The sequence below is a fragment of the Oryctolagus cuniculus genome, chromosome X, assembly GCF_051225735.1.
Source record: "Oryctolagus cuniculus isolate XC-2025 breed Fujian yellow rabbit chromosome X, ASM5122573v1, whole genome shotgun sequence".
In the NCBI taxonomy this organism is placed as follows: Eukaryota; Metazoa; Chordata; class Mammalia; order Lagomorpha; family Leporidae; genus Oryctolagus; species Oryctolagus cuniculus.
The window spans coordinates 34,020,845-34,092,933 of record NC_142888.1 but is presented as its reverse complement, the minus strand read 5'-3'; positions in this window follow the sequence as shown (position 1 = coordinate 34,092,933).

The window sequence follows — 72,089 nt, the reverse complement described above, 5'->3', positions numbered from 1 at the left end:
GGCCTCCCCTCCTGATTCTCCTCCCTCACCATAGCAGAGGAAAAGGAGATCCTGAGATGGTAAGAGTAGGGTCAGGCAACTGTGCCCAGTCTAGAGTGGAACAGTTATCAGGGTCCAAAGGTGCACGCGAACTCCAAGCAGACTGTCCAGAATCCCTATAGCAGATAGGTGAGAAATGCTGCCTGGCTCAGCTATGAGCATGCTATGCAGTGAGGGAGGTGGTGGACCGGGCCTCTCTCTTTCTAGTACCTGCAGAAAGGAAGGATTCAGTTGCTTGCGCTGACTGCAGGTTTGCACTCCAGTGGGAGGTGCTCTGTTTTCAGACTGGCCTTCTCTGGGCCTTTGGGTATATGGTTGGAACAGACCTGGGACAGTTACTGTCCACACCACAGTTGGGGAAAAATCTCAAGAATACAGACCTTGCAGAAAGAGAGCTGGGGTCCAGCAGAGGTGTCTGTGTTGAGCCCCAACAGCATGTGCTACCCGTTCCTACCCCTTTAGAGGGAGGATGGAGGAGATGTAGAGGTTTATAAGAAACCCTTAACACTCAGTATCTCTCAGTAATGCAGTAAGCATTCTTTTGTTAGTCTCCCTTCTAAAGGTGTATCCATCCAAGTGGACTGCTGAGTATGCACAAGAGGTGCAACAGCAAAAACAGTAAAACCAGACAATGTGATTTTTTCAGCTATTCAAGAATTAGATAAATTAACAAATATTGACATAGCATGATATCCATTTATTAATGGTAACTGCTTTGAAAAAGTTATAGAAGACTATATTTTTAAACAACTGTATATGTGTGCTTTCATGTTGACTGTTTATGATCTTTTGTTGTTATAAGTAAAAGTGAAATGAACATCTTATACTTACACCATAGTGTACTTTTCTCAAATTTTCTTATTTTGTATTCCTGGAATTTGGATTGTCGAGTTTAACAAAAGTAGGGAGTGTCGCAAGTTTTTCATGTGTGTTACTAGATGACTCCAAGATATGATAAACCATTTTATACTCCATTTTCTGTAAAAGAAAACCCATTTACTTCCAACCTTTCTGTTGTTGGGGATAATATTAATTCTTTTCCTGCTATTTTAATAGGGAAAAATACCACACTGATATTTAAATTGGTGTTTTTGATAAATGACAAGGTCGAACATTGTAATGTATGCTTTTAGTAGAAACAGTATGAAATCAGAAACAGCAGAATTAAGAACCAACCCTGGAATTCCAGCATTTATTAAAAAACTCTTCTAGTTGTCATTGTAGTACATATATTCCCATATACAGTCATGCACCACATAATATTTCAGTCAGTGGCAGAATATACATATATGAAGGTGGTCCCATAAAGTTATATTGTTTAGCATTGTCATAGCTGTCTGAGTTGCTGTAAGTACACTCTATGATGTTCACACAATGATGAAATCACCTAATGATACATTTCTCAGAATATATCACTATTGTTGACACCTGACTGTATATAAGCATATATGCACAGATATGCATGTATGTACAGCATGCACATTTGTCCTAGATCATCTTCCATGCCGCAGCAAACATCATCATAGATCATTCCCTGCCTACTTCCTTAATTATTTCTTTAGAAAAAAAACATACATGAGGGGGCGGAGCAAAGATGGCGGAATAGTGAGGGCGCACACCAATAGTCTGGGAAAAGATAGTTTAATAAAAGTGGAGTTACTGTAGCCTCAGGAAAAGGCTCAGGAAAAAATTGCAGAGGAAACTCTTCCAGATCTAGTGGATGTGACACGGAGGACCTACAGGGAGAGCAAGGTCACCCACCGCATGGAAGCCCAACTGCAGAGTCTGCATGCCAGCGCTGGAAGGGGAGGTGAGACAAAAACCTCGATAACCCGAGACATTGGCGGGGAAAGGCAGAAAGAGCCTGCAGAGAACGAAGCCTGAAACCCCACTAGGGAAAGTTCACCAGGCTGGCTGGAGGAGAGAAAAAATCAAATAAATAAGGGGAACCGGAACGGACATTAGCCTCTCTCTCCACTCACCTTACAAAGCCGAGCAAGACAAAGAGCAGGCGCCATTTTACGTATGTAAAGCGGTGCCCGCCATTAGCCAAGCAGAAAAACCTGACTCTGGTGGGGAGAAATAACAGGAGGTTAGGACCTAGTGAAAGTGTGGAGCTAATGAACTGAGACTGAAAATCTGAGGGGGGGCGAGAGAACTCACCGAGTACACAAACTCGGTAACCTTGGCAACCCGGTGAGAGACTGCGGAGAAATTTGAGACCACACTGAGGGCTGCATAAACTCTTTGTGTGGTCCCAGGGGTAAAGCAGAGGAATACCCACAGGGGCCAGATTTCATACAGTAACTACCCTCAATTCCACTCAGCTGTGTGGAATTACTTCCCAACTGAGTAAAAAAAGAGAGAGAGAGAGCGAACAATCCGGGTGAGTCACCTTTGGCACACCCTTAACCCTGAAGAACAAAACAGAGCTCTCTGGCCATACCCATCACAGCCTCTAAGGATCCATCAAAAGCAGACAGTCCACTTAATCTAGAGTCATAGTATAATGAGAAAAAGCACCACAGTGAAGAAACCAAAGAATATCTCGACAATGCCAAACAAATGCAGAAACTGAGGTAACAAGAACAAGGAAGACACTATGATGCCCCCAAATGAAAAAGACACCCCAATTCAAGATTCTGAAGATGATGAGATAGAAGAAATTCAAGAAGCGATCCCAAAAAATTGATAAGAACATTAAGAAGTTCTCAAAAACAAATTCTTGAACTACAGAAATACTTAATGGACAAGATAGAAAATATCATGAAAATGAAATATTAAGGAGGAATCAAAATGAAATGAAACAACTAGTAGAACATGAAACTGTGATAGTGACGAGAAATCATAATGAAATGAAGAATTCAATAGATCAAATGACAAACACATTAGAGAGCCTTAAAAACAGAAAGGGTGAAGCAGAAGAGAGAATATCGGACTTAGAAGACAGAGAACAAGAAAATATACAGTCAAACCAAAGAAAAGAAGAGGAAATTAGAAATCTAAAAAATATTGTGGGGAATCTACAGGATACTATTAAAAAAACCAACATTTGGGTTCTAGGAGTTCCTGAAAGCATGGAGAGGGAGAAAGGATTAGAAGGCCTTTTTAGTGAGATACTAGCAGAAAATTTCCCAGGTCTGGAGAAGGACAGAGACATCCTAGTACAGGAAGCTCATAGAACCCCTAATAAACATGACCAAAAGAGATCCTCACCACGACACGTTGTAATTAAACTCACCACAGTAAACAGAAAGAAAAGATCCTAAAATGTGCAAGAGAGAAACGTCAGATTACTCTCAGAGGATCTCCAATTAGACTCACAGCTGACTTCTCATCAGAAACCCTACAAGCTAGGAGGGAATGGCAAGCTATAGCCCAGGTACTAAGAGAGAAAAACTGCCAGCCCAGAATATTATATCCTGCCAAGCTCTCATTTGTGAATGAAGGTGAAATAAAGACGTTTCATAGCAAACAGAAATTGAAAGAATTTGTCGCCACTCATCCAGCCCTGCAAAAGATGCTTAAAGAAGTGTTACACACAGAAAAACATAAACATGGTCATCAGTATGAAATAAGGTAAAAGAAGGAAACCTCACAGCAAAAGATCACAGGAAGTTCAAAACATATATTAGAAAATATCCTTGGCAAATGGCAGGGCAAAGTTACTACTTATCAATAGTCACATTGAACGTTAATGGCCTGAACTGTCCAGTTAAAAGACACAGATTGGCTGATTGAGTTAAGGAACAAAGCCCATCTATTTGCTGCTTACAAGAAACACATCTTTCCAACAAAGATACATACAGACTGAAAGTGAAAGGCTGGAAAAAGATATACCATGCCAACAGAAATGAAAAAAGAGCAGGCATAGCCATCTTAATATCGGACAACATAAACTTTACCACAAAAACTGTTAGGAGAGACAAAGAAGGGCACTATATAATGATTAAGGGATCAATTCAACGGGAAGATATAATGATTATCAATGTATATGCACCTAATTACAGGGCACCGGTTTATTTAAAAGATATGTTAAGGGACTTAAAGGGAGACTTAGACCCCAATACAATAGTACTGGGGGATTTCAGTACCCCACTCTCAGAAATAGACAGGTCAACAGGACAGGAGATCAACAAGGAGACAGTAGATTTAAACGACACTATAGCCCAAATGGATCTAACAGATATCTACAGAACTTTTCATCCTACACAGAAAGCATTTACATTCTTCTCAGCAGTACATGGAACCTTCTCTAGGACTGACCACATACTAGGCCATAAATCAAGTCTCAGCAAATTCAAAAGAATTAGAATCATACCATGCAGCTTCTCAGACCATAAAGGAATGAAGTTGGAAATTAGCAACTCAGGAATCCCTAGAGCATATGCAAACACATGGAGATTGAACAACATGCTCCTGAATGAACAATGGGTCATAGAAAAAATTAAAAGGGAAATCAAAAATTTTCTGGAAGTAAATGAGGATAACAGCACAACATACCAAAACTTATGGGATACAGCAAAAGCAATGTTAAGAGGAAAGTTTATATCAATAGGTGCCTACATCAAGAAATTGGAAAGGCACCAAATAAATGAGCTTTCAATGCATTTCAAGAATCTAGAAAATCTGCAGCAAACCAGACCCAAATCTAGTAGGAGAAGAGAAATAATTAAAATCAGAGAAGAAATCAACAGGATTGAATCCAAAAAAAATTACAAAAAATCTGCCAAATGAGGAGCTGGTTTTTTGAAAAAATAAACAAAATTGACACCCCATTGGCCCAACTAACTAAAAAAAGAAGAGAAAAGACCCAAATCAATAAAATCAGAGATGAAAAAGGAAACGTAACAACAGACACCACAGAAATAAAAAGAATCATCAGAAATTACTACAAGGACTTGTATGCCAGAAAACATGGAAATCTATCAGAAATGGATAGATTCCTGGACACATGCAACCTACCTAAATTGAACCAGGAAGACATAGAAAACCTAAACAGACCCATAACTGAGACAGAAATTGAAACAGTAATAAAGGCCCTCCCAACAAAGGAAAGCCCAGGACCAGATGGATTCACTGCTGAATTCTACCAGACATTTCAAGAAGAACTAACTCCAATTCTTCTCAAACTATTCAGAACAATCGAAAAAGAGGGAATCCTCCCAAATTCTTTCTATGAAGCCAGCATCACCTTAATTCCTAAGCCAGAAAAAGATGCAGCATTGAAAGAGAATTACAGACCAATATCCCTGATGAACATAGATGCAAAAATCCTCAATAAAATTCTGGCCAATAGAATGCAACAACATATCAGAAAGATCATCCACCCAGACCAAGTGGGATTTATCCCTGGTATGCAGGGATGTTTCAATGTTCACAAATCAATCAATGTGATGCACCACATTAACAGACTGCAGAAGAAAAACCATATGATTATCTCAATAGATGCCGAGAAAGCATTTGATAAAATACAACACCCTTTCATGATGAAAACTCTAGGCAAACTGGGTATGGAGGGAACATTCCTCAATACAATCAAAGCAATTTATGAAAAACCCATGGCCGACATCCTATTGAATGGGGAAAAGTTGGAGGCATTTCCACTGAGATCTGGTACCAGACAGGGATGCCCACTCTCACCACTGCTATTCATATAGTTCTGGGAGTTTTAGCCAGAGCTATTAGGCAAGAAAAAGAAATTAAAGGGATACAAATTGGGAAGGAAGAACTCAAACTATCCCTCTTTGCAGATGACATGATTCTTTATTTAGGGGATCCAAAGAACTCTACTAAGAGACTATTGGAACTCATAGAAGAGTTTGGCAAAGTAGCAGGATATAAAATCAATGCACAAAAATCAACAGCCTTTGTATACACAGGCAATGCCATGGCTGAGGAAGAACTTCTAAGATCAATCCCATTCACAATAGCTACAAAAAACAATCAAATACCTTGGAATAAACTTAACCAATGATGTTAAAGATCTCTACGATGAGAATTACAAAACCTTATAGAAAGAAATAGAAGAGGATACCAAAAAATGGAAAAATCTTCCATGCTCATGGATTGGAAGAATCAATATCATCAAAATGTCCATTCTCCCAAAAGCAATTAATAAATTCAATGCAATACCAATCAAGATACCGAAGACCTTCTTCTCAGATCTGGAAAAAATGATGCTGAAATTTATATGGAGACACAGGAGACCTCAAATAGCTAAAGCAATCTTGTACAACAAAAACAAAGCCGGAGGCATCACAATACCAGATTTCAGGACATACTACAGGGCAGTTGTTATCAAAACAGCATGGTACTGGTATAGAAACAGATGGATAGACCAATAGAACAGAATAGAAACACCAGAAATCAATCCAAACATCTACAGCCAACTTATATTTGATCAAGGATCCAGAACCAATCCCTGGAGTAAGGACAGTCTATTCAATAAATGGCGCTGGGAAAATTGGATTTCCACGTGCAGAATCATGAAGCAAGACCTCTACCTTTCACCTTACACAAAAATTCACTCAACATGAATTAAAGACTTAAATCTATGACCCTACACCATCAAATTATTAGAGACCATTGGAGAAACCCTGCAAGATATAGGTACCGGCAAAGACTTCTTGGAAAAGACCCCAGAAGCACAGGCAGTCAAAGCCAAAATTAACATTTGGGATTGCATCAAATTGAGAAGTTTCTGTACTTCAAAAGATACAGTCAGGAGAGTGAAGAGGCAATCGACAGAATGGGAAAAAATATTTGCAAACTATGCAACAGATAAAGGGTTGATAACCAGAATCTACAAAGAAATCAAGAAACTCCACAACATCAAAACAAACAACCCACTTAAGAGATGGGCCAAGGACCTCAATAGACGTTTTTCAAAAGAGGAAATCCAAATGGCCAACAGGCACATGAAAAAATGTTCAAGATCACTAGCCATCAGGGAAATGCAAATCAAAATCACAATGAGGTTTCACCTCACCCCGGTTAGAATGGCTCACATTCAGAAATCTACCAACAATAAATGCTGGAGAGGATGTGGGGAAAAAGGGACACTGACCCACTGTTGGTGGGAATGCAAATTGGTTAAGCCACTATGGAAGTCAGTCTGGAGATTCCTCAGAAACCTGAAGATAACCCTATCATACAACCCAGCCATCCCACTCCTTAGAATTTACCCAAAGGAAATTAAATTGGCAAACAAAAAAGCTGTCTGCACCTTAATGTTTATTGCAGCTCAATTCACAATGGCTAAGACCTGGAACCAACCCAAATGCCCATCACGAGTAGGCTGGATAAAGAAATTATGGGGCATGTACTCTATAGAATACTATACAGCAGTCAAAAACAATGAAACCCAGTCATTTGCAGCAAGATGGAGGAATCTGGAAACTATTATACTGAGTGAATTAAGCCAGTCCCAAAGGGACAAATATCATATGTTCTCCCTGATCGGTGACAACTAACTGAGCACCAAAGGGGAAACCTGTTGAAGTGAAATGGACACTATGAGAAACAGTGACTTGATCAGCTCTTGTCCTGACTGTTGATGTACAATGTAATACTTTCTCCATTTTAGTATTTTTTTGTTCTAGTACTATTGGTATAACTCTATAATTAACACACAATTATTCTTAGGTGTTTAAATTTTAACTAAAAAGTGATCCCTGTTAAATATAAGAGTGGGAATAAGAGAGGGAGGAGATGTACAATTTGGGACATGCTCAATCAGACTTGCCCCAAATGGTGGAGTTAGAAACGTGCCAGGGGATTCCAATACAATCCCATCAAGGTGGCATGTACCAATGACATCTCACTAGTCCAAGTGATCAATTTCAGTTCACAAGTGATCACACGGATAGGTCTAAGAGTCAAAGGGATCACACAAACAAGACTAGTGTCTGCTAATGCTAACTGATAGAATAAAAAAGGGAGAGAACGATCCAACATGGGAAGTGGGATACACAGCAGACTCATAGAATGGCAGATGTCCTAAATAGCACTCTGGCCTCAGAATCAGACCTTAAGGCATTTGGATCTGGCTGAAGAGCCCATGAGAGTATTTTAAGCATAGAAAGCCAAGACACTCTGGGAAAAAAAAAAAAAAGAAGACCTAAATGAAAGATCTCTGCGAGTGAGATCCCAGTGGAAAGAACGGGGCCAACAAAGAAGGAGGTACCTTTCTCTGAAGGGAGGAGGGAACTTCCACTTTGACTATGACGTTGTCTAAATAAGATCGAAGTCAGTGAACGCAAAAGGCTTCCATAGCCTTGGCAACTCATGACTAGAGCCTAGGGAGATTACTGACGCCATAAACAAGAATGTCAAATTGTTAAGTCAACAACAGGAGTCACTGTGTACTTACTCCTCATGTGAGATCTGTCCTTAATGTGTTGTCCAATGTGAAGTAATGCTATAACTAGTACTGAAACAGTATTTTACACTCTTTCTGTGTGGGTGCAAACTGATGAAATCTTTACTTAATATATACTAAATCGATCTTCTGCATACAAAGAGAATTGAAAATGAATCTTGATGTGAATGGAATGGGAGAGGGAGCGGGAGATGGGAGGGGTGTGAGTGGGAGGGAAGTTAAGGGGGGGAAGCCATTGTAATCCATAAACTGTACTTTGGAAATTTATATTTACTAAATAAAAGTTAAAAAAAAAAAAACAAAGCAAAAAAAGAAGAAAAAATACATGAGAAAAGAGGGGCTTGAGAGTATTTGTTTGTGCCATCATAAATGGTAACGTTCTTATTTCAAATTTTAATTGTTGCTGGTAAATAGAAATACAGTTGATTTCTTTATATTGAGCTATGTTCTGCAATTTTGCTAACCTCACTTGCTGGTTTTACTAGCTTTTAATTATTTTAGTTAGATTCCATTGTATTTTCTAAGTAAACAGTCATATCACTTGTGAACAATTTTACTTCTTCATTTCTAATCTAGATAGATTTAAATCATTTTCCTTTCCTTATGACACTGCCTAGAACCTCCAGTACAATGTTGACTACAAGTGACAAGAAAAGACATCCCTGTCTTGTTCCTGATCTTAGCTGCATCTATTTAGAAAATCATATGGTGTTTTTCTCTTTTAGTTTGTTAATATGGTAATTTTTATTGATTGCCCTAAAGATATTAAACCACTTTGCGTTCCTGAGATAAATTTCATTCAGTCGTGATGTATGATGTATGATGTATTGTTGGATTTAATTTGTTAAAATCTTGTTTAGAATTATCACGCTTATATTTATGAAGGATATTAGTCTGTGACTTCTTTTTTCTGTTAATGTCTTTGAGTGTTTTTTTTATTCTTATTTATTTTTTATATATTTTGAAAACTTTTATTTAATAAATATAAATTTTGAAAGTACAACTTTTGGATTATAATGGTTTTTCCCTCCACAACAACCCTCCCACGGGCAAACCATCCCATCTCCTACTCCTTCTCCCATCCCATTCTTCATTAAGATTCATTTTTAATTATCTTTATATACAGAAGATCAACTTCCAAATCCCATTAAGTTGGCAGGTACCAATGCCATCTTACTAAAGTGATCAGTTTAAGTTCATGATTGATCATAAAGGTAGGATTGTCAAAGGGATCACATAAATAAGGCCAGTGCCCGCTAATAATAATTGATAAAATTAAAGAGAACGACTGGTTTTTGAATCAAGGAAATTCTGGCCTTATAGAATGAGTGGGAAATCATTCTTTACTCTTCAGTATTTTAGAAGAGCTTGCGTAGAAATTGCATTATTTATTCTTTAAATATGTAGTAGAATTTTCCTGAGATACCATCTGGGATTAGAGTTTTCTCTGTGAGAACTTTTTTTAAATTTTTTTAAGTTTTGTTTATTTACTTGAAAATCAGAGTTACAGAGAGAGGGGAAAAAGAGAGATGGAGGGTATCTTCCATCCACTGGTTCACTCCCTGCTCCCCAAATGACTGCAAAGGCCAGAGCTGTGCCGATCCGAAGCCAGGAGCCAGGAGCTTCTTCCAGGTCTCCACCATGGGTGCAGGGGCCCAAGGACTTGGGCCATCTGCTGCTGCTTTCCCAGGTGCATTAGCAGGGAGCTGGATCAGAAGTGGAGCAGCCAGGACTCGAGCTGGTAGGTGGAAGCTTTACTTGCTATGCCACAATGCTGGCCCATATAGGACCATTTTAAACTACACTTCAGTTTCCTTAATAGGTAAAGGATTATTCAGGTTATATATTTTTTTCTTGAGTGAGCCTTGGTAGTTTTTGTCTTTCATATTATTTATCTATTGTATCCTTGATATTTTCTGCCTATATGTTCTACAAGTTATTGAGAAATAGATATTAAAATTTCAGACTGTAATTGTGTAATTATTTCTCTGTCAGCTTTAGCTGTTTGATTAGGTACATAAGTATTTGGTATTCTTAAGATTGTCATGAACATAGATGTAACAATCCTCAACAAAATATTAGCAAATTGAATCTAACAATAAGGATAATATACCACAACCATGGGAGATTTATTCCAGGAATGCAAAGCTAATTGAATGCTCAATGATTAAGCACTGTAGATGTTGGCATTGTAGCACAGTGGGTTAAGCTGCCACTTGTTGTGCTGCCATTCAAATCAATAAATATATTTTTTTAATTCATCACTGTAATTAGCTATATATATAACAGTCTAAAAAAAACACATGATCGTATCAGTTGAAACATAAGAAGCATTTGGCAAAATGTCTTCCAGAGTGTACATTAGCAGAAAGCTGGAGTTGGGAGCAGAGCCAGGACTTGAATTCAGGCACTCCGATATGGGATGCAGTGTCCCAAATGGCATCTTAACTGCTGTCTCAAACACCCACCCCAAGTTTCTGATTTTAGTGTTAATCCATGGACCTAGCCTAAGACAATTATCACTCTACTGTCTAATAATTATTTTCTTTTTTTGTAAAAGATTTATTTTATTTATTTGAAAGAGTTACAGAGAGAGGTAGAGACAGAGAGAGAGGTCTTCCATCCGCTGGTTCACTCTGCAACGGCCGGAGCTGCACCGATCCGAAGCCAGGAGTGAGGAGCTTATTCCGGGTCTCCCACGCAGCAGCAGGGGCCCAAGGACTTGGGCCATCTTCTACTGCTTTCCCAGGCCATAGCAGAGAGCTGATTGGAAGAGGAGCATCCGGGACTAGAATCGGCGCCCATATGGGATGCTGGTGCTTCAGGCCAGGGCTTTAACCCGCTGCACCATAGCGGGGGCCCCAAATAATAATTATTTTCTATTTCACTCATTCCTTCTGCCTTTATCATTTGTAATTATTCTGTAAGCAAGAATTTTTTTCCTTTCTTCTCCATGTACTGATTTATTCAATCATTTTATTTATATTCTGTGGACTCATAGAACTCAAAGGTTCTACATCAATACAACTTTTAGGTATTATGTGACTCAAATTATTCTAGCTTGGTTATTGGGACCTTTTTCAGATTGGTTCCTGTGCACTTCACATGACACTCATCTTTTGGTTTTGTTTTTGAGCTTTTAGCTGCTTTCTGGTATTACAGGATAACATATGTTCACCTTCTGCCCTGGAATAAGTCAGTTATCTATGGCTTCTACTTCCTTTTATTGAGAAATGGTGTTTAGAAACTAAGATCTGGACATCCAACTACCTAATTTTAAGAACTATTAGAGGGGCCAGGGCTGTGGCGTGGCAGGTGAAGCCACTGTCTGTGATCCCGTCATCCCATGTGGGTGCTGGTTCGAGTCCCAGCTACTCCTCTTCCAATCCGGCTCCCTGCTGGTATGCCTGGGAGGGCAGTGGAGGATGGCCCAGATCCTTGGGCCCCTGTACCCATGAGGGGGACCCAGTGGGGGCTCCTGGTTCCTGGCTTCAGACTGGCCCAGCTCAAGCCGTTGCAGCCATTTTGGGAGTGGACCAGCAGATGAGGGATCTCTCTCTATCTCTCTCTCTCTCTCTCTCTTTCTAGCTCTTTCAAATAAATAGGGCAGGCGCCACGGCTCAATAGGCTAATCCTCCGCCTGTGGCGCCAGCACCCCGGGTTCTAGTTCCGGTCGGGGCACCGGACTCTGTCCCGGTTGCCCCTCTTCCAGTCCAGCTCTCTGCTATGGCCCGGGAGTGCAGTGGAGGATGGCTCAAGGGCTTGGGCCCTGCACCCGCATGTGAGACCAGGAGAAGCACCTGGCTCCTGGCTTCGGATCAGCGCGGTGCGCTGGCCACAGCACACCAGCTGCAGCGGCCATTGGGGGGTGAACCAACGGAAAAAGGAAGACCTTTCTCTCTGTCTCCCTCTCTCACTGTCCACTCTGCCTGCCAAAATAAATAAATAAATAAATCTTCTAAAAGACTATTATAAAGTGACAGTAATGAAGACAGATAGATCAATGAGACAGACTAGAGCCAAGAAAGTGGCCCACAGAAATATGGGCTGTTGGTTTTTGACAAGTAAGTAAAAGAAATTCAACAGCTAAAGAATAGTATCTTCAATAAATGTTTTGGGGGAAACTAGACAGAAATATGCAACAAAAGTGAACCTCTACTTAAACCTCATACCAGAAACAAAAATTAGCACAAAATGGGTAATATGTCTACCTGTAAAATGTAAACCATAAAACTTCTTAAAAACACTTAGGAGGGGTGAGTGTTTGGCCTAGTGATTAAGACACTTTTACTTGGACCCCCTTATTGGATGTTCCTTAGGTAAACCCCATATTGGAGTGCTTGGGTTTGAGTCCTGATTTCTCTCCCAATTCCAGCTTCCTGCTGTTATGCACCCTGAGATGTAGCAAATAATGGCTCAAGTAATTGGGTCCCTGCCACCTGCACAAGAGACCTGGATAGAGTTCTCGGCACCTGACTTTGGCCTGAATCAGCTTCAGCCGATTTGGGTATTTGGGCAATAAATCAGTAGATGGGACGTCTGTCTCTTTATCTCTGTATTCTCTCTCTCTCTCTCTCTCTCTCTCTCTCTCTCTCTCAAATGAAGAAACGCTTAGGAGACCTTGGGTTGATCAATGAATTTTTAGACGACACCAAAAGCACCATTCATAAAAGAAAAAAAATTGATAAATCACACTTCATACACTTTTAAACATTTGTTTTGTGAAGAACACTGCTAAGAGAATGAAAAAAAAAAGCTTCCCTAAATACAATGTGATATCCTAGGACATTAAAAGAGTATTAGTGTACAGCGGGTATTTAGCTTAGCAATTAAGGCACTGGTAAAGATGTCTATATCCCTGGGGGCCGGCATTGTGGTGTATTGGGTAAAGCCACTTCCTGCAACACCGGCATCCCATATGGGTGTCGGTTCAAGTCCCAGCTGCTGCACTTGCAGTCCAGCTCCCTGCTAATGCACCTGGAAAAGCAGCAGAAGATGGCCCAAATCCTTGGGCCTCTGCACCCTCATGGGAGACCAAGAAGAAGTTCCTGGCTCCTGGGTTCGGATTGGCCCAGCTCTGGCTGTTGCAGCCATTTGGGGAATGAACCAGCGGATCCTTTCTCTCTCTCTCTCTCTCTTCCCTCCCTCTCTGTAACTCTGTCTTTCAAATAAATAAATAAATCTTTAAAAAAAATTAAAGATGCCTACCTCCCACATCGGGGTACCAGAATTTAATACCTGACTCTGGCTCCTGACTCCAGCTTCCTGCTAAAGCAGACCTTGGATGACAGCATTGATGGCTCAAATAACTGGGTTCCTTTCACCCATGTAAGAGACCTGTATTGAGTTCCTGCCTCTCATTTTCAGCCCAGCCTATCTTAGTCCTGCCTCTGTCTGGCCATTGTAGGCATTTGGGAAGTGAACAAGCGGACGGGATCTCTCTCTCACTCTCTCTCTCATAAAAAAAGAAAATGAGTAGAAAAAATAATTAAATAAAGTCTAAAGTTAGTAGTAAAGTACCAATGTTAATTTCTTAGTTTTGATAAATGCACTGTGGTTATTCTTAAACCTATGTGAAGAGTACATGGGAATATTCTATAATATTTTTGCAACTGTTCTGTGTAAAGAAAAGGGCTCAGAAACAGTAAAAAGGGGACAGAATTCAGAAAGGAGAAGACAGTTTGGAGGAAGGGGGAAGGATCATAGCTCTTCCAGAGGATGGAGAGGCAACTGGTTTGGTTAAGAGGCCAGATCCTCCACTCCACTAGTCACACAGGGCACCAAATGTAAGGATAGGGGCACAGGACAGAGGGGAGACAGGATACAAATTCTCAGCCAAACCAAGTTTATTCTAAGAAAATAAATACATTCCCAGAGGTGGGTGACCAACTGCCAGCATGCACACAGAACACGTGACAGAGGGCCCAGTCTTCCAGGTGGCTGGAACTTATATATCTTAGATGGGCTAGGGGTAGTGGGGGGAGGGCAGTAAGCAGAGGTGAGCTTCTCCATACAGGTTTTTCAAGTTTTTGGAGGGCTTTCAAACCTGGAGAAGAATGCAGGGGGTGGGGTGGGGAATAATACAGGATGTGAGACTGAACTGCTCTCTTGAAAGAAGGCAGGGATAACAAGAACTTAAAATGGTTGAGGCCCATGTCTTTTTTTCCATCATTCTGTAAATCCAAAATCATTTCTATATAAAAATATTTATTAGGGCTGTCACTGTAGCCTAGCAGGTAAAGCCATTGCCTGTGATGCCAGCATCCCATATGGGCACCAGTTTGAGTCTTGGCTACTCCACTACTGATCCAGCTCCCTGCTAATGGCCTCAGAAAAGCAAGGAAAGGTAGCCTGAGTCCTTGTGTTATGCCCAGTTCAGTTGTCCCCAAAGACCACCAAGGAGCCGACACTGCTGTAAAGCACACGAGAGTCCAGGCCTAGACTCTCAATCAACACCAACGCAGCGGGTCTGATTTGAGAGCCCCGACCCTTCAGTTAACAGGGTTTTTATAGAGTTTTCAGAGACATTCTATACATCATTTAGCAAATCATCTCATCCCGCGGAAAATTCAAAGGACATCTCTTAGAATTGATTAGTGCATCCAGTGGTGGGAACGGACCTACTAAAGGTGGCTGGATGGCTTTAAGGTTGATGCCTTTTGAATTGATTGGCCGAAGCATAGGGTCTGAGCTGCTGGGGTGTACGTGCCGAACTGCTGGGGTGTACGTGCCGAACTGCAGGGTCTCAGGAAGCTATTAATGACCTTATCTGCCCTGAGAAGACACCAGGAACTCTAGGTATTTCTCTGTTATTTGCTAATCGGCTGTTGCTAGGAGAGTATCACAAGGGGAGTTCATTTATTTACTTTTAGGAGCTTCTGGCTTAGGGTTCAGGGCCTGGTCAGGCCCAAGTTACAAGATGGAGGCCTAATTAAAAATAGTTACACCTTGATCCAGGCTGAGGTCTCACACTTGGGCTCCTGCACCTGCATGGGAGACCTAGATGAAGCTCAAGGCTCCTGGCTTCATCCTGGCCTGGCCCTGGCCATTTGGGCTATTTGGGGATTGAGCTAGTGGGTAGATCTCCTTTTATTTGTTAATTAAACAAAATTCATTAAACAAAATATGTAGCAAACTTATTAGAAAAAAATCAGAGCTGTGGTGCTTGAAGCCAGAGAGGAAAAGCCAGAGGTTTGTCACCTCTGTCTCTGCACCTCCCAATCTCATAGGCATCCTCTGGGGGATCCTCTATAGAGTCCCAGCATTCCTTGGCAATAATTCCTAAGCCCTAGGATTTCATTGTTATTGAGACTATAGGATAGAAATAGAACTTAAATAAATGAACATCTGTTTGTTTCTCTGTATTATTAAGGTTTTTCCCTCTATCACAGAAGAGCATCAGTTGGAATTTATGTAATTTTTTTCTTCAAAAAGAAATACTGCTGCCCAACATTCTGACCTTAAAACTTCAAAGCACTTGATTCTTTGTTTAAGGGATCTTAAAAATGTCAAAGATAAGGTGATTGGCTTCTGATTATGCAAGAGCAGGAAGGATTAGGCTGTGATTTTGAAGATGTATGTATATTACAAAATCCTACCTTTAATGTGAATTTTCATGAGGGCTTTTCAGTGTCCTTCTAATAATAAATACTACCCTTAAAAAAAGATAACTACCAACTGAGTCTATTTGCTAGGTAGGAAGTTAGAAATTAGCCTATGTGTATGTGTGTGGGGAGGGCAGAGCTGAGGGAAGCAAAGTTTCTTTGGAGAGGAAGAAGTCCCCCAGTATTTTACAGTACAAAGTCCTGCCCAGACCCCTAGTAACTTCACAGTGGCCTCAGGCTTCCCTTCAAGGAAACTCCCCAGGAAAATCCTCTCTGCTCAGCACCAGATTGGGTCCCTAGCCTGAACACTGGGCGATAAAACCTCCCAGCCTTCCCCCAAGGAAGGCACCGGAGGGGAAGCCCCTCTGCCCAGCACCAGGTGGGCTCCCCAGTCTGATGACACAGTAGTGAAACCTTGGGGGGGAATTTTACCTAATCCACACTCAGCGAAGCCTCTGTCCTGGAGAAGAGGGAGGAGGGGAAGGAGAAACAATGGGAAGAACTGGACCCCATTCCCTTAAAGCCCAGATCTGAGTGCAGGCTGCGTGCTGAGCTCTCAGCTCTGTCCTGAGCCGCCCGCCTGGCCTGCCAGCTGTATTCTCTCCAGGAAACCCTGTAACCTTGCTCTCCCCTGACTGAGCGACTGGGCGCTGTCTCTCAGATTCTGTCTGGAGAGGGGCCCGTCTGTCCTGATGGATGCCCACCCCATTAAATCTTGCTCCCTTGCTTACCACGCCTCTCTGTCTCATGTTTGAATTCTTTCTTGCCAAAGACAAGAACCTATCCCACCCGTCTCTGCTAACATATTTAGATTTTAGATTAGTTTTCTCAGAAAACTCCTTTTACTGGTTGACTTTGTCCAGTATTTTTATAGCATTTCTTTTCATTTTTATATCAAATACCTAAAAGGGGGCTTCTACCCAGAAAATATTAAGAACTTTCTAAACGCAATACAAGAAAGCACACAACCCAATTTATAAATTAACAAAAGTCATGGTCATTAAACCAAAGAGTATTCACAGAAAATTAGCTCATGAAAAGATGCACAGCCTCAATGGCCACTTGGCAATGCAAATTACAGTCACAGGAGATACTACAGTCAGGTAACAAGTCAGAAATTGAGCGTGTGTGTGTGTGTGTGTGTGTGTGTGTGATGAGAGAGAGAGAGAGAGAGAGAGAGAGAGAGAGATTTCACTTTGAAGTCCTGCTCAGACCCTGATAACCTCCCAGGTGGTCCCAGCCCTTCCCCCAAGGAAAGCTCCCAGGAGAGGTCTCTTTCCTCAGGCCCAAAGGGGTTACCTGATAACATGGGGCAATAAAACCTTCTCAAACCCACCCTAAAGGAAGCCCCCCTACTCTGCCCAGGCGCCAGCAAATCTGAGGAATTTGCTAATTTTCACCCAACAAACCCTTCAGCCAGGACTCTCCATTTTTCGTCCTGGAGGGGGGAGGGAGGTGAGTAAACAGACTCCCTTAAAAACCTAGGGAGTCCGAACAGACTGCGCACTCAGCCCTCTGCCTCCCAGCTGAGTCACCCCCCTGGCCTGCCCGGGTGTATTTTCTCTATTCAACCACGTAACTGCTCTCTCCAAGTCTGAGTGACTGGGCTCTCTCTCTCTCTGTCCCTTCCTTTCTGATAGATTCCCTATCCCCAGTAAAGCCTTATCACTCTGCTCTCTGTCTCACGCCTGAATTCTTTCTTGCATGAAGACAGGAACCCCATGGCTTTCATGGGCCTTCCCTCTGGTGACACTATTACACAACTATTTGAATGACTAAATACCAAGTATTTGTGAGGATGTAGGATACTGGTTCTCCCATATGTTGCTAGCGAAAATGCAGAATTGCACAGTAACTCTGCAAAAACCGTTTGGCAGTTTTCTGTAAAATTAAATATACACATAACAGATAACCCAGAATTTCAGTTCTGAGACAGAGTGCTAGAAAGATGTTATTCTTATCTCACCCAAGTACATTACTGGAGAAACTTCAAATAAATGACTTTTCTTGAACTCATCAGAGAACTGAGATCACAGAGTAAATGCTATCCCCAAATCCGGAGAGAGACACCTGCAGGGAGATACAGGACTTGGACATTTTCTAACTTGGGGCAGAAGCCAGTGTAATAAGACAGCTTGATGAATTTCTCAGGACCATGTGTGGACTAGCATGAGAATGTGAAGTTCTGAGGGGCTCAGTCATGTGGCGGTCCCACTCATTTGCGGAATTTTCCTCCAAGAATACCACCAGGCTCACACAGAGAATGTAGAGACTATTCCCGCAGTGTGTTGGTGAGAACAGAACCATAGCTCCTGCCAGAAAAAAACAGACTTAATCTGCAGCCTCCGGTTATACTATTATAACTAGGGAAGATAGGTCTGGGCAATGTTTCAATGGGCCTCCATATATTTCTCCCAACGGCAGTGGGTTTCCACCAGTGACCTCAAACAACTGGTGTTGATGATGTGCAGACTAAAAATTATGGCTTTTGTTTTGTAGGTGGGGGTTGAGGAGATTGGCCCAAGTAGAGTTTCAACAATGGCTGCTGTCTCCCTTCCTCAGTCCTCCAAGGGATTCTTCTGAACCTCTCCTGTCCGTGCCTGGTGGGGTTGCTAGAGGAAAAGCTTACAAGTAGCTGTGAAACTGCCATGTCTGTGGTCCCTGGGGCCTCACACTCACACTAGTCTATACTCAGCCCTTAGCAGTTTATTAATAATTTCTACCTTAATTTTCTCACTAACATAAATGGCATTCGTAGGCATCTGTCCCAGATAATCAAATGCCCCGGAGTTGGGTCCCTATAGGTACCCATCTCTTTAGATTTCAGATTAGTTTTCTCCCAGGAAACATTTCACTGATGGCTTCACTTTTTTTGTTGTTATTGTTGAGAGGCAGTAGACAGAGTAAGCTCCCATTTGCTGGTTCACTCCTCCCACACACAAATGCCTGCAAAGATAGGGGTTGGACCAGACCAGAACAAGGCTGGGAGCCAGGAACTCAATTGAGGACTCCCATGTGGGTGGCAAGGACCCAACTACTTGAGCCAGCACTTGCTGGCTCCCAGGATCTGCATTGGCAGGAAGCTGGAGTCAGGAGCTGGAGCCAGGAGTCAAACATAGGCACTCTGATGTGGAATTGCAGACATCTTAACTGCTAGACTAAATGCCCACTCCCCAGCACTTTTCTTGTTATAATAATAGAATGATATCTCCATCTGTCTGTATCTCCATACTGAGAACAATGCAATCTAGGTCTCTCATGTGGGAGGTAGGAACCCAACTTTATGTATATATATTATATATTACATATATATGTATGTATATATGTACACACACACACACACACACACACACACACACACATATATATATATGAAAGTCAGAATTCCAGAGAAAGATGGAGACAGGGAGAGAGATCTTCTATCTGCTGGGAACCCAACTATTTGAGCCATCACTGCTGCCTCTCAGGTTCTGCATTAGCAGGAAGCTGGGGTCAGGAGCCAGAGCCAGAGCTCCAACCTAGGCACTGCAATGTGAGACATGAGCATCTTAACTCCTAGGTCAAATGCCCATCTCCATTCCATACTCTGGGTCAGAGATACTTGGGATGTATGCTCATGTTCTCTGAAGTCTTTCAGGGTCAGTAGAAAGGTTTGCATCTGAGGCAACTGGTGTCCAAGATGTAAAAATCCTACATAGTTGGTGGTTTTCTCTTCAGAGTGGGAGCGCTCTGCATTGAATGGAGGTCATTGGAAGTCTGTGGATAAGATATGAAATCTTTACTATTCTAGACTTTTATCACAAGTTTTGGAGGTATTGGTACTCTGCATTCAAAGAGTGGGGTCCTTGAAATCTTTTGAGTTATGAGTTCAAAGTTGAGTTGTTTAGACACCCCTGTTCAAGGTGTGAAGTCTCTGAACAGTCTGGAGGTCTGTGTTCACAGTGTGAGCTCTATGAATTCTTTCAGGGTCTGTGTTCCCATCGGGGATTTGAATCAGGGGGGTATGGGGGCTGGTGATCAGGGAGTCAGAAGCATCCAGACTTATTAACTGGGCTCCAAGGTGTCGGTCTGAAGTACTCTGCGGTCCATGAGGGCTTTCAGCACTGTAAGGGTATTGGTTGCAAGGTTGGTTTGTGTTCTGTGGAGATGTTAATTTCAAGGCTGGAGATCCTGAAGCACTCTGCTGATTTTCATCACCAAATCTCAGTCTGACATAGCGGGGGTTTGTGTGTTGGGTCTCCAAAATCATTGAGTGTCTGTGTTTGGAAGCCAGCAAGCAGGGGGTGAAGTGTCTGGATCCTTTGAGGGTACGTGCTCCAAGTGTGGAGTTGGCGGCATTAGGAGATTTGTATGGAGGGTGTGAAGTCTCTGAAATCTGACGAGTGTACTGCCTGGGTTCCAAGGTTGGAGGCAGCTGTACTGGGTGTCAGTGTTAAAGCCGAGGGACGTCTGGAATTTTATGTCGTTTTCCAAGTGTTAATGCTGAGATATTTGGGAGTCTGAGTTCAGCCTGTGAGGTCCTTTCACATGTTGAAGTACTTTTTTAAAAAAGGATTTACTTATTTATTTGAAAGTCAGAGTTACAGAGAGAGGGAGACACACACACACACACACACAGAGAGAGGGAGAGAGAGAGAGAGAGAGAGAGAGAGAGAGAGAGAGAAATCTTCCATCCACTGGTTTACTCCCTGAATGGCTGAAAAGGCCAGAATGGAGCCAGGGCAAAGTCAAGAGCCAGGAGCTGCATCCAGGTCTCCCACATGGGTGGCAGGGGTGGAAGCACTCAGGTCATCTCCACTGTTTTTCTCAGGCCATTTGCTGATTGGAAGTGAAGTAACTGGGACAGGAACCGGTGCCCATATGGGATGCTGGCATTGCAGGCAGCAGCTTAACCCACTGTGCCACAACAATGGCCCTGCATTCGGGATTTACAGGCTTTGACATCATTGAAGATTTGTGTTCCATTTTATGAATATCAAGTATTTCAGGATCAGAGTTTGAGTGGATGAGAGGTCTCTGAAATCACTGATGGTCTATTTTACCAAAGATTTTTGTGTAAAGTGTGTAGGGGAAGTGTTCAAGATATAAAATCTCTGACCTCTTTGAGAATTTGTGTCCTAAATTTGCATCTGTGTTATTTGGTATCTACCTTCAGGATGTGAGGTCTTGAATATTTTGGAAGTTCTGTGTCCCAAGGTTTGAGTTTAAGGTGTTTGGAATTCCAAGTTTAGAGTCTGATGTCTCTGTACTTTTTTTTAATTGAAAAAAAAAATTGTATTTACCTAGAAGCATGTAGAATGTCAACAAAACAGCTGCAACATTTTTCTGTAATTACAGAGTGGTATTCAGTTAACAGAACAACAGTTATTTCATATAAGCTGCATCAGAGACTACTGAAGGTAGAAAAACTCCTGTCTCCATATATAACTAATTTGTGCTCTGCACCAACAAGAACCTGCTTTAAATTTCCATGCCAATTTACAATCCCCATACTGTCCCAGGCAGGGTTAGTGGCTACTGGAAATACCACCAGCAGAGGGCTATCTAAAGACACGTCGGTAGTGTGTTAACCATACAGAAAAGACACTGTAGAGGTTAAAAACAAATCCTAAACATACTTACAGTTCAATTTTTTTCTTTAAAAGGAGTTGCGTATGGGGCTGGGGGTCGGGGGGAGGTGGTTAAATGCTTTATAGACGAGAAAAAACTGCACTAGAACCAACTTATTCATCATCTTTTTCACGTTCCTCCTCTCATCACCCTACTCATCTTCTGCTTCTTCCTTCTCTTTCTTTTTTTTCTTGCTCTTTGCAGCCTGGATGACTCCTTTTTGCGCTGCATTGGGCTTTGCTGTAGCTCAGTATGCAGCAGTCTCCTTGTGGGATTTGTCCTCCAGCTTAGCTGAGGCTGCTTTTCCTGAGGCAGCTTGTCATCTGCAGCAGTGGGATCCCACCCCCTCCCAGCTTCTTTGCAACATAACCAATGGACAGGCCAGGATGATCTCCTTTGATTTGGGAGTAATATTCAGAACAGGCCAAGAAAAAGGCCGAAGGAAGCCTCTTGGGTGCATTGGGATCCTTGAACTTCTTTTTGTTTCCCTGTTAGGAAGGATCTAGGTTTTCACTTCTCTTTCATAACGAGCCGCCTCTGCCTTTGCCATGTCCTCACATTTCCGCCTTCTCCCTGGCAGACATGGTCTAGCACCCCTCTGAGTACTTAGAAAACTCTGAGCAGTTGGCAGAAGCCTATGGGTGCTGCTTCTTGTGCTACCCCTGGCAAGTGTGCACAAAAACGCATCTGATGACAGCTTGCCCTTCACCTTCTTAGTGCATGTTCTCACTAAGGCACAGAGTTGCCCAGTGCCCGTCCGGCTCTCACTCGCCTCGGTGCTCTCTCTACAGAGCTCACTGTACTGCAGCGGCTGTGCAAGCAGGAGCCACACACAGTCCCTGACTCTGAACTTGCTGAGGGCTTGTGTCTTATTTTAAAGTGTTCATTGGTGTCTTTAGGATGTGAAGGCTCTGAACTCCCTGAGGGTCTTGGGTACACATTTGGAATCTGAGCTTCTGGGAGTTCTGTGTTCAGGGTGTGAGGGTTCTGAACTCTGAAGTTGCCAGGTCAGGAGTGTGGGAGAACAGAATACGACTGTTCCAAATATGAAAAATTGATGGGCTGAGGACAATTAAAAAGAAAAAGATACAGGAGAGCTCGCTGCCCTCCCCCGATTTACCTAGAAGCAGGACATACATGTACAAATACAAAAGATATCTTGTGTCCCACTCCCAACCAGGTAAACTGCTGAAGACTACTTTTTTTTTAAAGATTTATTTATTTTTACTTGAAAGTAAGAGAGAAAGGAGAGGCAGAGAGAGAGAGAGAGAGAGAGAGAGAGAGAGAGAGAGAGGTCTTCCATCCGCTGGTTCACTCCCCAATTGGCCACAATGGCTGGAGCTGCACTAACACAAATCCAGGAGCCTGGAGTTTCTTCCAGGTCTTCCACGCGGATGCAGGGGCTCAGGACTCGGGCCATCTTTTACTGCTTTCCCAGGCCCTAGCAGAGAGCTGGATTGGAAGTGGAGCAGCTGGGACTTGAACCGGCGCCCATATGGATGCCAGCACTGCAGGTGGCAGCTTCACCTGCTATGCAACAGCGCCAGCCCCTGAAGACTACTTTAGACCCTCATCACCCGGGGATGGTTCCAGAGGAATTTATATTGGCAGGCTTTGCTCACTAGACTTATCTGCCATTTGTTTGCCTTCCCCCAAGTTGCTACCCTTCAAGATTTCACTTTTGTGTTTCTCCAAAAACTTACTATTCTTTGTTGTAGATGCTGTACACCTAGAATTCACAGCCACCTCTTTGTGAACTATTCATTCTCTGGGTATCTCCCATTGTATGTGAAATGCTCTTGTTAGTAAACTTCTGTTGGGTTAGGCATTGTGGTGCAACAGGTTAAGCCGCCACTCAGGACACCAGCATCCCACATCAGATTGCTGGTTCCAGATCTGGCAGCTCTGCTTCCTCTCTGGCTTCCTGCTAATGCACATAGGAAAGCAGCGGAAGATGGCCCAAGTGCTTGGGCCCCTGTCATCCATGTGGGAGACACACATAGAGTTAAGGGTTCTTGGCTTCTGTAAACCAGTGGAGGAAGATTCTCTCTCTCTCTCTCTCTCTCTCTCTCTCTCTCTCTCTCTCTCCCTTCTCAAACTCCCCCCCCCCGTCTCTGACACTCTGCTTTTCAAATAAATAAATATATAAATAAATAATTTTTTAAAAATAATCTGTTTCGGCCGGCGCCGCGGCTCACTAGGCTAATCCTCCACCTTGCAGCGCCGGCACACCGGGTTCTAGTCCCGGTCGGGGCGCCGGATTCTGTCCCGGTTGCCCCTCTTCCAGGCCAGCTCTCTGCTATGGCCCGGGAGTGCAGTGGAGGATGGCCCAAGTCCTTGGGCCCTGCACCCCATGGGAGACCAGGAGAAGCACCTGGCTCCTGGCTCCTACCATCGGATCAGCGCGGTGCGCCGGCTGCAGCGCACCAGCCGCGGCGGCCATTGGAGGGTGAACCAACGGCAAAGGAAGACCTTTCTCTCTGTCTCTCTCTCTCACTGTCCACTCTGCCTGTCAAAAAAAAAAATCTGTTTCTTTTTCTCTTGATAATCTGTCTTTTTAAATGATGGCTTGTTCCAACTAAGGACCTACTAGGAGTCACTACTACTGCCCTACAAGTCAAGATATGAGATAGCTGATTATTTGAAGGTCTTTTATGTACAGGATTAGAGTCTGAGGTATTTTCACGTTTGTATTTGGGTGTGAGGCGTTTGAAGTCTCTGAAAGTGTATGCCTTGGGGCCAGCACTGTGATATAGTGGCTAAACCTACCGCCTGCAGTGCCAGCATCCCATATGGGCACCAGTTTTGAGTCCCGGCTGCTCCACTTTCAATCCAGCTCTCTGCTATGTCCTGGAAAAGCAGTAGAAGATGGCCCAAGTCCTTGGGCCTCTGTACCAATGAGGGAGACACAGAAGAAGCTCCTGGCTCCGGATTGCTTCAGCTCCGCCCATTGCCCCTATCTGGAGAGTGAACTAGTGGATGGAAGACCTCTCTCTCTGTCTCTCTCTGGCTCTGCCTCTCTATAACTCTGCCTTTCAAATAAATAAATCTAAAAAAAAGAAAGTGTGTGTCTCATAGTAATGAATTTGATGTATTTACACAAATGTGTTTAGAATTTTAATTCTGTGAAACCTTTGAGGGTCTGTGTTCCAAGATTTGAGACCAAGATATTTCATGTCTGTTTTCTGGGTATAAATATTCACAAATCTTTTAGGATATGTGTTTTAATATTTATATGACATATATATATATATATGAGTTATTTCTCTGAATTCATTGAAGATATGTGATCCATATCTTGATATTTGGGTATTTATGCTCAGGAGGCAAAATTTTTAAAATCTTTGAAGACCCATGTTCTAGCTTTAGAATTATATGTGTTTGGGGCTCTCTGGGCAGGGAGTGAGAGTTTCTATGCTAATTAAGTGTGTTCCACTGTTTGAATCTGAATCATTTTGGGGTCAGGGTTCAAGGTGTGATAGCTCTGAGTTTGTTATGTCCTTTTATCATAGGATTGTGTGTGAGGTATTTGCTGTTCTGTGTTTAGAGTGTGAGACCTTTGAATCCTGAGACTTTGTGAAATAACATTCTGAATCTGATATATTTGTGGATCTTTGTTTAAGGTTTTGGTCTCGAAATTATTGAGAGTCTGTGTTCCAAGGCTTGAGTATAAGGTTCATGGGCTATGTGTTCTCAACAAGCATTCAAAAATCTTTTATGGTCTGTGTTTTAATATTTGAATCTGAAGCACATGGATTCAGTGTTCAGAGTGTGAGATCTTTGAATTCTCTAAAGGTTTGTGTCACAAAGTTTAAGTCCCAGGTGGTTGGGAATTCTTCTGAGTAATTGGGCATTCTTCTTCTAAGTATGAAGTCCATGAACTTGTGGAGCTCTGGGTTCCAAATCTCACGTCTGAGATCTTCAGAGGTATGCATTCAAGTTGCAAAGTACAGAACCTTTTGAGGGTCTGTGTACCAAGGTTAATATCTGAGGTGTCTGGGTCAATGTTCAAAGTATTCTTCTGAGGTTCTGGCCTCTGTCTTCAGGATATGAAGTCTGTGTACTTTGGAGGGTCTGTGTTGCAACATTTGAGATTTTGGTATTTGGAGATTAATTTTGAAGATGTAAGAGCTCTGACTTCTTTAAGGGTCAGTGTTCCAGGTTTTGAATCTGTCTTTTCAGGACTTGTGTGCAGAGTGAGATGTGTGTGAACATATGAAGTGTCTATGCACCAGGATTTGACTTTAAACTATTTTGGGGTCTGTGTTTGGGGTGCTAGGCCTCTGAATTATTTACATGTCCTTTTTCATAAGATTGAATCTGAGGTATTTGTAATTCTGTGGAATGAGAAATCTTTGAACTCTTGGAGAGAATGTGTATTTAAGTTTGAGTTTGAGGTATTTGGATCTGTATTCAGGATGTAAATATTCACAAATCTTCAAGATCTTTGTTTTACTATTTGAATATGAGATACATAGATTTTTGTGAGCAAGGAGTGAGAGCCTCTAACTCATTGAAGCTCATTTGACCCCAACTGGAATTTGAATTATTCGTGATCTTTGTTTAGTTGAGAAGTCTTCGGACTTCCTGCAGGCTTTGTGTCACAATGTTTGAGCACGAAGGGTTTCAAAGTTCATGTTCTGGATCCACATTTGGGGAATTGAGTAACAAATATTGAGTTGGAGGTATTTGAAGATATGTTCAGGCTGAGTGGTCACAGAGTTCTTTCAGTGTCTGAGTTGCAAGGTTGGAGTCTGGAGTATTTGGACCCCTATACAGGGTATGAGGTCTCTGAAATCCTTGGGTGTTTGTCCTAAATTTTCTGCTGAGGCTTTTTTGGTGGCTCAGTTCAGGATGCGAGGTCTCTGAACTCTTTGGAGTGTCATCTTCCAAGACTTGAGTTAGTGGCATTTGGAAATTTATTTAGGATGTGAAGTCTCTGAATTCTTTCAGGGCCTGTATTCCCGCATTTAAATCAGAGATATTTGTGAGTCCGTGAATTTACTCTGGGGATGAGAGGAGTGTGGACTTACTGTTATGCTCCAAGGTTTGAATCTGAAGGTGTCTGTGGTCGGGGTGAAAGATCTCCAACCTCTATGAGGTTGTTCGTCCCAGGATTTGATTCTGATGTGTAGGGGTTTTAAGGGATTCAAGGTTTGAAGGTCTCAAAACACATTGATGATCTGTGTCCCAAGATTTGAGTCCAATGTAATGGGAAGTCTGGATTGAGTATGCTATCTGTGTAATCATTAATAATTTTTATTTTAGGATTTTAATCTGATGTTCTTGAAGGCCACTGTGCAGCATATTAAGTATGTGAACCCTTTGAGGATCTGTGTTTCCTGTTTTCAGTCTGAGGTAATGGAGGATATGTATTTGGATATGATATCTTTGAATTTTTAGAGTATGTGTGTTGCAAGCTTGAGTGTGAGTTCTTGGGGAGAGGGGATTGAGATTGCTGAACTCCTCAGTGATCTCTATTTCAAGAGTTCACTTAGTACATTTTAGTAATTTGTGTTCAGCTTTGAAATCATTAATCTTCCAGGACCTGTGTTCCAAGATTTGAGTTGAAAATATTGCTTGTCATTATTCAAGCTGTGAAGTATGTGATGTTTTATTATAGGTTCTATTCCCTAAGGGTTAAGTCTCAGATTTGGAGGAGTCTGGGTTCAGTGTGTTAGGTCTCTGAAATTTTAGAATGTCTGTGCCCCAAAGTTTGAATATTAAACATTTAGGATCTCTGTTCAGACTGTGAGATCTCTGATATATTTTGAGTGTCTGTGTTCCAAGACTGAATCTGATGCATTTAGGATTCTGAATTTAGGATGTGAATTCCCTTACTCATTAAGAACCTGTCTACCATAGTATGAATCTAAAGTATGTCAAGGTCTCTGTTCAGGGCATGTCCTCTGTGAGCTCACTGAGGGTTTATTGTACACACGCATATATAACCCACACCTTTATTTTTAATTTTGTTCTTGTTAATTGATGCATAACAATGGAATATATTTATGAGGCATGGCACAACAACTCAAGTACATTATGTGCAATGATCAAACCAGAGCAACCAGCCCCTCCATCTCCTTACACATGTATCATTTCCTAGTGCTTTGAGCCCTCAAACTCCTTCATCAAGTATATAACAGGTTGTTATATACTCCAGTCATGCACTGGAACACCAGAACCCACTCCTCTCACACAGCTGCATTTTGGCACCCACCATCCAACCTCCCTCTATCCTCCATCTCTATCCTTCCTAGCATCAAATAATCACTATTCCACCCTTCTTCCTTGAGATCAACATTTATAGCTCACATGTATACTGAGAACATGCATTATTTTGTCTTTACGTACCCAGCTTATTTCATATATTAGTCCTACTTATTTCAATATTACTCATACTTTGGGAAAGAAAAGGTGCATTTCATCTTATAGTTTGAGGTTATAGGATTGGCTAGCCCCATAGTGCAGCATTCAGTGGAGGTTGATTTTGGTGGGTACATTGGTAGTGATCACATGGTAAGCTACAAGGAGAGAGAATAAACCTAGGCCAAACTTGAACTGAAGTACTCAAACTCCCCACAAGAACCATCTTCCAGGGGCATGGCCCAAATAACCCAAGGATTTCCCAACATCCCCATCTCTCAGATGCCATCATTGTATCAAGTTTCCATTCCAAAAAATCAGCCATTGATATTAAGACATCAGAGTTTCAACAGCTGTGAGTTTGGAGGAAACAAGTCCTACTCAACCCATAGCATCTAATTTAACATAATGTCTTCTAGTTCCATCCATTTGCCACTAATTGCAAGATTTTTCTGCCGTTTAATGGCTGAATAATATTCTATTGTTTGTGTGTGTGTGTGTGTGTACCACATTTTATTTATCCAATCTGCCAATAAAAACTTCAGTTAATTATGTATCTTGGCTATTGTGAATAGTATTATTATAAATGTGGAGTACAAATATCTCCTTGATAGCTTATTTCATTTCTTTTTGGTATATGAAAGTTTCATTTTTAAAGATATTAATCTGAGGTGTTTGACATCAATACTCAAGGTAGGATATTTCCACTCTGAGAGTTAATGTCCTGAGCTTGTTTATGTGTCATTTGGTTCTCAGTTCAGGGTGTGAGGCCCTACATTTTTTTCTGAGGGTCTTTGTCTCAGGGTTTGAAAGTGAAGTTCAGATATCTATATTTACACTGTGAAGTGTGAACTATCTGAGGCTCTGTATATTCCAGTTTTAATGAATGTATTTGAGAATCTATATTTAAGATGTGAGGTCTTAAATATCCCTAATGAACATAGATGCAAAAGTCCTCAACAAAATACTAGCTAATTGAATCCAACAACACATCAAAAAGGTCATTCACCCAGACCAAGTGGGATCCATACCTGGCATGCAGGGATGGTTCAACATGCAAAGATCAATAAATGTGATACATCACGTTAACAAATTGACAAATAAAAACCATATGATTAACTCAGTAAATACAAAGAAAGCATTTGATAAAATACAACACACTTTCATGATAAAAGCATTAAGCAACTTGGGTATAGAAGGAACATTGCTAAACACAATCAAGACAATATATGACAAACCACAACCATCATCATTATTGAATGAGGAAAAGTTGGAAGTATGTCCACTACGATCTGGAACCACATAAGAATGCTCACTTTTACTATTGCTATTCAATATAGCTCTGGAAGTTTTATCCAGACCCATTAGGCAAGAAAAAGAAATCAAAGGGATACAAATTTGAAAGGAGTAAGTTAAATTATTCCTGTTGGCATATGGCATGATCCTATATAAAGAGGAACTACAAGACTCCACTAACAAACTATTGGAACTCGTAAGACAGTTTGGTAAAGTTGCAGGATATAAAATCAACACACACACAAATCAATAGCCTTTGTATATAAACAATGTCATGGCTGAAAGAGAACTTGTAAGATCAGTCCAATTCACAATAGCTACAAAAAATTTAAATAACTTGAATAATTTAATAAAGGATGTGAAAGAGCTCTACAATGAAAATTACAAAACACTGGAGACAGAAATAGAAGAAGACAGCAAAACAATGGAAAACCCTTCATGTTCATGGATTGGAAGAATTAATATCATCAAAATGTTCATACTACCCAAAGCAATTTACAGATTCAATACAATCCCAATCAAAAACCAAGAACATTCTTCTCAGATCCAGAAAAAACAATGCTAAAATTCATATGGAAACACAATAGACCCCAAATAGCTAAAGCAATATTAAATAACAAAGACAAACCCAGAGGCATCACAATACCAGATTTCAAGACATACCACAGGGCATACATAATCAAAATATCCAGGTACTGGCACAAACATAGACCTATAGATCAATGAAACAGAATAGAAACCCCAGAAATTAATTCATTTATCTGTAACCACCTAATCTTTGACAAATGAGCTAAAATCAATCCCTGGAGAAAGGACAGTCTCTTCAACAAATTCTTTTGTAAAAATTGGATCTATGCATGCAGAAGTATGAAACAAGATCCCTAGCTTACACCTCATACAAAAATCAACTCACAGTGGATCAAGGATCTAAATCTGTGACCTGATACCATCAAATTATTAGAGAAAAACATTGAGGAAATTCTGAAAGACATTGGCATAGGCAAAGACTTCTTGGAAAAGACCCAGAAGCATAGACAATAAAAGCAAAACAGACAAACTGGATTATATAAAGCTAAGAAGTTTCTATACTGCAAAGAAAATACTCAACAAAGTGAAGAGGCAACTGACAAAATGGGAGATAATATTTGCAAACTGCAACTGATAAAGGATTAATATACAGGATCTATAAAGAGCTCAAGAAACTTAACAACAACTTCAAAACACACAAACCAGTTGAGAAATGGACAAAGGACATGAACAGGCATTTTTCAAAGGATGGAATACAAATGGGCAACAGACACATGAAAAGATGCTCAAGATCACTAGCCATCAGGAAAATAGAAATAAAACCACAATGAGGCTTCACCTTACCCTTGTTAGTATGGCTATCATACAAAAATCAAAAAATAATAAATGCTGCCCAGGATGTGGGGAAATAGCTACCATAATACACTGTTGTAGGGAACGTAAATTAGTACAAACATTATGGAAGATAGTATGGAGATTCCCCAGAAATCTGAAAATAGACCTACCTTATGACCCAGCCATCCCACTCCTCGGAATTTACCCAAGTGAAATTAAATCAGCATATGAAAAAGTTATTTGTACCCTCATGTTTATTGTAGCCCAATTCACCATATCTAATATATGGAATCAATCCAGATGTCCATCAACTGATGACTGGATAAAGAAAATTTGGTATATATACACTATGGAATACTACACATGGTTAAAACAAGAGAATGAAATCTGGATCCAGTATTATGGTGCAACAGGTTCATCTGCCATCTGCAATGCCGGTATCCCATATGGGCACCAGTTCCTCGCTATTCCACTTCTAATTCAGCTCCCTGATAATATGCCTGGGAAATCAGTAGAAAATGGCCCAAGTCCTTGGCCTCCTGCACCCACGTGGGAGACCTGAGAGTAGTCTCTGGCTCTTGGCTTCGGCCTCCTGGCCATTGTGGCCATTTAGAAAGTGAACCAGCAGATGGAATCTCTCTCTCTCTCTCTCTCTCTCTCTCTCTCTCTTTGTCTCTCTAACTGCATTCCAAATAAATAAAATAAATCTTTTTTTAAAAAAAGAATGAAATCCTGTTTTTTGCAACAAAAATGGTGCAACTGGAAACTAACCATTATTCTTAGTGAGATAAGCCAGTCCCTAAAAGACAAATATCATATGTTCTTGCTGATATGTGATAGTTAATATAGAATACAAAAATGTACAGGAACAAAACAGACATCTTGTGATTTGATTTTTTTTATTTGACAGGTAGAGTTATAGACAAAGAGAGAGAAAGGTCTTCCTTCCGTTGGTTCACTCCCCAAATGGCCGCTATGGCCAGCACTGAGCCAATCCGAAGCCAAGAGCCAGGAGCTTCTTCCTGGTCTCCCATGCGGGTGCAGGGCCCAAGCATTTGGGCCATCCTCCACTGCCCTTCTGGGCCACAGCAGAGAGCTGGATTGGAAGAGGAGCAACCGGGATTAGAACCCAGCGCCCATATGGGATGCCGGCACTGCAGGCGGAGGATTAACCTAGTGAGCCACAGCGCCGGCACAAAACCTTGTTTATACCCCTGAGGAACTGTGGTCTTTCTACTTTTTACTTGTTAAATATTATGGTTAGTGTCATATTAAGCCTGTGATTATAGAGTAGATTGAAATTATGTTTTTGCAAAATTTTTTTAAGAAAGGAGGATTGAAGGAAGGGAAAAAATAAAAGAGGGAAATATGATTATCTTCTTAGAATTGTACCTATGGAACACATGAAATCTGTTCTTTTAATCTTAATAAAAAAATTTTTAATTATTGACACATACACCCCCACAAAAAAACATGAGATATTTTAAATCATTGAGAGTCTATTGTACAAATTTTGAACCTGAGATATTTGAAGATTATGCTACAATACGAGAGCTCTGCTCTCTGTAAGCATCCCTATTGCAAGTTCAGAGATGTGTGTTAGTGTGAGAGTCTCTGGCTATCTGAAGGTCTTTTATTCAAAGGATTGAGTCTGAGGTTCATATTTAGAGTGTGAGGTCTCTGACCTCTTTGAGGATCTGTCTCCTACGATTCTGAGTCTGATGTATTTGTGTGCCCATGTTAGAGAGCAAAGCATCATATATTTGCAGGTCTATGTTAAGATGTGAAAATCAGGAAGTCTTGGCATTCTTTGAAGGTCTGTATTCTAAGATTTGAGCCCAAGGTATTTGAAAGTCTGTGTTTAGACTGTGATGTTCCTGAGCCCTTTGAATGTCTGTAATTTAACTGATATATTTAGGAATCTGTATGTAGGATGTGAAGTCTCAGAACTGATTGAGCATCTGTGTTGCAAAGTCAGAGTGTGTGGTCTTTGAAGGTGTGTGTAGAAGGTGTGAGCTTTAGGATTCCTTGAAGGGGTTACTAAGAAAGTATCAACTCTGGGGTTTTGGGGGATCACCTTCTAAAGCTGTTAAACCTTTGCGATCTTTGAGGTCTATATCCTAAGATTTCAGTTTGATGTATTTTCAGATCTGTTTAAGCTGTGAGGTCTCTGAAACCATTGAGCATCTGTATTCTGTGTTTTGAGGTCCTGGTGCCAGAATGTGTTCAGGTCATAAGAACTCACAAATCTTTTAGGATCCATGGTTTAAAGTTTGAATGTAAAGTACGTGGGTTCTAAGTTCAATGTATAAGCTCTTTAAGCTCATTCAGGTTCAGTAGCCTAAGTTTAAGTCTTGGATATTCAAGGGGGTCTATGTTCAATGTTCAGTTCTATAATCTCTTTAAGAGTTTTTTTTTTTTTTTCACAAGATTTGTATCTGAGATGCTTGGAAATTTATGTTCTGAGCATGAGGTCTATGAACTCTTCAAGGGCCTATGTTCCAAGTATTGTTCCTAAGATATTTGTGTTTCTACAGGCTGTGAAGCCACACAACACTATGGAGTTTGTATTCCAAGGTTGGAGTCTGAGGTATTCGAGTCTGTGTTCCAATCCTCAGAATGTGAGATCTCTGAACACTTTGAGGGTTTGTATCCCAATATTTTGAGTGTAGGATATTGGGGATTTATGTTGAGGCTGTGGGGTCTTTGAATTCCTTGTGGGTTTTTGTTCCAAGTTTCAGAAGTTTTCAAGGTTCTATGTTCATGGAGTAGGGAAGTGTTTTAACTCATTGTACATGCTCCTTGGATTGAATGGAAGTATTTTGGGGTCTGTGTTCAGATGAGAAATCTCTGAACTCCTGGGCATTTCAAACTCAAACTTAGGAACACAATCCCTCAAAAAACATATAAAACTCACTCCCTGAACTAAAACTCCCAATAACCTCAGACAATTTTGGAAGACAGACCCTCAAAGAGACAAGATGTCTTGCCCTGAATATGGTTAACTCAGACTCCAGATTTGGAACAGAGGCTGTCAAAGAGTTTGGAGACCTTGTACAAGAGTGTCAATTTGTTGGGTCAACAACAGGAGTCACTGTGCACTTGCTCCTCATGTGGGATCTTTGTCCTTAGTGTGCTGTACATTGAGATTTAATGCTATAACTAATACTCAAACAGTATTTTTCACTTTGTGTTTCTGTGTGGGAGCAAACTGTTGAAATCTTAATGTATGCTAAACTGACCTTCTGTATATAAAGAGAATCAAAAATGAATCTTGATGTGAATGGAAGGGGAGAGGGAGTGGATAAGGGGAGGGTTGCAGGTTGGAGGGACATTATGGGGGGGAAGCCATTGTAATCCATATTCTGTACTTTGGAAATTTATATTCATTAAATAAAAGTTAAAAATAAATAAATAAATAAATAAATAAATAAATAAATAAATAAAACCTGAAAAAAAAGATTTGAATCTGAGGTATTTGTGAGTATTTTTTTAGGGCACACAGTGCCTGAATTTTTTCAGTATCAGCATCCCAAGGTTTTATTCTGATTTTTGGAAAGTTTTCAGAGAGTAGGGTTTCTGAATCCATTTAGGGGCTTTGAGGCTGAAATATTATGGACTGGGTTTAAAGTATGAAATATCTGAATTTTAAATGTTACTTGTCCCCAGATTTTTTTCCAGTTAAACACTCTTCAGAAACCTTTATTCGTGAAATAATAAAATCTTGCTTTACTCTTGCTCAATTTAATTGCATGATGACTAAAATCTCTTAGTAAATTGACTCAGGTGAAGTTATCAATTCTAGAATGCTAGTGCAGAACTAGATGTCCATTGATATTATGTTTTTCTCCTTAGTTGAAAACCACCAATAGGCATGTATGACTTTGTTTCAATAAAACTAAGTACATCTTCAGAGTTACCATGTAGAAATATCACATAGGTTTTCCCAAGTCTTTGGAAATCACACTCAAATTCTAAATAGGAAAAATTTTAAGTTGTCAGAGTGGCACTCCTTAAAATGTACTCTAAGATGTTTATGTGAGACACTGCTTGGAACACCCACATCCCATTTCTGAGTGTCTTGGTTCTAGTACCAGGTTTCTGCTAATGCACACGCTGGGAGGCAGCCAATGATGGCCCAAGTACTCAGATCAATGCCACCCATGTGGAAGACCTGGACTAAATTCCATGCTCCTGGCTTCTGCCTGGGTCATCCCTAACATGCCCAAAAATTTGAGTGATAGGTGTTTAAGGATGCATATTTAGGATGTAAGATCTCTGCAATGTTTGAGAGTACTTTTCTACATTTTAGTTTTCAGTGGGTCTGTGTTCAAATTATGCGGGATCCTTGGAGTCTTTCAAGGTCTCTGTGACAAGTTTTGAGACCTAAGTGTTTAGCATAGAGTATTAGTTAGATTTCTATCACAATTTTAAAAACACCTGAGAGGAGCTCCTTAGGAAGGAATAATGTTTATTTTGGCTCATAGTGTTGGAAGTTCACAGTCCAAGATGGGGCAGCTCCATTAGTCTGGGATCTGATGAGGGTGAAGGTTGGTAATGGCCAAGCATGTGTGGAGGAACCATCACATTGCAATTCAGGAAGCAAAGAGAGATAGGGAGACATTCATCATCTCCTGTGTGGTCTCTCCTTATGAAGCCACCACAATTCAATTATAGGCACCCACCCTGGTGGCCTCATCCAATCTAATCACTTTCCAAAGCTCCACCTTCAGACACCGAAGTTGTTTTAAGTTCTCTCCTTAATCCGTTAACATAAAAAGAATCAAGCCCTTAACACACGGGCTTTGGGGGGGGGGCGCCAAAACTATTATCTAAGCCGTACCACATACTGTAATCAGGATGTGAGTTCTCTGAACTCTATGATTGTCTGTGTTTCAAGGTTTGAGCCTAGAGTATTGGGAAGACTGTTTTCAAGGTTTGAGATCCCTGAAAATCTTTTGACAGACTGTTTTCCAAGTTGTTTGATCTCAGGTATATGTGGTCTGTGTTTGGAGTGTGAGATCGCTGAATTCTTTGTAGAAGAGTATCCTCCAGTTTGAATCTGAGGCTTTGAGGCTCTGAGTCTGCGGTGTATTATCTCTGAACTTTTCAAGGGTTGTGTACCAAGTGTGAAGTCTTATGTATTTGGAGTACTCTGTTCAGGGTTTGTGATCTGTTACTCTTTGAGGATCTCTGTTAAAGATCTCAGTACGTGGTATTTGGAGCATCTCTGTTTAAGATCCTTAAAAATCTTTGAGGGTCTATTTCCTAAGGTGTTTGTTGTGAGCATTCAGGTTGGGAGCTCTCTGAATTCTTTGAGAGAATGTGCTTTGTAATGTTATTGAGAGGTTATGGGGCCTTTAAGACATCATTAGATTTCAAGGGACTGAGTTAGGTGTAGAGGGACTGGATTAGTTACCATAAGACCAGGTTGCTGTGGAGCAAGACTTGCACCTCCCCTGTTCCCCTCACACATGTCCTCCTTCTATATGTGCTTCTTCTCTTTCCTCCTTCTTTGCCACCCATGGAGCAACATGAGGCCTCCCCAGACACTGAGCAGATGCTAGTGCCATGCTCTCTGTCTTCCAGAACCATGACCCAAAAGAGAACCTCTTTTCTTTATAAATCACTCAGTCTCAGGTGTTCTGTTATAGCAACAAAAAAATGGGCTAAGACAGTATGTGTTCTCAAGCTTTGATGTTGAGGTTTTGGGAATCTGCATTCGTGGCATAACGCAAGGTCCCTGAACTCTTTTGGTGTTGTGCTGCAAGGTCTGAGTCTGAAGTAACTGGTGTTCTGTGTTCAGGAAGTGTGGTTTGTGAACTCATTTAGGGCTCTTTCCAAGATCTGAGAGTGAGATATTTAGGGTCTGTATTCAGGGTGTTAATCTCTGAACTTTTAGAGGGTCTGTATTCCAGACTCAAGTCTGAGGTATTCAGTGGGTCCACATTCAGCCTATGAAGTCTCAGAAATCTTTGAGAATCTGTGTTCTGAGGTGGTTGTTGGTGGTGGTTTTTGTTCTTGTTTTTGTTGTTGTTTAAGATTTTTACTTATTTGAAAGGCAGAATGACAGAGAGAAGGAGACAGAGAAAGAGATCTTCCTTCCTCTGGTTTACTCTCCAAATGGCCTCAGTGGCTAAAGCTGGGCCAGGCCAAAGCCAAGAGCCTGGAATCCCATCCTTTCAGGTGGGTGACAGAGGCCCAAGTACTTGGTCCATCATCAGCTGTCTTTCCAGGCACATTAGCGGGGAGCTGGTTGGGGAGCAGAGCAGCTGGGACTCACCCCGGCACTCTGCCATGGGATGCTGATGCCTCAAGTGGCTGTTTAACCTGCCACACCATAGTGGCAACCCCTCCTAGGTTTCAATCTGAGATATTTTTCAGAGTCTGTGGTAAGGTTGGGTGGTCTCAGAAATCTGTGGTGGTCTACATCTCAAAATTTGACTCTGAGATATTTAGGAATCTTTGACTTCTTTGAACATCTTTGTCAAGCCCCAACTTTTCGATTCTATGTCATTCAGGGTCCAAGTTAAGGGCGGGTGGTATCTGGAACTTTCTGAGGGTCTGTCCCAAAGTTTGAGTCTGCAGTATTTGAGGATCTGTATTTGTGTGAAATCTCTTAATTCCTTGGGGTTCAGTGTTCCAACATTTGACTCTAGGACAATTGGGAATGTTCTATTTTTAGGGAATGAGGTTTCTGAATTCATTTAGGGCCTCTTTCAAGATTTGAGAATGAGAATTTAGGATTCTGTTCAATGTGAAATCTCTGAACTAAGAGGGTCTATGCCCTAAGATTTGAATCTGAGGTAATTTGGGATTTCTGAGTTTGGGATTTGTATTCAGGATGTGCAGTCCCTGACATCTTTTAACTTCTGTGTTCCAAGGTTTGAGCATGAGGTAATTTGCCATTTGTAGTCAGTGTGAAAAGTATCTGAACTGTTTATGAATCTTTGCCCCAAGTTTGGCTCTAAGGTGAAGCCTTTGAAATCCGTAAGGCCCTTTATTCCAAGATTTAGTGTGAGTTTTGAGGGGTCTGTGTTCAGAGTGTGAGGTTGCTAAATTCTTTGGAGGTCTGCATTCCAAGATGTAAATCTTAGGTAAATTTAATGAAATACATTTCTTATTGAGACATCTCCTGTAAATATATAACCAAGGGATTGAGAGAACTTATTATTTTTAAACTATAAATGTATCTCCAAAATGCTATCTATAAATTAAAATGCCCTAAGTAGACCTTTTTTGCTATAGATTTCCACCATGTTTTCAGAAGGGAATAAAAGTTTCTCCTGGAGATGTTGAAATGGTTATTTTTAAAATGCAGTATGCGATTGGCAGGATAACTATTTCCGGGAAAACTATATTGTTTATGGTGATACAGATATGTCTTCCATTAGCAGTTATTTTAGAGGAATAACTCTTGTGTGCATTACATTTTTGAAACCAAATTATATTCCAACTTCAAATTCATTTTTAAAAAGAAGCCTGGATTAAATTTGATGAATATCCCAAATGCTACACCCTATATAAAACTCTGTTGGTATTCAGGTGTGAAATTATTACTTAAGACCTTTTTAGCAATCCAGCCCTCTCACTTTTCCTCCACCCTGACCACGTGCAGAATTAATGTTCACCTTGTTCACTGCTGCAGCATTATCATGTGAATGTGATTTTTTTTTTTGCAATATGTAGTTCCATGCTGTCTGTAATGCCTTCTCTCACTGAAGTCAAGAACTATATCTTCTCTCAATAGCTTTGGTTCCCACCATGGTGCCTGACCCATAGTAGGTGGTAGTTATCACTGATGCTATTTTTTCATCCATTTCTCTAAGAAGACATTGTGCCTTCCATCCTGTCTGCCCTGGGCCGTTCTTCTGTGCCATGAAGAGTGTTGAATGGTTTTGAAAAGAAGTATTCCTAAAGGGATCTGTGATGGACACGGTGATATGCTCTCCAGACTCCCTCTCATTGAAGTGCTTATTCCCTCAGTTGCTGGGTGTGCTATTGGCAGACAGCTGTCAGCCCTTGTAAGGATTTCCTCAACTGTAGGGTGTTGCCTCACTCAAGGTCACATTCCTTCCTTGGATGACCCACATTTAATGACTGATCAACCTGGGGGTATAAGGCTCAGCCATCTAGACCCAACCTGTGATAGCTCTGATTCGGGATAGCTCCATTCAGGAGCTCCCCGAGCAGTTGGCCATGTCAGCAATTGGACCTGAATACCAGTTTGACTTCTTTCTCCACCCATCTACGTTGTCAAATGTGTTGCCTCGAAATTGTTCGTTGTACAATTATTTTCTTATTGTCATTTTAATGTCTGTAGGGTCTCAGGTGATGATCCCATGTTTAGCTCTGATAATGGTGATTTGGTTTTTAGTCTAGTTAGAGGTTCATGAATTTTCTTTTTCTTTTCATTTCGCAGATCTGTTTTGCATTTGTTAATGTTCTCTACTGTCTCTTATAATGTTGATTCCTGCTCTATCATTTCCTTCCTACCCATGATCAGGGGTGAACTTTGTTCTTTTTCCCGGCATCATAGGAGGAAATCTTACTAACTGGTAAGTTGTTTAATTTCAAGATATTTGGGGTTTCTAATCTATCATATTACAGTAGATTTCTAACTTAGGGTTGATTACTTACTTAGGGTTTAATTTGATCAGTTGTACGTACTCTGTGTAATCTTGATCCTTTAATATGTGTTGAGGTATGTTTTAAGGCCCAGCTTATTATCAATTCCAGTGAAACACACCACTTGCATTTGAAAAGCCTGTATTTTGTAGAGTTCAGATGGAGTGTTCTATGGAGTCAGTTCAAGGTGGTTGATAAATGCTTTTCAAACCGGTCTTCTGTGATTTTTTTTTTACCTATTTATTCTATCAAGAGAGGAGGAATGTTAAAATCACTACAATTCTGTCAATTTTTACTTCACATATATTGAGACTCGTTAGGCGAATACCATTTATAATTGTTACATCCTTCCAAGGAACCACCCTTTTATCATTATAAAAATCATCCTTTTGACTTTGATAATATTATATCCTGGTCTATTTTATCTGATTCATTAGATCCACTCTGGATTTCTTGTATTTTTTTTTTCTGTAGATAGCATAGCATTTCCATCTATTTACTTTTGACTGCTCAGTATCTTTATTGTTAAAGTATGTCTTTTGTGTGTAGCATTTAGTACGGCCTTGCTTTATAAACTCTAGCATCTTTGCATTTTAATTAATTAATTTATACCATTAAAATTCAATGTAAGGAAGGCATTTGGCCTAATGATTAAGCATTGGTTAAAACATCTGCATCCCTTGGCGCCGCGGCTCACTAGGCTAATCCTCCACCTAGCGGCGCCAGTACACCGGTTTCTAGTCCCGATGGGGGCGCCGGATTCTGTCCCAGTGGCCCCCCTTCCAGGCCAGCTCTCTGCTGTGGCCCGGGAAGACAGTGGAGGATGGCCCAAGTGCTTGAGCCCTGCACCCCATGGGAGACCAGGAGAAACACCTGGCTCCTACCGTCGGATCAGCACGGTGCGCCGGCCACAGCGTGCCAGCCGTGGCAGCCATTGGAGGGTGAACCAACAGCAAAGGAAGACCTTTCTCTCTCTCACTATCCACTCTGCCTGTCAAAAAAAAAAAAAAAAAACACCTGCATCCCATATCGGAATGCCTGGGTTCAAGTCCCAGCTCTGGCTTCTGATGCCAGCTTCCTGCTAATTTGTACCCTGGGAGGTAAAAGATGATGACTCAAGTAGTTGAGTCCCTGCCACCCATGTGGGAGACTTGGACTAAGTTCCTTGTTCCTGGCTTCAGCTTGGCCCAGCCCTAGCCATTGTGGATATTTGGAGAGTGAACCAGTACATAGGAGCATTCTCACTCTCTCTTTCTGCCTCTCAAATAGTTTAATTTTAAACAAATAAATAAAAATTTAAAATTCAATACAATATTTGAGAGGTTAATACCTGTATGGTATTTAGGGATATCAGGTTTTTAAGAGGGGATGTTCTGTTTATTTTTTCTGGGTTGGATTTTGTTTGTGTTTGTTTATTTGTCTCTTCCCTCATTTGCTGACTTCTTTTGAATTATAAAATTGTTTTTAGCCTTCTTCTTCATTAATCTGTTAAACTTATGATTATTTTTGTAGTTGTAACTTTTTTATTATTGGAATTATAATATACTCATCTAACCATTCATACAGTCTAGTCTCAATTTATATTGTTATCACTTGATTACTTACTTAGGGTTTAATTTGCTTTCATTTTTCTAATTTCTTAAGATGGAACCTGAAGTCATTGTTTCAGGATCTTCTTTTCTTTCTTGTTTTGTTTTATTATGTTTGTTTTATTCTATATTTAATTTTTTAATTGACAAAAATTGTATGTGTTTGTAATGTACAACATGTAGTTTTGGTATGTGTATGTATTGTGAAATGGCTAAATCAATCTAATTAATGTATATTACCTCTCCTATTATATTAGTCAGGGTTCTATTGAGAGGTAGAATCAATAGAATATATAGAAATGTGAAAGGGAATTTTTTAGGGGAATTGATTCATGTGATTATAGCAACTGTGAAGTCCCACAAAAGGTCATCTGCAGGCTGGAGACCTTGGGAGGATGATGGTGGGGCTCACTCCAACTCTACTGGCCTTGGAACCAAAGTCAAGGGGTTTAACTCTAGCTCAAGGCTGAAAGCTCGAATACCAGCCAGCCTAACGTTGTGATGTCCAAGGCAGTAGTTGAGCGTGTCCCAGCTCTCAGACAGAGAAACCAATTCGATGCCTGCCCACATTGAGGCTGGGTCTTCCCACCTAGTGCACTCGGACTCACATGCTAATGCTGTTTGGAAACACCCTTGCAGCCATGCCCAAAACAATGCTTTTCCAGGCCTCTATGTATGTAAAGGAGCCCAACGAATAGTATGAATAATAAAAAAAAAAACACTGTTCCTCAGTGGACGAGATAAGGGCTATAAACAATCATTGAATCTCAAAATGTCCATTTCACTCCAATACATTACAGTTCAGGTACCTTGGATCAGGGAGAACATATGCTATCTGTCTTTTTGGGACTGGCTTATTTCACTAAGTATAATGAATACATTGTCATTAACATAGTATTAAATTGTATTATTTATTATATTTATATTTATTTTATATTTATATATTTATAAATTATATATTTATGTTTATATTTATATATTAATAAATATTAAATAGTCTGTAACTTTCTTCTTTTCTAATATAGGAGTTTAGTACAATAAATTTCCCTACAAGTATGCCTTTAATGGTACGTCACAAATTTTGATGGTATTTTCATTTTCATTCAGTTCAAAATACTTTTTAATTTCCCTTTTGAGCCATGTGTTACACTGAAGTGTGTCATTTAGTTTCCAAACATTTGGAGATTTTCTTGAGATCTTTATACTGTTGATCTCTAATTTACTTCTATTGAGGTCAGAAAGCAGAGTTTGTGGGGCCAGTGTGGAGGTACAGCAGGTTAAGCCATTGCCTGCGATGCCATCATCTCATATGAGTGCAGGCTTGAGTCTCAGCTCCCTGCTAATGCAACTGGGAAAGCAGCAGAAGACGACCCCGAGCACTTGGGCCCCTGTCACCCATGTGAGAGACCCAGATGAAGTTCTAGGTTCCTGGCTTAGGTTTGGCCCAGCCCCAGTCATTTCCACAATTTGGGGAGTGAACCATAGGATGGAAGATCGCTCTCTCTCTCTCTTTTTCTCTCTGTAACTCTGACTTTCAAATAAATAAATAACTTTTTAAAAAGAGAAAACAAACTTTGTATAACTTGAATCCTTTTAAATTTATTGAAATATATAAAATTTATAATTAATATAAACAAGAAAATGCAGAGAAATAGTAGTTGTTTGAAAATTATACAGTTTCATACTCAGAAATACCATTTAATATGTTGTATACTTTCCTTCTAAGTTTTTGCTATGAATTGCTAAGAGTAATACTTGGCTCAGATTAAGTATCAGTAAGTATAAGCTTTTATTCTGTTGTCTTTTGATTTCTCCTTTCTGCTTTTATTACTCCAGCCCTGTCTCCCACACTCTCACAGCCTCCACTCATATCCCCACCCCACCCCAACTGAACTGAGCTATCTTGGCTTTTTCTTGGCAAGCTGAGCTCTTATGTCTGTGTCATCCTGGGGTCAGGAACCTTAGGCTGTCCACTGTACTTCTACCACTAGTGCAAGATTCCTGCTTCATGAAATGACTTCACTTTGAAGTCCCGCTAAAACCTAAACCTGGCCAGCGCCACGGCTCACTAGGCTAATCCTCCGCCTTGTGGCGCCGGCACACCGGGTTCTAGTCCCGGTCGGGGCGCTGGATTCTGTCCCGGTTGCCCCTCTTCCAGGCCAGCTCTCTGCTGTGGCCAGGGAGTGCAGTGGAGGATCGCCCAAGTGCTTGGGCCCTGCACCCCATGGGAGACCAGGAGAAGCACCTGGCTCCTGCCTTTGGATCAGCGCGGTGCGCCAGCCACAGCGCGCCGGCCGTGGCGGCCATTGGAGGGTGAACCAACGGCAAAGGAAGACCTTTCTCTCTGTCTCTCTCTCTCTCACTATCCACTCTGCCTGTCAAAAAAAAAACAAAACTAGTGTTTGTTTAGAGGAATGAAAATGGTTGAATGTGTGAATGCACTTCTGGGATGCCTATTGGGTTTGTGACTGATTGTAAGGGTGAATGGGAAATATGTGATTTCAGGAGCTCACAGAGCCAGCCCCCATCTCCAGGACATGGCTTCAGTTGACTGATCTCACTGGTCTTCAAGGAGGTGGGAGAGTGGGGAAGAGCCATAAGTGACATCACTTGCAAGAAGACCATTCATTATGAGACAGGTTCAAGTTCACACTGTAGCACCAAAATCCTGTCCCTTCAGCCAAGAATGTGGGCCCAGCAGCCAAACTTCTAACATATAACCAGTGACTGTTGAGAGGATAGCCTGATGAGATAAAGGTAAAATTCATGCAGACTTCCGGAAATCTCTGCAACTGGGTAGAACTGGGACATGAAGATTCTCTATTCCAGTCAGAATCCAAACAGGTCAATGATTCCTGTTCCCTTTATCCCAGAGTCAATGTCTGCCCCAGGGTGCATGGTCCTGAAGCCAACTTGAAATGGACAGATGAGTGAAGAGGTGGACTGAGAACCATGATGGAAGCCACAGAAGAGATGGATGCCAAAGTTGGAGAGTGGGGGGTGTCTATCTAAAGACTAAGTAGGAGCCAGGCAGATGAGCTTGCCAGATTCTGCCTCAGTCAGAGATGGTGTTGATTCCCCTTCTCCTCATCCTACAGTTTTGTGGTCCAGTACAGGCCTTTTACCTTTCTACCCAGTGGACTGTTCCTTCTTTGTATCCCCTCTACACTACACGAGTGGAAAATTCCATCCCCAGCTCCCTTCTCATTCACCTAATGGACTCTTCCATCCCTATCAGGCACCCTGAACTGTGTCTCTCTGTTTCCCAGCCCAGCACCTGGAAATAAATTGTCCTAAACCCTGAATATTGTAGAAAACAAAGGCAGAGGTTCCATCTGCTTGCCTCAGAATGATATTCAGGCAAGTGCAGAGAGCACCCACCCCCCTTTCCTGATATCATCTCATCATTTCAAGGTCCCCAGACCCCAGGGTTGGGCCTGCTGTTACCACCACGTATGGCTCCTTTTCCCTACAAGATACTGGGTTCAAGGAATGCCCTCTCACACCACAGCTCGATGTTAATAATCTGATTGTTCTGCTTGTCACAGCAGAAGACAGGAAACAACCTGCTTGTTCAGGTACGGGGATAGGTAGCATATGATGGATTCTCATCCTTCAAGCATAGGGGACAGTGGGCAGAAGTTAACATGTAGATTGTTGGAGAACAGTTGCCAAGGTGCATTGTTCACTGAAACCACTAAAGGGCAAATGATGTGTCTCCGTTTAGGGACAGAAATGGAGTGGGAGGAGGTAGTAATGCGTACACACACACTAGCATGTGCAGAGACCATCTCAGGAAAGACACAAAAACCAGAGCCCATGACAACAGGACAGGGGAAGGAAACTTATTTCCATTGTATTCTCTTTTGGTACATTTTGTTTAGTACAGTTGTGTATGTGTTTGTGTGTGTGTGTGTGTGAGAGAGAGAGAGAGAGAGAGAGAGAGAGAGATTGTGCAGTATCTTCACACCAAATCAGGAGACTCCCTTCACACATATGGAGTTTACACTATTCACACTGTGTATGTAGATCCACAAGTAACAGAGGCCACATATCCTGAATGGACACAGACTTTGCATCCAGAACAGACAAGTTCCTTACATTCTGGCACAGAGCCTCACACAACTGGCTAACAACACAGCCTGGCCACACATACCCACATTGGAACTCACAGACCACACACTGCAGACAAACAGCCTCTTAGGGCTAGGTCATTTTATAGCGAGGGTATAGTCTCCTGTTTCCAGACCTCACAGCCTGGGCAACAGATGTCCAAAGAATTGAGTGACCTGGGAGCCTAGGCGAAGACCCTTAAGGAGATCAGAGACCCACAACCCTGTATACAGGGTCCCGAAGACATTCAAGAGTTCACACCCTAGACTGCTCCTTCTAAGCAGTCCATTTAGCTTTCACTCTGGACAGGCCCAAGAACAACTCAGCAAGCTCATGCCCTGGACACAGAACACCAAAGAACCCAGGGGCTTCATGCTGTCACAGCAGACCTCCAAGAAGGCTCACAGACTCCATGCACTAAACAGACTCAGCCAAAGTTCAGATACCTCACCTTCTGGGGCTCAGAACTCCCCTTCAAGGAGTCACAGAAAGCGAGCAATAAAGAATAGACTGTCAAACACTTCAGAAATCTCACAATTATATCCTTGGTGCTTGAAGTCCTCAAACTCTTTACATACACTGCAAAGAACTCGAGGAATCCACACCCTGAACGCGGACCACCAAAAAGCCACAGCACTCAACCTAGGAGTCAGACCACTAAAGAGTAAATAGAGCTTACGTCCTAGACACAAAAAATTCACACTCCAAGAGAAAGACCCCCCACCCTACCCCAGATGAGCTCACGGGCCACACCTGCAATGAGCCTATAGACTCAGATAAGTAAAAGAACTCAGAGATCCACACTCTGCACACAAACTCCTAAGCAGTTCAGCGTCCTTACACTCTAGGACAAGGAGCCCTATAGAGTTCTGAGCCTTTACACCAAGAACCCAGAGCCAAAGACCTCAGAGACCTTAAACTTGGGATGCAGATCCCCAAAGAGCTAGACACCACACCCTGAACGCCAACCTCTAGAAAACAGAAAGACTCACACTGGGAAACAGAAAACTGGTTCAGAGACCTAACATCCTGTACAAAGGCCCAAAAAGTAGATTTACAGATCTCTGGGCCTGAACATAGATTTTTCTCTTTTTTTTTAGACTTATTTATTTATTTGAAAGTCAGAGTTACACAGAAAGAGAAGGAGAGACACAGAGAGAGAAGTCTTCCATCCACTGGTTCACTCCCCAATTGGCTGCAATGGCTGGAGCTGTGCCAATCTGTAGTCAGGAGCTTCTTCCGGGTCTTCCACGTGGGTGCAGGGGCCCAAGGACTTGGACCATCCTCCACTGCTTTCCCAGGTCATAGCAGAGAGCTGGATCAGAAGTGGAGCAGCCAGGACTCGAACCGGTGTCCATATGTGATACTGGCACTGCAGGCGGCAGCTTTACCCACTACGCCACAGCACCAGCCCGGAACATAGATTTTCACACAGGTGAAAGATCTTGAACATTATCCATAATCAACTTAGAAACCTTACACCTTGGGCTGCTTTGTCAAATTGCCCAGACAACTCACACATGGTCACAGAACCCTAAAGCAGCTCAAAACCATCCACGAAAAGAGACTATGGAAGGGCCGGTGCTGCGGGGTAGTAGGTAAAGCCACTGCCTGCAGTGCCAACATTCCATATAGGTGCTGGTTCAGGTCCCAGCTGCTTCACCTCCAATCCAGCTCTCTGAAATAGGCCTGGGAATGCAGTAGAAGATGACCCAGGTCCTTGGGCCCCTGCACCTGCATGGGAGACCCAGAAGAAGCTCCTGGCTCCTGGCTTCAGATCAGTGCAGCTCCAACCATTGTGGCCATTTGGGGAGTGAACCAGCAGGTGAAAGACCTCTCTCTCTGCCTCTGCCTCTCTATGACTCTGCCTTTCAAATAAATAAATAAATAAATAAATAAATCTTTAAAGAGAGAGAGTATGGACTTTACATCCCAGGTACAGACCCTCATGCTGCTCAGCTACCTTCAAAAATTTGGATAATTAATCCTCTGACCAATGCACCCCAAATCTAAAGGACCTTCCACTTGGCATACAGATACACAATTGACAAAGACCTCACAAACTGAATACAGACCCATAAGCAAGACAACAACCTTATAACCTGGGCAAAGAATCCCTTACTCTAAGAGATCTATCACCCTGGGGCACAGTGTTCCAAAGAGCTTAGAAACTTCAAAGTCTGAGCCCCAGATCCTAAAAATGTTCAGAGACTTTACACTTCAATCATAGTCCTGAAAATAGCTCTAAGAACTCGTCCCTTAGAAATTACAAAGCAATGCCCAGACCATACATCCTGGAACCGACACACAAGCAGGAGCACATCACCAGAGCATGGAGACATCTGAGATCAGTCTAAGAATACAGAGACTCCACACTCCACACAGACCCCGGGAAGAGCTTAACAACCTCTTGTGCTGAGCACAAATTCCTGGACAACTCGGAGATTTCAAACACACATCACAGACCCCCAACCCTGAACCCAGAGCCCCAAGCGTTTGGCATCCTTACACCTGGGGAAAACCCCCCCATGCCCTAAGATATAAGGGACATCACATCTTGAACACAGATGTCCAATATTCAGACTCAAATATTTTTCTTTCTTTAAAAAAAATTTAATTGAAAGGCAGAGTTAAAGAGAGAGAAGAAAAGACAGAGAGAGGTCTTCCTTCCACCTGCTGGTTCACTCCCCAAATGGCCGCAATGGCCAGGGCTGGGCCAGGCTGAAGCCAGGAGCCGGGAGCCTCTTCCATGTCTCCCACGTGGGTGCAAGGGCCCAAGCACTCGGGCCGTATTCTACTGCTTTCCCTGGCACATTAACAGGGAACTGGACCAGAAGTGGAGCAGCCGGAACTCGAACCGGCACCCACATGGGATGCTGGCATTGAAGGCAGTGGCCTAACCCACCCTGCCACAACGCTGGCCCTCAAATATTTTACTAAAATTATTTTAAGTATGCATACTTACAGAGTACAGTGTGATAATTCAATACAAGTAGTCAATGTGTGCTGACGGAATCAGGGTAAGAATGTTTCTGTCTCCTTTTCTTTACTTAAAAATACGTAATTCTTGAGAAATTTGTGTGTCTTCCTCACGTGCAGAGTCCTTGAAGCATTCCAGTTTTCTGATGCTGAAAAACCAGGCATCAGACTCAGATCTTGAAACACTGACCTGTGAGAGTTCAGACACCCTCAGCTTTGGAACACAGACCCTCAATGAGTTAAGAGACTTCACACTCTTGACAGACTCTGAAATAAGTTCAGAGAACACCTACCCCGCACACTGACCCCAAATACAATACATGCAAACTGCCAGAAACAGACCCAAAAAGGCATCAGACCTCTCCTGCCCTGACCAAAGACCTCCAAACACTTTCAACTGAAAAATCACAGCCCAGACCCTCAGAGTGCACAGAGAACTCAGACCCTCAGTGCAGTCCCCCAAACACCTGAAACTCAAACTTTGGAACACATACCCCATGCCCTTAATACAGCCTCCAAACGCCTGATATGCAAACCTTAGAACACAGTCGCCAGAGTTCAGAGACTTCACACAGGGAAATCAGACTGCCCCAGGAAGCTCATATTCAAAATTTGGGACAATGTAGAGACCTCAACCTTCAATATGGATAGCCAAAAACTTGAAAATCAAACCTTGCAATGCAGGAGTTCAGAAGATTCACCTCCATGAACGTAGATAGACAGATAACCTCAGATTCAAATCTTATAGCTCAAACCCTCAGAGAATTCAGGGACCTCACACCCTGAGCACAGACCCGTGGATAATTTACGTAGTGCAACAGAGATCATATAAAAGCTCACAGACCTCAAACTCCGAACACAGAACCCAAATACGTCAGACTCCTACCTCGGGACACATCTGCAAGAGAGTTCAGAAATTTCACACCCTGAACATGCTCCCCTAGACACTCCAGATCCATGCATTTAAACCCAGCTCCCACCCCGAGTTCAGAGACCTAACACTGAAAAAGACTCCCCAAAAACACTGCAGACACACACCATAGCACACAAGACTTCAGTAATTCAGAACCTCATGCCCTGAATACAGATTCCTCCTAAATATATCAGATTCAAGACTTAAAAATTCAATGGGGCCGGCGCTGTGCTGGTATCTCATATGGGTGTCTGTTTGTGTCTTGGCTATTCCACTTTCAATCCAGCTGTCTGCTAATGGTCTGGGAAAGCAGTGAAAGATGGCCTATGTGCTTGGGCCCCAGCACCCACGTGGGAGACCTAGATGAAACTCCTGGCTCCTGGCTTTGAATCAACCTACCTTCAGCCTTTGGGGCTATCTGGGGAGTGAACCAGCAGATGAAAGATATCTCTCTTTCTCTGCCTCTCTCTGTAACTCTTCCTCTCAAATAAATAAATAAATCTTTAAAAAAAAGATTTAAAAATTCAAATGCAGCTTCTCAAAGTACTTTAGAGTCCTTCCCCCATGACCAAATACCTTAGATTCAAGACACAGATCACGAGGCCGGTGCCGCGGCTCAATAGGGTAATCCTCCACCTGCGGCGCTGGCACACCGGGTTCTAGTCCCGGTCGGGGCACCGGATTCTGTCCCCATTGCCCTTCTTCCAGGCCAGCTCTCTGCTGTGGCCCGGGAGTGTAGTACTTGGGCCCTGCACCCCATGGGAGACCAGGAGAAGCACCTGGCTCCTGCCTTTGGATCAGTGCAATGCACCGGCCGCAGCGCGCCGGCTGCGGCAGCTATTGGAGGGTGAACCAATGGCAAAGGAAGACCTTTCTCTCTGTCTCTCTCTCTCTCACTGTCCACTCTGCCTGCCAAAAAAAAAAAAAAAAAAAAAAGCAAAACACAGATCACAAATACCACTAACCAAAAAGTGGGGAAACGAATCTTAAAAATCACAGACTTCACACCCTGAATTCAGTCACCACATAATTTATACTTTGGGGCAAAAGCCCCCATAAATATTCAGAGACCTTCAAATTCTTAAGTTGGCCCCTACATACCTGAGACCAAAACATTGGAACACAGACCTCAGTGAATTCAAATAAAACGCACTGTGAACATACGCTCCCAAATACTTCAGACATACAAGTTGGAACAGAGACCCTCAGATAAAAACCTTGAGACTGAGATCCTCCAAGAGATCAGAGACCTCCAACGCTGAACAGAGGCCCCCAAAATAACTCAGACTCAACTCTTGGGACACAAACTACCAAAGAGTGCAGAGATCCCAAACCCTGCACACAAAGCTCCAAATACTTCAAACTACAACCATATGATACAGACTCTCTAGAAAGTTCAGAGACCTCACACCTTGAAGACTGACCCATGAAATGACATGCAAAGCCTTGCCCATGCCCTAAAAGTCCCGAGACCACACACACCTGAACACAGATGCCAAATATGTCAGGGTTGAAGCTTCAAATGCAGACCCCCAATACGTCAGTGAACACATTCCTCAGACTCATACTTGGTACTCAGACCCTCAAAACTCAGACCCAGGTCATAGGCCCCCAGATAGCTCAAACTCGAACCTAAGATACAAATTACTACTGGGTTCAGAGACTCTTGCAACCTAAACATGGACCCACATGCTTCAGACTCAAATATTAGGACCTTGACCCATTCAAAGTCCAGGGTGCTCAAAAATCCAGACTCACACCTTGGAACAGACCCTCAAAGGGTTAAGAGACCACATACTGAGCGCCAAGACTCTCATGTACGTCAATCTCAGGGACACAGACCTTCAGAGAATTGAGACATATAACACTGTGAAAACAGGCTGATACCACCCACCCAAACTTGTAACAGAGATCGTTAAAAAAAATAAAGGGGCCGGCGCTGTGGCGCAGCGGGTTAACACCCTGGCCTGAGGCTCCAGTATCCCATATGGGCGCCGGTTCTAGTCCTGGCTGCTCCTCTTCCGATCCAGCTCTCTGCTATGGCCTGGGAAAGCAGTAGAGGATAGCATGAGTCCTTGGGCCCCTGCACCCACGTGGGAGACCTGGAAGAAGCTCCTGGATCCTGGCTTCGGATCAGTGCAGCTCCGACCGTTGCGGCCATCTGGGGAGTGAGCCATTGGACAGAAGACATCTCTCTCTCTGCCTCTCCTCTCTCTGTATAACTCTGACTTTCAAATAAAATAAATAAATCTCTAAAAAATAAAATAAAATAAAATAAAAGGGGCTGGTTCTGTGGCACAGTAGGTTAATTCTCCACCTGCAGTGCCAGTTCTAGCCCTGGCTGCTCCACTTCCAATCCAGCTCTCTGCTATGGCCTGGGAAAACAGTAGAAGGTGGCCCAAGTCTTTGGATCCCTGCACCTGCATGGGAGACCTGGAAGAAGCTGCTGGCTCCTGGCTTTGGGTCGGCACAACTCCAGCTGTTGCAGCCGATTGGGGAGTGAACCAGCAGAATGGAAGACCTCTCTCTCTCTCTCTCTCTCTCTCTCTCTCTGCCTCTCTGTAACTCCGACTTTCAAGTAAACAAGTAAAATTTTTTAAAAATATGCATATCTTTCAAAGTTTTGCACCAAAATAAACATATTTTAATTCCATGGTTCCATAAACATTTTGAAATCCCATCATATGTATATATACATATATGTATGTATATATATATATATAGAGAGAGAGAGAGAGAGAGAGCACATTAGAGGGTGTCAAGTGCTATGTAGAAAGATAAGGCAGGCTCAGACAATAGGGAGCAGTTGACCAGAGACCACATGGAGGTGATGATAGCAAGTCACGCTGACCTTAGGGTTTTCATCTGGGGTGCTTACTCTGCATGGGACACTTGTCCCCAGATAGTCCCATGACTGACCCCCTCTCCTCTCTCAGATCTCTCTGCTTCCTAACTTCATAGTGATTTCTTCTCTGACACCTCCTTCAAAAAATAGCTGCATGTCGCACTCAGTCTCTGCCCTCGTCCCAGCCCAGGGGAGGAGAGTCTGAAGGAACGCCATGGGTAGGCAGCAAGATGTGGATGATTTCACTGAAGACTTCGCACCTCTCCTGGTCTTTATGGGAAGTAACTTGACTGGCAAGCCAAGGGGAGAGACAGGTAACCAGTGAGCAAAGCAAGATTGACGGGTTTGAGCCAACCATATGGCTTCTGTTAGAGGCCCTCACATTATAAACTGTGTACTCATGTACCCACACACATACACAAACGCCCTTAAGGCTAATGGTAAAATAATAAAAATAATAATAGTAATAGCAATAGTAGAGACATTTTGTAATAGCCAGAATGGTACAGATTACATTAAAATACAGAAGATGTCTTCTCTTCCAGATCCTAATTGACAAACTTCACACTCAGGGCCGGTGCTACGGCCTCTACTTGTGGTGCCACTATTCCATGAGTGGTGGTTCAAGTCCAGCTGCTCCACTTCCAATCCAGCTCCCTGCTGATGGCCTGGGAAAGCAATGGAGGATGGCCCAAGTTCTTGGGCCCCTGTACCCACATGGGAAACCTGGATGAAGCTCCTGGCTCCTGGCTTTGGATGGGCCCAGCTCCTGCCATTGCAGCCATTTGTGGAGTGAGGCAGCAGATGGAAGACCTCTCTCTCTCTCTCTCTCTCTCTCTCTCTCTCTCTGTAACTCTGCCTTGCAAATAAAATTTTAAAAAAAAAGAGAGAAGCCAGCAATCTTGATTTGTTAAAAAAAATAAAAGAACTTTACATTTTCCATATAATAATTCATTCAATTCTTTCCTACCCAGACCCTGACATCTTTAAATGCTACATTTGAGAGGCATATTAGTCGTGAAATCTGCCCTGATGGTTGAACTTCAAAGAGCCCTCTTCTTTCTTGGAAAGTTTATGATACTCCACAGTGCCCTTTGGAATTCCTGGTCACTTCTTCATCATAATTATTTGTGTGCAGGAGCTTGCTTGCTTCCAAAATGATAAAAAGCTTGTTCTAAGACCTTGTCTTGTATATCATTTGAACTTTCACCAAGCTTTCATGGTGCCCAGAATATATGAAAAGGTCTAGGCTTAGTTATCTTCAGAATGTTCGGCCTCTCCCCATGTCTCAGTTCCCTTTATCTGCCAAATGAAGATAATAATAGCATCACCCTGGCAGGGTTTTGTGAAGAGTAAATGAGATAACCTATGTAAAATGCTTCACGTAGTACTTGGTATTATAATTCATACAGTACTTCCTATTAATTAATGCTCTATGAATATTATCTATTATATAATTGTTTTGTTATTGATCACAGATTCAGAATGGTGAATAAGTGGAAACAGTAGTACACACAATAGACACAAAAATGTGCGAGGCTGCAATGCACTGTAAGCTTTAAATACAGGCTCGGCCAGAACCTTTCCCATGACAGGTCAAGTGTGATTATTATCGTGATGTTGTAACTATGACCCAACAAGCTATATACACCTAGTACATAGTACTTGACTACTCAGTCTGTGATTTCTACATTCATACCCTGGATGATTTATGCCTTGACCTGACCTTGGTGAGGCCAGGAGATTTTTCAACATGTAATTAGGGACATCCCAGCCTCACCCTATCCTGTCCATCCTGTGTATTTAGAAGGAGTGTGCTGCATTTCAGAGGATGAGCTATTTAAAATTTGAATTTCCCCATTAGTTTACATTTGAAAAATCCTCCAGGACATTTGTTAAACAATATAGATTTCTGGCATCATTCTATGTTCTTGGGTGGAACCTAGGAATCAGCTCTTGTAACGAACATCCCAGGTGAATTAATACAAGCTGACTGCAAACTGCACACAGCCAAATGACGCAGTGAGTGACTGGGTTGCAGTGAAGTAATTCCCTGCCACAACTCTATGTGGACCGCCGGAGTTTCTGAAACTGAGGCCAGATTCTGATTCAGTACATCTGGAGTCGTTGGGGGGGGGGGGGAGGAGGGGGCCTGAGAATTGGTATCTCTGATAAGCTCCCCGGTGATGCCAAGGCCATGCTGTGAGTCGCCAGGATAAAGCACTGTGCTCAGGAATTCTGGGATTGCACTAGGGCTCAGCGGCAGAGTGCTATAATAAACTTGTCATGTCCCCAAGGGAATAGCCAGGGAGGCTGCTGGCAAGTATGCCAGGTGTTGCTCATTCTGCATCCATCCAGAAGCGTGCCATTTTTGCCCAGAATGTGTGAAACCTTCTTCATAATGCAGAGTGGCATCTTTGCTGTGCAAGGATGACACAAGTGACCCCCTTTCCCTTATCAGCACAAACTATGTTCTAACTTAGCTGTAGACTCACGGGGATTGCCTTCCATAACTATGTGTGCTTCTTTTAACCAATAGCAATGAGTAGGGAGAGCAGTGGGTAAAGTTCAGAGCCACCACAGTGGCTGAGGGATGAGACTAGACATGACCTGGATTCGCAAGCAGGTGTGCCTAACAGTTAGGGCTGAGTTTACAACCACATGGGGAATCGGGATGAAGGAGGCCAAGGGGCAGTGTGGAAAAGGAAACAGACTTCACAAAGCAAGGTTTTGTCCAGGAGGACCAGTTTTGTTTAAAAAAAAAAAAAATGTAATACAAGCAATCCCTATGTATTTTAAAAGAAGGAGGAGGAAAGGAGGAGAGGGAAGATCGATGACAAATTCATCTCTAATTCCACAATGTAATATAGTTATGCATTTAATGAAAGCCTCATGAGTACAACCTTGTGCATCTCCATCTTCTTAGAAGTGAAGTTTCTGGCCGGCGCCGCGGCTCACTAGGCTAATCCTCTGCCTTGCGGCGCCGGCACACCGGGTTCTAGTCCCGGTCAGGGCGCCGGATTCTGTCCCGGTTGCCCCTCTTCCAGGCCAGCTCTCTGCTGTGGCCAGGGAGTGCAGTGGAGGATGGCCCAAGTGCTTGGGCCCTGCACCCCATGGGAGACCAGGAGAAGTACCTGGCTCCTGCCATCGGATCAGCGCGGTGCGCCGGCCACAGCACGCTGGCCGCGGCGGCCATTGGAGGGTAAACTAACGGCAGAAGGAAGACCTTTCTCTCTGTCTCTCTCTCTCACTGTCCACTCTGCCTGTCAAAAAAAAAAAAAAAGTGAAGCTTCTAAGTTAAGGAGCTATTTACTGCACGTGATGGATTATATAGTACTTAGTGAACCGGCTGTGGTGTCCTTAACCCACTTTTCTGTTCTTTTTCTTCCCTATTAGTAAATAATATTTATATATATATATATTTTTTTTTTGACAGGCAGAGTGGACAGTGAGAGAGAGAGAGACAGAGAGAAAGGTCTTCCTTTTGCCGTTGGTTCACCCTCCAATGGCCGCCGCGGCCCGCGCGCTGCGGCCGGCGCACCGCGCTGATCCGATGGCAGGAGCCAGGAGCCAGGTGCTTTTCCTGGTCTGTCATGGGGTGCAGGGCCCAAGCACCTGGGCCATCCTCCACTGCACTCCCTGGCCACAGCAGAGGGCTGGCCTGGAAGAGGGGCAACCGGGACAGAATCCGGCGCCCCAACCGGGACTAGAACCCGGTGTGCCGGCGCCGCTAGGCGAAGGATTAGCCTAGTGAGCCGCGGCGCCGGCCCAATAATATTTATATATTAAGTATCTTAAGATATGTTTGTTTTTAATTCATCTGTGATTTATTTTAGTATAAAGTATGAAATAGAATTCTAACCATTTGCATTTATTTTTTTTCTACACAATGAAACTGCTTCCCCATCAGCATTGAGTAAATAATGAAAACTTCCACTTTAGAAACATTACATTATAGGGTGGGTGTTGTGGCTCAGTGAGCTAAGCCGCCCGTAGGGACACGTGCACGCCATATCAGAGTGCTGGTTTGAGTCCCAATGACTCCACTTCCATTCCAGCTTCTGCTAATGCTTCCTGGGAGGCAGCACATGATGACCCAAGTACCTAGGTCCCTGTCATCCCATGTGAGAGACCCATACGGAGTTCCTGGTTCCTGGCTTTGGCCTGGCACAGCCCTGGCTGTTGCAGGCACTTGGAGAGTTAATCAGCAGATGGAAGCTCTCTCTGTGTGTCTCTGTCTCTCTCCTACTCTCTGTCTCTCTTTCTTTCAAGTAGATGAAACAAAACATTTTTAAAGCATTGCCTTATTTAATCCTCATAACCCTGTGAAGGCAGTGCTCTCATTAGCTCACCCCTACAGGTAACAAAGTAGAGGCATAGAAAGGGTAAATAGTTTGGTAAGGAGTAGAGCCAGATTTTGTTCTAGAAGTTATCAATATACCTTGTTCCTATCAAATAGATGTTAAGCAGATTGCTTTATCCCATCCCTGAAGCTTTTTCTTTATTTACATATTATATTTGAAAGACAAAGGGACAGAAAGGCAGATAGACAAAGATATATCCACTGACTCCCTTCCCAAATGCCTCCAACAGCCAGAGCTGGATCAGGACAAAGTCAGGGGCCAGAAACTCCATCTGGGTCTCCCATGTAGGTGGCAGGGACTCAAGTACTCAAGCCATTATCTGCTCCCTTCCAGGGTGTCCATATGCAGGAAGCTGAACTCAGGAGCAGAGCTGGGGCTCAAACCCAGGGCACTCTGATATGCAAAGTGAGCATCCCAAGCAGCCTCTTAACCAGCGCACCAAACACCCACTGCCCTCCTCAACTGTAACTGAATCCCATAAAAGAAACAGGAGCATTCTGTCTCTAGTGTTCCTGCTTCCCTGGGGACAGAAGTGTAAGGCAGGCTTAGACTGGATAGCTCATCGTCTCTGAGAAGACATCTTGGATATCAAAGATATCATTTATCCCAAAATGCAATGATAAAATGAAATTCTCCATTCTTCTGAGGGTTGTTTTCAGCTAAAAACTTGTAAATCATGATCTCCAATGCTGCATTATCAAAAACAAAACAAATGCATCTGTGAAAATAAAAGAGAGACAGTGCAAACCCTTTAGACTCTACCTCAGCAGGGAGGAAGGATGCAGGGAGTTTCGATAGCAACTAGCAAAACAGAGTTAGATAAAAGGAATAAGTGCTAGTGTTCTGCAGCACAGCAGGGTGACTGTAGTTCACAATAACCTAGTGGATATTTTATGAAGAATTAGAAGACAGGAGCTCCGAGGCTCCACACATAAAATAATGACAAGGAGAGGGAAGTATTAATTACCTTCATCTGATCAATACACATTGTGTACATTTATTGAAATATCACACTGCATGATATATGGAATTAGTAAGTGTTCATCAAAAGCTTTTTCTAATGTTTGAGATGGAAATGCTACCTAGCCTGATCTGATCACCGTACATTGGGTCTATCACAAATGGTCACATTGTACTCCATGAATATGTACCATTAAAATGATGTAATAGTAAAATAATAAAACTGTCTTCAGCATTACTTCTCTGGTGTAAAATTTTCAGTGATTTCTCATGGCAATGAGATAATGGGCAAATCACTTCAGTGTCCCTGGTGATTATTCACAACAGAGCCCCATCTTAGTCCATTTCGTGTTGCTATCACAAAGCACCCGAGGCTCAGTACTTTATAAAGACAAGAGGGTTATTTTGGCTCGGTGTTCCAGAGGTTAGATCCAGCAACCACATCTGGCAAGGACCTCCATGGCTGTGTCACACCCTGGTGGAGAAGTCGAAAGGGAAAACAGCCATGGGGTTCGCCTTGCTTTGGAACAAACCTCTCTCAAGAAAACTCACCTGGTCTTTAAAGAACTACATTAATGCCTTCCAAAAGTGGTGCCCTGGTGATCATTTCTCTCTGTCTCTTGCTCTTGCTCTCACTCTCTCTCTCTCTCCGTCTCCTTTTATCCATGATGTTGGGTGACCCCCATCTTAGTCTGTTTTCTGTTGCTGTAACTGAATATCACAGACTGGGCACTTTATAAAGACTGAAGTCCTGTTCAAGTCACAGTTCTTGACGTGCCTTCTTACTGGTAGCCTCTCTGTGCAGAGACCCGAGGCAGTGCAAGGCACCGCATGACAAGAGGGAGAGATATAACAGACAGAGCCAAATTGGCTCTTACAACAGACTCACTCTGGAGATAACCCATTAACCTAGTAATGCATTCTCCACACACACATAGACCAGTAGGAGAGGGAGAGAAATTCTGTCTGGTTGTTTTTAGAAGCCATGTCAGCACTTCAATTTCCAGGTGGGTTTGCTTCTTTCTAAAACACCCATTTGGGGTTCTCAGTGATGCTGCAAGTGCTAAAGCCATTGTGGGACACCTCTCTTTGAAACTGCAAATTCCAAAGCGTAATTATTCCAAATATTTACAATTGTGGCAAAGCTGTGTCTTTTTAGTGGGATTTTTCTTTAAAAATTGTTTATATATTTATTTGAAAGGCCGAGGGACAAAGAGACAGGGAGACACACACACACACACACACACACACACAAGAGAGAGAGAGAGAGAGAGAGAGAGAGAGAGAGGGAGAGAGAGAGAGAGAGAGAGATTATCACATATGCGCCACTTTTGGAAGGGATTAATGTAGTTCTTAGTGTCTTTGGGAACTTCAGAAAGCTGTGAGTTGCTGTTTCTCCCTCTACCAACAGCAGGAAGAAAGCAGAACCACTGTGATGAAACATGATGTTACCCACTTGGGGGGCAACCTCAGGAAGCTCCCCCAGAATCCAGTACAAACATTGTGGGCTTAATACTTTACTAATAGGACCTGATTATTTTTCACACAGTAAGTAATGTACTGATGAATTACAGCTGTAGGAGAGAATGCCCCCCTCTGTTCAAACCTTTGTTTATTTATCTTTATTTGAAAGGCAGAGTTGCAGAGAGAAAATGAGAGACAGGGTCGGGGGGAGAATCTTCAACCCGCCAGTTCACTCCCCAAATGGCCGCAATGGCTGAGGCTGGGCCAGGCCAAAGCCAGGAGCCAGAAGGTTCATCTGGGTCTCCCACATGGGTGCAGGGGCCCAAGCACTTGAAGCATCCTCTGCTGCTTTCCCAGGCCATTAGCAGGGAGCTGGATTGGAAGTGGAACAGCCAGGACTGGAACCAGTGCCCATATCGGGAAGCCGACACTGCAGGCTATGGCATAAGCTACCACACCTTTTTAAAAGGAGCACTGTGCTGTAGATTTGATGTAGGAGATAGGAATGCCTTCCTAGAGTTTGTGGGCGTTTGTTAAAGAAAATAAGAAGGCGAGAGGCAGGGAAGGAAGGAGGGCGGGAAGGGCAAGGAAGAAGGAATTTTCCTTCTACAGTGCCCCGAGGCAGCATCATTGGACTAGACACGGGAGCAAGTGCTTGTAAGGTTGTGGCACTGAAGGCAGAGTAGTGCGCTGGAGATGGGGCCAGAAGACACTGAGGGAAGAAGCAGGAGGCCAAAGTAAAGTGACTCGCCCTCTCTTAAATTTTACCCTAAAAGGGACCTAACATCAGTTTATTTCAACTTAATTTTGAGATGTTTCTATTTCATTCTAATCATGACAAACCATCAGACAAACCCAAATTGAGGGAAAGTCTGCAAAATACCTGACCACTAGTCTTCAGAACTGTCAAGGTCATGACAGAAGGCAAAGAAAGGCATAGGAACTGTCAGGGGCTTCAGGGGAATGAGGAGGCCTGATGTGACTGAGACGGCCAATGCAGTGTGAAATCCTGGACTGGACTCTGGAACAGGGAAAGGACTTAACTGAAAAAACCAAGACATTGGAATGAATTTTATGGTTGGGTTAAGAATATTGTACCTAGATGAATGCCTTACTTTCGACAAATATGTTGTGGTTATATAAGGCAAGGGGAAGCTGGGTGAAGAGTATACAGGGATCTGTACCGTTCTCACAACCTCTTATAAGTCTAGAATTATCTGAACATACAAAGGTAAGAAAGAGGCACCTAAGCCACACTGTCCTCAACACCGAAGAGGTGAAAGTTTCCCTCCACACTCATCCATTTTCTGGCCAGCTTCTTAATTCCTATGAGAACTCAACAGTGACTCTTAGAGGCCGCCAGCTGCAGTGCCAGCAAAGCAGTTCAGCCCTCTGGAGAAATGAGATGTCAGTGCCTGCGTCTTCCAAGTTGTTGAAGCAGACTTTTTTTTTTTCTTTGCAAGGCACTATTTGTAAACAAGTAGGCTCCACTGTTCTGAACACGGAAAACACCATTGAATTCTTCATTGTCAGTAAGGGTTACTATAAACAACTGCCTTCGTACAGCATAAAAATGAAAGAGCTCTTGGGAGAACTAATCCTAGTGTTGTGTATTTTGATCCTGCTCCGTGGACCTTTGCTGTCCCTTGTGGTGCTTTAGAGGGAAGACACAACAGAGATGGCTTTGAGGAGGAGTAGTAGTTTGCAAACTACAAGAACACAAAACTTTTTCACTACTCTCTGGGTTTTCGGAGAGTTTCTGTCACCATCATCACCACCACCACTACCGTGATCTTGGTAGCAACTAGAGCCCACCCAGCAGCAGAGGGCAAGTTTTCATCCAAGAGAGCCAGTGACAACAGCAGCACTAATGGCCTGAAGTCTGTGACACAATGAGCACTGGGGCTCAGTGAGGCCCCCTAGGATGTTGCTGTGTCGCTGATATTCAGGGACCACTGGATTCAAGGCATTACTAGGTAAAGCAGCCAGAGCACCACGACCCCCCCAACTGTCTCCTTGGCACCCACAGATTCGCCACATGCTCCTCCTCCATGCCACACTCCTTGGTAAACTTGTTTGTCTCTAAGAAGAAGGGCTGAATACTGAGCCTTGTGAGTAGCTTCCAGCTCCAACATTCTAAGTCTGCGCTTTAAGATACAACTTTCTCCTTTTACATAACATCCTTCAACACCGTCAAAGAATAATTATCACCACTTGGTGGTGCAAATCTCGGTTTTATCAGTTACATGCAATCCTTTCTTTTGGAAGTACATCCCTCCAGATCTCCCTGGCCACACCCAGAAGAGTTTTTATGTTGGACAAAGTGTCAATGTAAGTCAACAGCATAAATGTCTCTCTGTGCACCAAAACCATTAGGCAATCCCAGAATCTCTTCTCGTGAGTGAGCCATCAGCCTCTGGTACATATCCAGAGAAGAGGACCTTCCCACAAGGAAATGTGCCCAAGCTGCAGACTTTGAGGAAATGCTTGAAGAAATCCCATTGCTTTTTTTTTTTCTCTTACTTTCATAGAACTCTAGACTCACTCTGGCATGAGTCCACATGTAACTCATAGCCAAATCAAAAAAATATATAGAACTTTCACCATACAAGCCCTTTAACCTTCATGTCCAAATTGAATAAAACTGAGGGGTGCAGCTTCTATCCCTGAGAGTTCCAGAGAGCAGAGGGCAAGCAGGACCTCAACAGACAAATTCGCCAAGGTCAAAAGCACAAGTGCTGGAGATACTCTATCTCAGGCACTCAACCCGCTGTAAGATCCCAAGTCTGCGAGAGCTTGGCACTGTATTGTCCATCAGGTGGATTCACCTCCTTTGCCACCACCTTACTAACCCATATTCATGTGACCTTGATGTAGATGGATGGAGTGCCAAGGGTGTGGGATGTACATACAGACAGCTGGGACTGGCATTGTGACGGAGCAGGTTGAGCTGCCACCTGTGATGCTGGCAGCTCACATCGGAAAGCTAGTTCAAGTCCTGGCTGTTCTTCTTCCTATCTGTTTCCCTGCGAGTGTGCCTGAGAAAGCAGTGGAAAATGGCCCAAATGCTTGGGCCCCTGCCAGCCACAATGGGGACCCAGTTGGAGCTCCAGACTACTGGCTTCAGCCTGGCCCAGTTCCAGCCATTGTAGCCATTTGGGGAATGAATCAGTGGATGGAAGGTCGGTCTATCTCTCTCTCTCTCTCCCTCTCCCTATCTCTCTCTCTCTCTCTCTCTCTCTCTCTCTAACTCTTTCAAATAAATAAAAATAAATCTTTAAAAAAAGACACACTGTGGTGTAAGAGGTTAAGCATCTGCCTGTGGTGCTGGCATCCCATATAGGCACCAGTTCCAGTCCCAGCTGCTCCACTTCCTATCCAGCTCCCTGTTAATGTGCCCAGGGAAAGCAGTGGAAGCACTTATGCCCCTGCACCCACGTGGGAGACCCAGAAGAAGCTCCTGGCTTCGGGTAAGCCCAGCTCCGGCCATCGTAGCCATTTGAGAAGTGAACCACTGGATGGAAGAGCGCTCTCTCTCTCTCCTTCTATTTATCTCTGCCTTTCAAATAAATAAGTAAATCTTTTTAAAAAGCTGTAGCTTCTTAAAAAGAGATACAGACAGACCTGGGTTTGTTTTAACTCTACCAATTATGAGCTTTTGCATCTTCCACAAGTCACTGAACAGCTCTGTGCTTCAGTCTCATTAAAATGAAGATGCTAGCTCTAGTCTGCTACTGGGTTATTGGGAAGATTAAAGATAATGCACACAGAGCTCTCAATAACAGTGCTTAGGACATGGTAGTCATGGCAACCAATAAATGGTAGCTGTTTTTCTCTGTTCCGTGCGAAAAGAGTCAGACACAAAAGGTCACATACTGCATGATTCTATTGATGTGAAATGTCCAGAATAGGTAAATCCATAGCGACAGAAAGTAGATTAGTGGTTGCCAAGGCCTGGCAGGAGGAGGGAATGAGAACGCTGCTAATGGATACCAGCTTTCTGTTCAGAGTGACGAAAATGTTCCGAATTAGTGGTAAGGGCTGTATAACATGGTAGACATACCAAAAATAGCTGAAATGCACCCTTTAAAGTGAAATTTTATGGTATGTGAATTATATCTTCATTCAACTCGTTAAAGGGAAATGAACTGTACATCAGTTTATGCTATGAATAGAAGTGGATATTTCTAAACTATGGATAATGGAAGTACTTGTTTCATAAAGTTTTTCATGAAAATTTAGTGAGTTGATTTTTTAAAAAATACTTTGACTAATGCTTGGCATATTATTAAAGCTCAACAAATCAGCTATAAAATTGTTACTGTTATTGCCATTATCATGATCATAATCATTTTCATCACAGCATAGTCTAATAGCCAAGATCAATGTGGTTTTTTTTTTTTTAAATCCAACACATTCTGTTCAAAATCTGACTTCATACTTTCCCAGTATGTGCTATAATTCACAGTGTAGCCACTGGATTCAGACTATCTTTTTTTAACTATTTATTTATTTAAAAGGCAAAATGAGAGAGAGAGAGAAAGGAAGAGAGAGGGAGGGAGAAAGAGAGAGAGAGAGAGAGAATGAATCTTCCCTCTGCTGATTCACTCCCCAAATAGCTATGACAGATCTGGGCCAGACTAAAACAAGAGCCAGAAATTCCATCTGGGTCTCCCAGGTGGGTGGTGAGAACTCAAGTACTTGGGCCATCATGTGCTGCCTTCTAAAGCACATTTAGCAGGAAGCAGGATAGAGGTGGAGCAACTGGGACTCAAACCGGCACACGATCTAGGATGCTGGCATCGCTAGGTGGCGCCAGCCCCCAGACTTCCTTGATCAAAATCCTGGCCCCACCTTTTAGCACTTGCATGACTTGAGGCAAATTTTCCAGCAGTCTCTGCCTCTGTTTCTTCATATGTAAAGTGGGGTTAATAATTGCCCCTGCCTAATGGATTGCAATACAAATTCAATGATGTATCCTTTAGGATGCTTTTGGCTTCAGGTTTCAGAAGCCTGGCTCGATTTGCCCTAAACCAGATAAAATTGGAATGAAAAAAATGGATTAAAAAAGAAAAGAAATGGGAAAAACTTAATACAAATCAAGAAGGGGGGGAGAAGGAAAAAGAAAGGTCAGAGGGAGATTAATTCACACCAGGCTTAGTTTAGAGGTGCTTCTTATTGCATTGCCTGCCCAAATTTTCCTCCTGGATATTTTGTTACCCACAGGGTGTTCTGAAACCTCCTCCTGGGTTTTTCAAGATTAATATCCCCATGATTTTAGTCTAAACGGCTTCAAACTGTTGGTAATAGACAGCCAATAAGTAAAGCAAAACGACATTGCGTCGTGTGCTTGCTATTATCTCTGCTCTCTGGGAGTATAAATCTCATTGTCAAAACTGTGCCAGGAAAAAAAACTGCGCCAGATATTTTAATAATGTAATATTTTTGCCCAGTCAGTGACATCATTCAGAGTGGCATTTTGAATAGCCGATGCAATGTTAACATATACCCTAAAATGCTTGGATTCGTTAAACTAATGCAGCAAAATGCCAGGAAAGAAGTCTTGAATTGGAGATGAGACTCCATCCTTGGTTGCTCTGGGCCTTTCAAAACCGTGCATGGCTTCAAATTTCCCATCACCTAAATGGGAAATACCAACAGAATGCACCCTCCAGGTGGCGATCTAAGTATGTAAGAGTGTTCTGTCACCCTACTTAGGACTGCAGAATCTAGATGGTTCTAGATGAATTTCTTCCCTGGATGTGCAGACAGAGGCTCTGAGACTTAGTGAGAGCAACCCTGGGATCAGACCAGCTAGGTTCCAGTAAGCTTGAACCTACTTTCCAATCTCCTTTTCTACCATGACATAATACAGACTGATGAGTTGGCTTCTATTTCTTGCCTTCTGTCCGTCTCATTTCTTATATATACAATCAGCCCTCTAGTTGCAGTTTCCACAGCTAGTTCACACAGCCGTGGGTCAAAATTATTTGAAAGAAATGTTGTGTCTGTATTGAACACATCCCTGTTCAGACTTTTTTTTCTTGTCAGTATTCCCTAAAATATATAGCATAACAACTATTCACATACCATTTACATTAGGGATTATAAGCGAACGAGAGATGATATATAAAGGATATGGGATGATTGTGTCGGTTCTATGCAGATACTACACTATTTACACAGGGTACTTGAGAATCTGCAGATTTTAGTATTCATGGGGGCTCCTGGAACCGATCCCCGAAGGAAAACTAGGGAAGACTTTGTATATGTGTGTGTGTGTGTGTGTGTGTATAATGTATGTATGCACTGAGAGAAGAAGATCATCTGGAAATATGTACCAATTCTGTCTCTCAATGATGAATTTACAAATATTCAGATAGCCCTTGGTGTATAGGTTGGTGTTTATACAACAATAGAAGGTCAAAATTCTAACTGCTTTCCTTTTGACCTAAATTGGCAAATACCAGGTTAGCAAATGGGGATGAAGGTGAGATAAGAACAGAAATATTCTTTTAGCCTCTGACTTTTCTTTTTCAAAAAAATATTGTATTCATTTGAAAGACAGAGTGAGAGAGAGAAAGAGAGAGGGAGAGACAGTGAGTGAGATCTTTCATCTGCTGGTTCACTCCCCAGAATGGCCATAATGGCCATGGCTGGGCCAGGCTGAAGCCAAGATCCAGGAGCCAGGAGGTTCTTCCAGGTCTCCCACTTGACTGCAGGGGCCCAAACACTTGGGCCATCCTCTGCTGCTTTCCCAGGCACATTAGCAGGGAGCTGGATCAAAAGTGGAGCAGCCAGGACTGGAACCAACACCCATATGGGATGCTGGCATCACAGATGGCACTTTTACCTGCTACGCCACAGCGCCAGCCACAGCCTCTGACCTTTGTAAGCAAGAAGGCAAAGGGCATCTACCAAACATGGAAATTGTCTCTTCTAAGATGCCAGAAACTATGTGTATCAGTCTGGGCTCCAAAATGGCCTCTGAGTCATTTTTGAGAAGCCCATGAGAGCTGCACAATCATAATAAGAGAGGAATGTTTCTTTGTATCCCCTTTGAGGGCAGCATTGGGCATGGTGGCTTCTGAGGGATCTTTGCTGCTGGATTTTTTTTTTACATGTCATTTTCCCTCAGGAAGCTGGGTCTGGTAGGGATTTACATCGGCCCAGCTGGCTTCCCTGTCAGACATTCAACTCAACACTTTGATGACTTTTTCATAAAAGCTTTAGACTTCTCAGTGACATGGGGAAGAGTCTTTGGCCTTTAAATCAAATAACAGAAAAAAATTATTCAGGCAGAAAAAAATATATAGGTATTCTATTTCTGTTCCTAGATTAGTTCTTACACAGTCACCTGGCTTCACACTAAACTTTGATGGCAAATTACTTAATAGCCGTGACATCAGAACTTTTGCTGACCTGAACAAATTGCCAGTAACGGGAGATTGTGGCTCCAATTTCTTCTTCCAGTCCTCCTTCTCTTTCTGTCTGCCTCATAAGAAAACACTGGGATTCCTCTGGGGGTGGGAGTTACCGTATTAAAGCATTCATCAAATGATATCATGTCCCAGGCATCCCAGCCCTTCCCTCCTCCACATCTTCAAAGACCAGAGGGAAGAAGGCCCTGCCTACAACATGTTAGGGAACTGGACTAGCTCGATGAGCTTTTATTTCCCCAGGAATAGCCATTGTGTCCACTTTCCCTCCTGAAAGGTGCAACTACCTGTAGCGTCCACTCTGCTATGGACTGAATTGTGCTCCACCTCCCCCCATTCATGTATTGAAACCCTAACCCTCAATGTAATTACCAGGAGGTAATTACAGTAATTACGGTAAAGCAAGGTCCTAAGCGTGGAGCCCTAATCCAATAGATGAATGCCCTGATAGGAACAGACATCACAGAGCTTGCTCTCCTATTCTGTACTCACAAAACAAAACAAAAGGCAGTGAGAAGCTGGCTGTGTAAAAGTCAAAAAGGTAATCCTCATTGGAAACCAGATGGGCCAGGATGGTGATCTCAGACTCCAGCCCCCAGAATTGTGAGCAAACAAATCTGTGGGGCTTCAGCCACCCAGTCTGTGGTATTTTGCTCTGGCTGCCCTAGCAGACTAAGACACGCCCCAACTCCTTTCTGTGCATTTCCTTCTCAGTAGCGCCCTCTTTCACAACCCTTCAGATTCCCACCTCACCTTAGCAGCAGCTTTCTTGAGCTACACGTGTAAAATTCTTTGAGCCTTGACCTCATCTTCCTGCCATTTTTATGGTTCTTGTCCATACTTCATCCAATCTGAACAAATATGTTACTTGTAGGGATGGCGATTTTCAACCATATACGCTATCTCATATGAACAACAAGATGTAAGTACTCACACACTGTATCCTCCAGTATGACTGCACAGTGCACTCATAGGACTGTTAAGTATATTTACATATATACATGTATATACTGAGGATTTCATTTCCCCAGACCGGTCCAAACCTTTCTCTTTTTTTTTATTCTTTTCTTTTCTTTTTTTTTTTTTTTTTTTTTTTTTTTTTTGACAGGCAGAGTGGACAGTGAGAGAGAGAGACAGAGAGAAAGGTCTTCCTTTTTGCTGTTGGTTCACCCTCCAATGGCCGCCACGGCTGGCGCGCTGCGGCCAGTGCACCGCGCTGATCTGAAGCCAGGAGCCAGGTGCTTCTCCTGGTCTCCCATGGGGGGCAGGGCCCAAGCACTTGGGCCATCCTCCACTGCACTCCCTGGCCACAGCAGAGAGCTGGCCTGGAAGAGGGGTAACCAGGACAGAACCGGGACTAGAACCCTGTGTGCTGGCACCGCAAGGCGGAGGATTAGCCTAGTGAGCCGCGGCGCCAGCCCCAAACCTTTCTATTCAATGAGGTTTTGGGTACTCTCCCAGGGATTGGTTAAAGATGACAAAATAGTTCCTGCTTATTACTAGTGGTGAGTTTGCCCCCATTAAAAGGCATTAAATGGAAGCATAAGCAGGATGAGGATTACTCGGAGTCCTGTGTGGGAACACGGGCTGGAGATTCTGCTCACATACCCCATGTTTGTGAAGAGTCCCTGATGGTTAGCTCCTCTGATAGCGACAGACAGATAGGATCATTCTGGAACGTGGGCCCTTTATCGCTCTGAGAAAAGGAGGTTAAATTCACTATCAAAATGTCCATATGTGGCCGGCATTATGGCACAGCAGGTTAAGCTATCACTTGTGATACGGGCATCTCATATTAGAGCGACCACTTCGAATCCCAGCTGCTCCACATCCAATCCAGCTCCTGCTAATGTTCCTGGGGAGGCAGTAGAAGATGGAACAAATGCTTGGGCCCCTGCATCCACATAGGAGACCCAGAAGGATCTCCTGGCCCCTGCCATTTGGAGAGTGAACCAGCAAATTGAAGATCTCTCTCTCTCTCTCTCTCTCTCTCTCTCTCTCTCTCTCTCTCTCTTTCCCCTTTCAAATAAAATTATGTAGAGACAGAAAGAGAGGCCTTCCATCCGCTGGTTCAATCCCCCAGTGGCTGCAATGACCAGAGCCCCAGAGCTGCGCTGATCCAAAGCCAAGAGCCAGGAGCTTCTTCTGGGTCTCTCACGTGGGTGCAGGGGCCCAAGGACTTGGGCCATCTTCTACTGCTATCCCAGGCCACAGCAGAGAGCTATATCAGAAGTGGAGCAGCTGGGACTCGAACCGGCACCCATATGGGATGGCAGCACTGCAGGCCCAGCTTTAACCAGCTGCGCCACAGTGCAGGCCCCTCAAATAAATATTAAGAAAAAAAGCTTCCATATATTCAACTCCCTCTTCCTCAAATGAAACAACAGAGCTGAGCTACCAAAGTGGCTTCAAGCAAATGGGTAGCCATAAGTGTTCCGAGCCTCTATGGCACTGTCTTTGACACACAGACAATGAGACCCTAGGACAGTGACAACAGGCCAGCTCTCCCCTTGTTGATTTTGCCTGCAAGACCTCATAGGCATAAATCACTGATACTTAAGCTCACTTTACCCATTACCACTTTATAGGTTTATTTTTATCTATTCTCATCCACTTGAAAAGCAGAGCAAGACAGACAGAGAATGAGGGGAGAGAGAGAGAGAGAGAGAGAGAGAGAGAGAGAGAGAGAGAGAGAGAGAAAGAGAGAGAGACTTCATTTGCTGGTTCACACCTCAAATGCCCACAACAGCCAGGCCTGGGCCAGGAACTCCATCCGGGTCTCCCATATGCCTACTGCCTCCCAGGTTCATTAGCAGGGAGCTGCATCAGAAGCAGAGTACTGGAACTCGATCTGGCACTTTGATATGGGATGTGGGCATCCCAAGCAGAGGCTTGCTTAACCTACTATGCCACAATGCCCATCCCTGTTAGCACTTTCAGATGCTGGATATTTCTTTCTTTTTTTTTTTTTTTTTTGACAGGCAGAGTGGACAGTGAGAGAGAGAGACAGAGAGAAAGGTCTTCCTTTGCTGTTGGTTCACCCTCCAATGGCCGCCGCGGCCGGCACATTGCGCTGATCCGAAGGTAGGAGCCAGGTGCTTCTCCTGGTCTCCCATGGGGTGCAGGGCCCAAGTACTTGGGCCATCCTCCACTGCACTCCCGGGCCACAGCAGAGAGCTGGCCTGGAAGAGGGGCAGCTGGATATTTCAAAAGAATGTATTCCACTGGCAAGGGGTGGGATAGGCAGGTGTCCGTGGGATGGAAGTTGAAAAGAGGTAGCTACCTCCATGCTCCCCGCTGCACACACACCCAGAGCCCAGCAGGCAGAGATGCAGAGCTGTGAGCCACCAAGACTTTTTTCTTGTTTGTCTTCCCCTCAAAATACGTATACTGAGCATTGCAACTCTTCCTTTCATTTGCATTGCGGGGAAATCATAAATATCTACATCCACTCATATTCAATAGGAACAATAGCTGGCAATGACTTTCTTCTTTCCATTCCAATTGATAGACACCATGTATTGAAAGGAAATAAATGGGGATCCTATGTTATCAAAAGCAATTTCAAGAAATCTGTTGGTCAAAGAAAAAAAAATTACCAGTTCTTGCTCAGCACTGCAGTAGCTGATGATCTGTGTTCCTGGAGCAACAGAATTTGCCACACCAGCTGTTGTGCTTTGGGCCACACCTTTCTAAAAGAATAGCCATAGGGCGGCTGTGTGTTTATTCTGACTGCATGGGAGGAGGTGCACAGGTGCCCCCGGTGCAAGGCATCAAAGTTGGTAACGTCACCACACGCACCCTGGGCATGGGGTGGGGCCATCCATGTGCAGATGCCAACTCTGCCTGGAGCCAAGGAGAGAAGACCAGATGGTTGCTGGGGGAGGGAGGGCAGGGGTCTTGGCTCTCCTGATGCTCTGGACACACCAGATGGGAATGCTCTGGCAAACACAGATACTGGTTTCTCTGAACATATCCATGCAGGAAGACTTGTCCTTCCTTCAGGCACTGAATTTGCTTCCCGTAGCTCTTTTTCCCCTAGCTTGCTCCCATAACAAAGTACCACAAACATCATGGCTGAAAACAATAGAAACTGATTGCCTCCGTACGGGGTAGGGGTAGGGGGCAGAAGGCCAAGATCAAGGTGTTGGCAGGGTCATGCTCCCTCTGAAGCCTCCAGCAGAGATGCCTGCCTCACCTCATCCAGCTTCTGGTGCCTCCAGATATTCTGGCTCGTGGCAACATCACTCCTGTCTTAGCTTCCATCTTCCCGCTGTCTCCTCTTCTGTCTGCCTGAGTCTTGAATTTCCCTCTCCTTTCTCTAAAGCATTGCATTTTAGAGCCCTGAACGCAGGACAATCTCATCTTAATGTAGTTAGCGCTGCAAAGACCCTACGTTCACGTAAAGTCACATTCATAGGCACCAGCCCTCAGGACTTGGACACACATGTTTGGAGGACACAATTCAACCTAGTACCGGTGGCGTATCTGAGATTTCTCATGGCCTATTGATTTGTAATAAATTACAGCCATCCCACAGTCACAGTCGCTTTCTTTTCCTTTTCTTTGTGCCCCAGGGACTTGGACTGAAGGTAGAGACGTCAATGAAAACGTGGCCAGACTCTCAGGTTTTGACCTTGAAGCAGGGAGGAAAGGGGAGTTACAGAGTCCTGCAGTCTGGCACTATGTTATGCTGGCAATTCCCACTGTGCTCCTTTTTTTTTAAGATTTATTTATTTGAAAGTCAGAGTTACAGAGAGAGGCAGAGTCAGAGAGAGAGAGAGAGAGAAAGATCTTCCATCTGCTGGTTCACTCCCCAGATGGCTGCCAATGGCTGGAGCTGTGCTGATCTGAAGCCAGGAGCCAGGAGCTTCTTCCGTGTCTCCCAGATGGGTGCAGGGACTCAAGGACTTGGGCCGTCTTCTACTGCTTTCCCAGGCCACAGCAGAGAGCTGGATCAGAAGTGGAGCAGGTGGAACTCAAACCAGCGCCCATATGGGATGCCGGCACTGCAGGTATCTCCTGCCTCCTAACTTCAGATTGGCTCAGTTCCGGCCGTTGCGACCAATTGGGGAGTGAACCAGTGGATGAAGACCTCTCTCTCTCTCTCTCTCTCTCTCTCTCTCTCTCTGCCTCTCCTCTCTGCATGTAACTCTTTCAAATAAATAAATAAATCTTTAAAAAAATAAAGTCCATGACAGAGGGGCCGGCACTGTGGCACAGTGACTTGGGCAACTGCCTGTGACACCAGCACCCTGTTTAAGTCCTAGCTGCTCTGTTTCCAATCCAGCTTCCTACTGAGGCTGTTTTTTCAAAGATTTATTTGTTTGTTTGTTTGTTTTTTAAAAGATTTCTTTATTTATTTAAAAGGCAGAATTAGAGAGAGAGAGAGAGGTCTTCCATCCACTGGTTCACTCCCCAAAGGCCACAATGGCTGGAGCTGCACGGATCCAAAGCCAGGAGTCTGCAACTTCTTCTGGGTCTGAGAAAGTGGCTAATGATGCCCAAGTGCTTGGGTCCCTGTCACCTACAAAGGAGACCCGGATGGAGTTCCTGATTCCAGGTTTCAGCCTGGCCCAGCCCTGCCAGTTGTGGCCATTTGGGGGGTAAATCACCAGATGGAAGACCTCTTTCTCTTTTTCACTCTACCTTTCAGATAAATAAAATAAATCTTAAAAACAACCAATAAGGCCAGCGCCGTGGCTCACTAGGCTAATCCTCCACCTGAGGCGCCGGCACACGGGGTTCTAGTCCCGGTTGGGGCACCAGATTCTGTCCTGGTTGCCCCTCTTCCAGGCCAGCTCTCTGCTGTGGCCTGGGAAGGCAGTGGAGGATGGCCCAAGTGCTTGGGCCCTGCACCCGCATGGGAGACCAGGAGAAGCACCTGGCTCCTGGCTTTGGATCAGTGCGGTGTACCAGCCACAGCGGCCATCAGAGGGTGAACCAATGGCAAAAGGAAGACTTTTCTCTCTGTCTCTCTCTCTCTTTCTCACTGTCCACTCTGCCTGTCAAGAAAAAAAAATAAAAATAAAAGGCAGAGAGACCGAGGGAATAGAGAGACAAACAGACAGGTATCTCCTATATGCTGTTTTCCTCCCCAAATTTCTGAAACAGCTGGTGCTGGACTACACTGCA